We start from the raw sequence: 63364 nt of genomic DNA, 5'->3' as shown, positions 1-63364 counted from the left end.
ATATTTTTTTCCAAATAGTAGAGCCTTTCGTCGGCGTCGGCGTCCTGACGCGCGTCACAAGAAGTTAAAGTTTTGCAGGTAAGCAGGTGGTTTCACAGAAACTACTAGGCCAAAAACTTCACACATATCGTTGGCATCGTGAGATGACCTCCCAGGGCAAGTTACAGAACTCTAGCTCTTCTTTTATGAAAAGTATGGCTGTTTTTAACTTAGAATTTCAGGTTAAAGTTTTGCATGTAAGCAGGTTTGTCAGAAACTTCTATGCCAAATGCTTTCAGACTTCACACATGACTTTGGCATCACAAAATAATCACTCAGGAAACTCTAGCTTTTATTTTATCAAAATTATGCTCCTTTTTAACTTAGAATTTCAGGTTAAAGTTTTGCATATAAGCAGATTTCTCAGAAACTACTAGACCGAATATTTTCAAACTTTACACATGTCTTTAGTATCATGAGATAACATCACAGGGCAAGTAACATAACTCTAGCATTTACTTTGTCAAAATTATGCCCCCTTTAACATCTATAGAAATTTTGTAACAGGTTTGCATGTTTCTCTGAAATTACTTGACGAAATGTTTTTAGATTCTTCACGCGTCTTTAGCATCATGAGTTGACCTCATGGGACAAGTTACATAACTCTCGCTTTTATTTTGTCAAAAATAAACCTCTTTTTATCACAGAAATTTTGCTTAAAGTTTTTCATGTAAGCATGTTTCTCAGTAATTACTTGACCAGATGTTTTCAGATTCTACACGTCTTTGGCATCATGACTCTGGTGTTACATTTTAGCACAATTATTCCCCTTTTTCAACTTAGAAACTGTTGCTTAGCTAGTATTAGGTGGAAGAGCTTCAAATAGTCGTGCGCGCTGTCATTGGACAGCTCTTGTTTTTCTTTGCAGCACAGAGTTGGTGGGACACCCATACACCAATCTCCCTCAAGTTTGTGGTCCAAACTTTTTCCGGAGTTTTTATTTTTTAAGGAGTGGACAAAGGTTCAGGAAGCAACCAGTGGATAGATATTTCCAATAGCATATTATTCAACTGCTATGCTTTTCAGGGTTTTTTTCGGCTCGCTTCGTTCGGCAACTTGCAAACTAGACTAAACTAAAACGTCTCATTTACACGTGTTGTGCGTCGAAAAATGTCGATTTTTGGAAAACAAACAAAAACAAAGATATGGACAGTATAAATAATGATTTGAAATCAGACCATTGAACTTTTATGCCTAGGCTATAGTTTTATCCATTTCACGGCGTTTAAATATTGACAATCGAAATGAAACATTAATTAATGGTATTTATTTTTTATCACAGCTGAAAACCTTTGTGAACCTTTTTAAGACGCAAATGTATTCACTAATGAAGGAGAGGTCACAGGTTGTCGGCCACAAGGATCTGAGAAACATTTAAAATTGTATTAGATACTTCTTTGACAAAACGAGTTAAACTCCTAATCCGATAAGTTCTCAGATATACGTCAAAGTGCAACAAATACATTCCAGATTTTTTTAAAAACAACATATCCCCACCTACAGGACAGGGAATCCCCTCTCGCACCTACCCTCACTAGTCATTTCACGACTCGTATTCGCACCTTACTTCAGAAAATCCTGGCTACGCCTATGACATTCAAACACTTACAACATTTTCTAATCTTGAAAAAAAACAAAACTTTATGGATCCCTTTCATAATAACAGACCTTTAGCCAAATTTATACATAACTTATTTTCCAACTAAACTGCGCCGACCATTTAAAAAAAAAAATATTGTTACGTGTCAGAACAATTGCAGATTCCTGAGGGATATGTTGATGCACTCGCCTGTTGGGCACCAATATATCCCGAGGGATTCTAGGGCGACTGCAACAACATATATACCGAGGGAGTTTAGGGCGTGTGTACCAACATAACCTCGTGGATTTTGCAGATGTTGTTACATGAAACAAACTTGTGTTGTTGTTGTTCTTACTTAAAATACAACAAAAGGGCATAAAATATCGAAAAATGAGACTGTTCAGCCGACAATTTTGCTGACTTAGTCGATCGAAGATGGTCGCTTCACGCTGTTGTGGGCACAAGTTTTATCCATGTATTTCAGGGACATATAATAACTGTATGTTTTGTGTATATGTTGAGCGGTCATTTGTGTAGCGTTTTTACACGTGTTGATCCCTTATTATATTTATGCAAAATAAATGTCACCCCCTCTTTTATCGATAAAATTGGTCTCTAGGGAAACTTTAGCTTCAAATGACACCCTGCCTTTACACGACGTACGTGTGTCGTGAGATCATGTGAGATGCTGACCTGTGTAGACAAAACTTCTGCCTGGCTCATTCAATCCCGTGCACTCTTTTATACATAAACTGTGTCGTATAATAAAAAGTAAATGCACACATTCTTCAAACCTCTATTTACTTAGAAAAGCTTGTTTTGAACACCGCCCAGTCTGGAACAAAGTTTGATTAACACAAACTGTTTCCAACCTCGATATAATCGACTAAGATTGAGATTTACAACTCTTACATGGTTGATGAGATTTAGAATAAATTGTAAAATAATCCACAAACATATCATGTTTATCAAATGCTCAATAGCAATTGGAAAATCCTTCGAAATCAAAGTTTACTGATGACACCCTTTCAGTGTCATGTATATGTTTTACACATACATTTGGCTGCATAGATGTGTAAATTAGATAGAAACATATGAAAGTTTGGTGAAAGATTTACATTTAACATGTTAATTTTCCCGATTGAAATTCATTTAAATAACGAAACTGTATTTTTCTTAATGTCGTTTGTTTACCTTCAAGTAATTTAAGCCGAACACGCGTAATAATACGCACTGTCAGTGCATGTGCGTATCAAGAGAGTAAGTATTAACTGCAAGTAAATGTAGGTTGAAAACATGATAGTTTAATGAAAAGGCAGATTAAAAGAGTTTTATAAGTCTCTGGCATTCCGGCTTCAGACTTTAGTGGTTCGGAGTCCATTTCTTGTTTACGTTGGACCTAGAAGGTCACAAGAATCCCCTTCCTTATAAACGTTCTCCCCAATTGTGCATGCCCAAAATTAGCAAACAACAAAGGTTGTATGCAAGAATAGCAAGTCAAATAGCCCACTTAAAAGGAATCCACGAACAGGATTTAGTACAGAACAAACCCTCTAGAATCAGTTTCTCCTCCGCCCAATTGCTTATTTGCGCTCGGTGCTTCCCACTTCAGTAGTTTATCTCACTCCTAAAAAGAAATTGTTCAAGCTTGGTCAAATTAAAAATAAGCATAGGAGAGGCAAGGGAAAATCTTATTATGCTAGGTGGTCAAACAACTAGGATAAAAACTTAGCAACCAGAAGTTGTATCTAAAAGAAAACAGTGACATGTCTTATTCAGTTTGCACTCCAGATGGTGTTGATTATAGACGCAATAGACTGGATTTGCTAAGACTAATGAATCCAGTCAGGAAACATTTGCTTTAGACCCTAAAATACAGACACCATCTAATATGGAGGAAATAGCTTTTATGGTGGATTCAGGATAAAGGCCACTTGTTAAAGGATGTAATGGCCTATTCAATCTTTGAAGACATTTTTTCTGGACAAACTAGATAAATAAATGATAAGTTTTCACACATGGATAATGGATCTCATTGTTGGTAAAGTTACAAGTTTGAATGACATACTACACACAATGAATAATTACATTAATGTATATTTTACATTTTTAAGAAGAAAGATATAACAGTATGCGGTAACATGGTCCAGCAACCATAGGAAATTGTTAGCTAGCATGCTTAATGTTGATAAAATCTGTGAAAAGATCTGCACAGAACGCAACCAAGACTCGTTTTAGTTGAATCTGTTCAATACAGGCAATTGAATGTCACTGTAGCCGAAAATCAGAATTCTACACACAATAAAACTAGGTAGAGTGCTGTCATTGTCGTCGATATTTACTTCGTCATATTAAAATAACAAAGGCAATGTGTGAGGTTTCTGCAGAGGAATTTTAACAAGGTTCGATTACAGATATTGTTGATGTGAGTCTTCCATTTACAGGTCATCTGATATCCATGGCAATTCCAAGGTAAAGGGCTGGAGGATCGACGAAAAGCTAACGTTCTAACGGAAAATTCCAGACTGAATTAATCGTTAAGTCAACTCAAGATTTGTGTCCTTGTCTTGTCCTTACAAGTAGACCAAATTCTAAGAAACTCTACTCATTAATTTAACATTCCAAACTAGACTCTTCTTCTATACCAACCCTAAAGTTTGACAAGAAACTCCATAATGAGGAATACGATAAGGTCAGCCATGAGAACGTCCTACTGAAAATGCATAATTATGGAGTCAGAGGTCAAACTCTCAAGTGGATTAAAAGTTTCCTTGATAACCAAATCCAATCAGTTGTCCTGAATGGAACCAGTTCCGATGCCATCCCAGTCCCATCTGGTGTTCCCCAGGGGTCCGTCCTTGGTCCCCTGTCCTTTTTAGCTTATATAAATAACCTCCCACAAAATATTAACTCCAAAGTCCGCCTCTTTGCAGATGATACAGCAGTCTACCTCACACTGCCATCTGTAAAATGAATCAGTTACCCTCCAAAATGACCTCAAAATGTTAGATGAGTGGGAGTTAGAGTGGGATATGGAATTCAACCCCTCCAAATGTCAAACTATTCACGCCACAAGAAGGAAACATCCTATTCCCACTCAGTACTACCTCCATGGAGTCAGTACTCGAATCAGTCACCAAATACCTTGGCGTGGATATATCAAATAATCTTTCATGGGACGCCCACATCAATAGGTCAACAAAGAAAGCAAATCAAACGTAAGGGTTTCTGCGCAGAAACATCAAGGTCAAATCTGAACCCATTAACATGATTAAGTCCATGGCTTACCAGACACGAGTTAGACCCCAGCTGGAATATGGTTCTGAAGTGTTGTCACCCTACACCCAAACCCTCATAGACCAGATAGAGGTTGTCCAGAGACGGGCAGCTCGTTGGATTAAGGCCGACTACCGTCAAACCTCCAGTGTCACAGAGATATATGTTACAATCCCTCAAACTTCGTCGCCTTGATCTCCGACGTATTAATAGCAGACTTTCCCTTATGTACAAAGTCCACCATGAATTAGTTGCCATCCCCAAAGAAGGCTTCTTAGTTCCCCTCACACGCCCAACACGTCACTTCCATTCCCTCAGTTACAAGATATTCTATCTATCTTCCGTAGACGTCAAACCCCTTGCGGGAACGTAGACGTTTTGCGCGTCAAAATCATAAAGAGAAAGAATATAGTGATAAAAATTTAGAGTGGAAGAAACTAAAAAAATAACTTTGGTGATATAAAAAGGTTAAAACTTGAGTTTGCAGGATAACTAGGGCGAGGCGTATTCAAGGCTGCAAACTGCAGCACTGAACTGCTCTAGGGTAGGGAGGTGGGCGACACTGGGGAGAAGTTGGTTCCAATGGTACACTGTTCCCGGAAAATAAGAAAACTTGTAATAGTCAGTGGTTGCAGTAATTAACCTATAACTTAGGGAATGGCCATAGCGGACACATCGGGTCATTCGGGTAAGGTAATCTACGATTGGGATAGCAACCAGATCATGATGAATCTTATAGAAGAGTGATAACCTAGAATCTATACGCCTTAAATCCAGCCGACGAAGGTTTAGGGAGTGTAGCATATCTGTTACACTAGAAGTACGGCCGTAGTCAGTCTTGAACCAACGGGCGGCTCTCCTTTGGACGCTTTCAATTTGGTCAATTTGGGTTTGGGTGTGGGGCGACCATACCTCGGAGACATATTCGAGCTGGGGTCGGACTAGAGTCTGGTAAGCAATGGTCTTAATGGGTCGGGATTTGACCTTAATGTTTCTTCGTAAGAACCCTAGGGTTTGGTTAGCTTTTTTGGTTGACCTATTTATGTGATTGTCCCATGATAGGTCATTTGATATTCACAGCAACTACAGATTACTTAAAGAATTCTTTCTTCCCCAGAACAGTTTATCACTGGAATTATCTCCCTCCTGCTGCATGTTGTCCACCTCCCAGCCCCTGAGCAGTTCAATGCAGCTTTTTGCTGTATTGATCATGTCTTACCTTAAACTGCCTGATACATGTAACTGCTTTTATACTTTTACTTTTAACCAAGCTATTTTCCCTTGCTTTTAACTATCTTTTTACATTTCAGTCTTTGTGGCTACGTCCCCATGAGGGGTGTTTTGACATTAACGGAAGATAGACAGACAGACAGACAGATTATTTCTGTTTTCCGAAAGCTATGTACAGAGAAAGAACAGCATGGGAGTCGCCAGGTGGTAGACCAATAAGCAACGGTACGTGGTATAACGGATTTTATCGCAAACTTGCATTAATTTCCGGCAAAATGGTAAACACGTGGGAATACATAAATTTCAATTTATATTTGTTTTATTGTTATGTCCCTTAATATATACATGCAGATATTTGCTTTTCAAAATAAAGTTTGAAATGCACCAACATTAACACATCTATAATAGTTTGCTTTGATGGTGTGTTTTGTTAAATTGTGCTCTAATGTAGAATACGTTTCGGATATGCCGTAGTGCTGGTCGACGTAGTCCTGCGACTAGTATTTTCTTCTTCAAAATATTGTTTCATATGATTCTAACTGAAAATTATTAATGAACCAGGGCTCCAGATAATTTTTTGGGCCTATGTCTATTGTGAATATATTGTGAATTTGTTTGCAGTTCAGTTTCAATTCAGCTGCATTTTCAGCATTCAAGTTTTTGCTTCTTTTTCTCCACTGGCTTGCTTTGGCTTCACACTCACTGCCAAATCCAATAGATTATTCAATATACCTTTAACAATGTTTTGGGAATCATTTTTTTTGTCTAAAGAATGCGTAGCACGTTTGTTTAGAAAGAGACATGTTGTTGTTTACTCCACACCGGAAGTTGATATTTTAAATCGACACTGCTTTAAAATACACTACCTTACCATCAACATTAATTCCCAACAATTTGATTTATGCACGCATTGAGTGTATAATATAGTTTAACCTAGGTTTATAGAGTACCATTCAATGCCTGTACAGTATACGTTTAATGTGGCAGAGTGAATGGCGATCATGCTGTTATGTAAAGCATCCAGACGATTCAGATTTTGTTTACGCTAGTAAAAAGTCGTTGCATGCGTTTCTGTAATTTCATGTACGTTTTATACGCTAAAAAATTAGCAGACATGCATATATGCATTATTTCAAAGCGTAATTTACGCTAATACGCATCTTATCTGGAGCCCTGATGCACCACAGGGATTTGTGCTGGCTACAGAACCATAATTAAACGGAAACTTATTTTTCTGATAGTGGCATTCATTAATTAAGTTAGGCAGTGTCTAGGGCCCAGGGGTCCGGTAACCGGACATCTAGGCAACCCGAACAGGGCTGTCTAGAGACCCCGAAATCAGTATGAATACTGAGAATGGTAGTTACAAAGAGGAGCCTATATTTTATCTTTAAAAACGGGAGATGATTTTAAAAGTTTTCTCTCGTATTTTTATGCCCCCAGCATCTACTGATGCGGGAGGCATATAGTGATTGTCCTGTCCGTCCGTCCATACAAGGTTAACCAAATGGGACCATTTCGTCTAGCATCAATACCCCTTACAAGAATGAATTGATACTAATACAGATGTAAACTGTGACCATTCCTCATATTCAAACATCACCTGACCTCAGTTTGACCTTGACCTCCTTTTGGACTAAGGTGCAAAATCTATCAACAAGGATGCCACTGGGGGCATCAAGCGTTTATTGAATGCAGCTCCTTGTTCACTCAGTTACTGCCCTTTGAATTACTCAACATTAGTAAACAGTAGTGCCGTCCTTGTTGGCAGTATTTCTCAGCAGCCTTTGGCTGGACTTCATTGAAACTTCTTATCAGCCTTCACTCTCAAGAGGAGATGGGCAAATTTTCTTGTTTCGGTCGGGTGATTTTTAACAGTTATTGCCCTTTGATTATTCAGTAAACTTTAGCACCTTCTTTGTCTGGAGTATTTCTCAGCAACTCTTGCTTATATTCAACGAAACCTTTTAGGAAGCTTCACTCCCAAGAGGAGATGCCCATATGTTGTGCATGCGTTTTCTCAACAATTAATGCTGGAGTTCTAAGAAACTTCTTTGAAAGCTTCACTACAAAGACGTCGATGAATTCTGCTTTCGTGCTTTTAAAATGCAATAATCATATACATTGGTTTAACCGATATTTTTTTGTTTGGATATATATGAATTTACCTTTCATTTACTTTTTTCTCGGCTGAATTTGGGGAATTTTTGCTTTCCACTTTGCAAAAAAACCCTTTTCACCTGGGGATTGACTTTATTTACCAGAGTCACATTATGAAGGATAAAAATTCCCTGTTTATATAATAAATGGACACACATGATGACATCTGATTCGATAAGAACATAATTTTAATTTGTTTGCAGGCACAGTCTGTGTTTGTTTTGTTTGAGCATGCCTCCGGATATGCACTGTTCCGTGTAAAGGAGTTTGAGGAAGTGGGCATATTGTTACCAGAGGTTGAAGCAGGGATCAATGATATCAGTAAATTCCAGTCTGTTGTCAAACTTGCTGCATTCTCACCATTCAAGAGTGGTACTAATGCCTTGGATAACATCAACAGTATCTCTGAGGGTATGTTTAAATTTGATTTTTAGACTTATGGTAGTCAGTGGCTCTTGAAAATTTGTTTTCAATGTTTGGCTACTTAATTAAGGGACTAACCCACACATTTTAAGAGAAAATAATTTCTCTCAAAAATTCACAAAAAGTGAATACTCTGAAAGTGACTAGTGGTACAAACTTATTGACATAAGATTTTTGCAAAATCTTCTTACAAATAACCAAAAATATTGTGCAGAAGCTAGTAAGTCGTTGCAATGCTTTTGAAATAGTGCAGAAAATTTACATTCTTCTTGCATTTTTACCAATATGTAACTTTCATTTTCACCCAAATTATCATTTTTCAGTGACCTATATACCTTTTATGCCAAACTTGGTGGAAATGAACATGTTGAAAAATTTCACCCAAACTGGGCAATTTTATGCCCCACTTTGAAGACTTTTGCTCATGTCTGTCTCTGTCAGTTGGTCTGTCCATTGCTTGACACTTCCGGATCTATAACTAGAGAATGTTTTGGAGAATGCTTGGGCCTACAGTAGTCAAATTTCATTTGATGATTGTGTGTGGTCACTTAATGACTTCTTTTACTATTGGGATCAGTAGAACACAGTGACCTCAAGACTAAAAAAATGCTCTGCTTCGGATTGTCAAATCTCATAGGATGATTGCCTGTGACTGTCTCATGATCTCTGTTGATTTTGTTGTCAATAAGAGAGAAGGGGTTCGGGCTTGTGTTTTGGGGGGAAATAGCTTGGTGTTTTGGCAAATGGAGTTAAAAAACCTGACATAAAGTCAGTTGTAGGAGAAAACTGCATGGTATGAAAGAAATTTTCTGGAGAGAAAGACACTGGTAAATTGCCTGCTATAAAGAAGGAAAAAAAGACATGAGTGGCATACCAGGAGTACTGAACTGTGGTGGAAAGATGTCTTTAAGTTAGGGAATGATATATTTTCTTATCAGTTGGTATACAGCAAGTTTGTACGGCTCCCAAGCTTTGGATTCTGTTTGGTACTAGGATTTTGTCCCAGGCTTGTGATTTGGAGAAAAATAGCTCAATATTTTAAATTTTAGGTAAAAAGAACCTGATGTAAAGTCAATTTAAGGGGAAAACTGCAAGATTTTAAAGAAATTTTTTTGAGGGGAAGAGGCCTGTAAACGGCCACTGTTATGGAAGAAAAAAGCCCTTGGGCTGCCTAAGTCACTTTAGATGTTCAAAAAGTTACTTTATGGTGTAATCTTGTAGTAATGTTTGTTACTGTTAATCAGTTTCGTGCCATTTTGTCCTGCAGGGGTTATACACGAAGATCTTAGAGTGTTCATTGAAACAAATGTACCACAATCATCAAAGAAACAGAAAGTTGTTCTTGGAGTTGGTGATGCCAAGATTGGAGCAGCTATCACTGAAGAGACGAAAGTATCATGCCAACATACCGGAGTGGTACCAGAGGTTATTAGAGGTATTACAATGTTTATGGTATCCCCACTGTCTTTTTCATCATTATAACTTTCCAGATAACTCTCTATTATTTTAATCAGGTTGTAACCAAATTTTGGTAAAAGGGCAGAAATGTAGCTGTCTAAATAATCAGTTTGTTCCATTTTACTAAGTAGAACAAAAGAATTGGTTTAAAAAGAGACTACTTGAAATTACCGTTAGACCTGTTTGTCATGTGCACTAGAGTGCAAGTGGTTAGATGGTTGTTACTAGAATATTGGTTTGAAATTAAGCACAAACTTAAAACAGTCTAAGAAGCCCTTCTAAGTAGCGTGCCTATAGTACATCTGAATGGTCTTACACATCACATTGGTATTTTGTTGCCCTGGGTTCATAACGTGGTCTTGTCACTTGTTTTCGCCATGAAATCTTTTTTCATTCAGCAGTTGTTTTTAGCTCACCTGTCACATAGAGACAAGGTGAGCTTTTGTGATCACCCTTCGTCCGTCCGTGCGTCAACACGATAGTGGTTTCATTTATGATTTTATTTTAACCAAACTTGCACACAACTTGTTTCACCATATAGTGTTTCCTGCAGACGCTTAAAGGGGCATGGTGCTTCCCTTGAAAAGGGGCACTTTTAACGCGCGGTTTGGCATTGAAAGGGCATTCGTCCAAGAACGCTTGTCGGCGTCATTTTACATACTATTTTCTCATTGAATTTGAGAACCTTTCATATCTCAGATATGGGATAGATATTTTGTAGTATTCTTTATAATGCCTACCATGACATGTTGTGAAAGTGCTTTCCTTTCTTTTGTTTAAAGATGACACTGTTGATTCATACTGTCAAACATTCTTATTCTGTTACCCTCATGAAGTGTTAGCTTGCATTTTCAGAGACAGATTTCAGGTGATAATTAATAAGCAACATGTTTTATTGAACAACTATCAGTGCGCAACTTTTATTTTGTCAATCATATCATTTCACCACTGATTTACGTTAAGAGAATAGGCAGTTAAGAGAGTAGGCAAATCTACATGTAATCAATGACTTTGTACCTATATTGCTGATTAAACCCATTGTTCTTCCTTGCCAGTAAGATTTAGACGACAGGTCGAGTCGGAAAGTTATATTTTGCTAGTGTTTTGGGCATGCGAAAACGAAAGTAGAATGCGACGTAAAAAGTATATGCTGTGAAATTTGCTAGATTAGATCGTCTGCCACTATTTTTATCACTCATCCGTTGCTCGGATGTTTTTGCGATACATACAGTGACTGACTATGAATCTGGTTTTTTTTTTTTCGTCTAATCACACATTATTCAGTAATATAAACATAAATGTGAATACCAATGGTTCATTGCGAGGTATAACTCAAGATTTCGGCTTGCTTGACGCATGTGGCTGTGCACTTTCATCTTAAATTTCGGCCTTATAAAATCATTTTGACAAATTATTTACGAAAACAGAACTAGGGCCTTGCATTTTTAGTTTATTCATTTAAATCTCGATCAGTTTTTATAACTTAATCACTAAGTTATCGGTTATTTTCATACTGATGTACGTTTTCAAATTTTCAAGATGGCGACAACTTCTGCATCGGCGCGTCATGATGCTTCGTAATATTACAAATCAAGACATCGGTCGATTTTAATGAATTTGGTATCATTCTAAAGCTTAAACGTTTATCTAATTATTTTTATAAATGATATCCGTAAAGGAATAAAATAAATCTTGTAGATAAAATCGATATAAAATATTTTGAGTCTGGTCAATTTTCATGGGTTGGTCGGCGATCGGAAAACCTTCAGTATTTTATTTTTAAAGGCCTAATTAGCGTATCGAAAATGTGCGATAATCAATTTACATTTTAAATGATTACAACCTTTTAAAATAATTATCGTTTAATTGACCGTTTCAATCATATCTTCCGTAAAAAGGCTACTTCACCGTCGACATGCTAAAAACAAACAATTTTTCATCTACTGTTCCCAATTAAACTATCATAAAACAGTAATCGATTGCATAATCCTGTCAGTTCTTAATCAGGGTCATTCACGGTTGATGCACCCACGTGTCGACCTGTTGATCACAGCCGCTAATTGACGGTACAATACACGGAACATGGCCCGCGGACATTGGCTTTCCAGACTGGTTTTGAAAGGGCACTTGTCAAGATAAATATACAAGCTAAAAGGGCACGTGGCACAAACTGGCGGTTTGAAGGGCAGCTTGGCGGCACTTCAAATGGGGCATGGCGCTGCGCCATGTTAAAAAGGCCTGGAGGAAACACTACCATAAGATCTTGGTTCCTTTCTTGAACTGGCCAGATTCCTTTATGGGTTCCAGATAATGGCCCCTGGAAGGGTCAGAATTAGCTATTTTGACATTGTCTGCACAATAGCAGCTTCATTTATGATTTTATTTTAACCAAACTTGCACACAACTTGTATCACCATAAGATCTTGGTACCTTTCTTCAACTGGCGAGATTCTGTTATGGGTTCCAGAGTGATGGCCCCTGAAAGGGCCAGAATTAGCTATTTTGACCTTGTCCGCGCAATAGCAGCTTCATTTATGATTTGAATTTAATCAAACTTGCACAAAACTTGTGTCACCATAAGATCTCAGTTCCTTTTTTGAACCGGCCAGATCCCTTAATGGGTTCCAGAGTTATGGCCCCTGAAAGGGCCAAAATTAGCTATTTTGACCTTGTCTGCACAATGGCAGCTTCATTTATGATTTGATTTTAACTAAACTTGCACACAACTTGTATTACCACAAGATCTTGGTACCTTTCTTGAACTTGCCAGATTCCATCATGGGTTCCAGAGTTATAGCCCCTTAAAGGTCCAGAATTGGCTATTTTGGCTTTTGCAGCCTTATAGAGACTTCATTTATGGTTTTATTTGATACAAACTTCCAAAATATCTTCAACAACAATAAATCTTGGATTCCATGACAAATCAGATCCAATCGTAGGTTCCAGAGTTATTTTATATCTGATTACCTCCCCTGATTGTAATCAAAATGGATATACAGGGTTCCAGATAAGATGCGTATTAGCGTAAATTACGCTTTGAAATAATGCATATACGCATGTCTGATAATTTTTAAGCGTATAAAAACGTATATGAAATAACAGAAACGCACGCAATGACTTTTTACTGGCGTAAACAAAATCTGAATCGTCCGGATGCTTTATGTAACAGAGCACAGTCTGCATTAATTCTCCCACATTGAACGTACACACGCATAGAATGGTACTCTATAAACCTAGGTTAAACTATTTTTTACACTCAATGTCTGCGTATATCAAATAGTTGGGAATTAATATTGATGGTACGGTAGTGTACTTTAAAGCGGTGTCCATTTAAAATATCAACTTCTGGTGCGGAATAAATAAAAATGTCTCTTTCTAAGAATGTATAAGTGAACAAACTGCAAACAAATGCATGGGTGTTACACCTAATAAATATGTTATAAAACTGATTTCTGGTTTTTTCACATTTATAAATTTTCAGGAGTAAAATTACTTCTAGTCAATTTCAGATTTTACCATTTTACTCATTCACAAAAAATATGTTGAGTAAATACTCATTGGCCAAAAAAATTATCTGGAGCCCTGATATATATCAGTAAGTTAGTACTTTAGAAATTTCATTATTGTCATTAGTTGGACTGAGCCAATCAGGGTAGATAACTATGGACTGATTTTATGTCAAATTACCTCCCTTTATTTCAAATTAAAATGGGTATATCTCCGTAACTTATGAAGATACTGATCTGAAATTTCATTTATGTCAACAGATTTATTTGGCAGATCCTTCTTTTGTTCACTTACAATATTTTTTTTTTAATTACTTCCCTTTTACGCTACTATAAATAGCTTATTTTTAGTAACTCTTTTATTATTGGCCGTAGGGAAAAACCGAGACCACTATTCTGTGGTACAACATGGATGGTACCTCCAATTTTTAGGTGTATTTTGACATTATCTGTACCTTGTAAGAGTTTTTTTTCCTTTTTGGTTAAATTTCTTCCCTTTGTTGTTCCTGACTTTTTCTGAGGACCTTCTTGTCCTCAAGTGCAATGATAACAGGTGAGCGATATAGGGCCATCATGGCCCTGTTATTGGTTTAAACAACATTTCTTAATACTATGATTATCATACAATTTTGTAACCCGACCTAGCAACAGACACTTGAGGTTGGGCATATAGTATGACATTTTGGCGTTATTGTAATTTATGTATTTAAATCATATGTGTAATTTTACATCATAATATAGGTATCCGACTTCATTTTCCCAACCTTGTAAAGGGCCTCACTGAAGTATCAGCCAGCAAAGCTCAGCTAGGTCTCGGACACAGTTACTCACGAGCAAAGGTGAAGTTCAATGTGAACAGGGTAGACAACATGATCATCCAGAGTATTGCTCTTCTAGATCAGCTTGACAAAAATATCAACACATTTGCCATGAGAATCAGGTAATTGTGAACATGATTGTTAGTTTGCCAGGACGAAAGTTGCGATATCCTTGGCGTCAGCATAAAGTGTAGACTGTTAACAATTCTCAGCAAGCTCATGTCTAAGTTATTAATGAAACTTCATACATGCCTTCCCCATAATAATACAAACTGATTGACATAGGTTCCATAACTCTTGCTTTCATTTTGATTAAATAATGCACTTTTTTGTACTACACTTGTGAAATTGGGTTGAGCGATCTAGGACAATCATGTTCCTCTCAGGATGTATCTTCCGACTTCTTATTAATATTTACATGATAAATTTGAAGAAAGTTTATGAAAAGCATGTTTTAGAAAGAGGAATAAACTATTTATATCTCAATTTAGGAAATGATGGAGATAATGATACAAAACTATACAAGAACAAAAGTCAGTTACAGACCAAGTTTTCTGTTTTGTAGAGAATGGTATTCGTACCATTTCCCAGAACTTGTGAAGATCATCAATGACAACCATATGTACTGTGCTGTAGCAAAGGTGATCAAAAATAGGAAAGAGTTTACAGAAGATAAAGTTGCTGAACTTGAGGAAATTGTGATGGATGATGCCAAGGTCAAGGCTATTTGTGATGCTGCCAGGTCATCCATGGGTCAGTATTTATACATGTACTTATTTATGTAGTGATATTTCTGTAATGTAATCCTAACTGATCAGCAGTTTGAATGATTTGATGAAAAATATTAATGAATGGTGCAAAAAAAAAAATCCTTGGGTGACCGCTTCTAAATTTCTTAAAATAATTCTGTTTCATCAAAAAACATGGCAACCATTGATGTGGTGCTAGTTATGCCCTCCTTGGAAGGAGGAGGGGTATATTGTTTTGCAGATATCTGTCGGTCCATAGACTAATCGGTTTCCGGATGATAACTCAAGAACGCTTAGGATCATGAAAGTTGATAAGAAGGTTGGTCATGACCAGCAGATGACCGCTATTTATTTTGAGGTTAGTAGGTCAAGGTCACAGTGACTCGGAACAGTTAAGCCATTTCCGGACGATAACTTAAGAACGCTTGAGCCTAGGATCACGAAACTTAATACGGAGGTTGATCTTGACCAGCAGATGACCCCTATTGATTTTGAGGTCAGTAGGTCAAAGGTCAAGTAGAGCTTTTTTTGGCAAATAACTAGAGAATGCTTTGGTCTAAGATCACATTTGATATTGAGGTCACTTATGACTGGTAAATGACCCATAATTATTGATTTGAGGTCAGTACGTCAAACATTCAGTGCACAGTGACCAAATAATTTCTGTTCCTTGTACAGTTACCAAATACATCAAGGGGGCATTTCGTGTTCTATGAGCTCTTGTTTTTCCTATACAGCTACATGGAAAACGTTGAAAATCTCTTTCTCTGTAATTGCCAGCACAATTTCAAGATAATTTTATATGTGCATTTAGTGACCCGCTACTAAAATTCCTTCTAATAATTTTTTCAGGGCTATTCTTTCCGATATGGCTGTATGGAAAATTTTGAATTTAAAAATTGTTTTACACTAATGTACCTTAAATGACCCTGAACAAAATTCTGTCAAATTATTCTTTTTCATTAAAAACACATGGCCATCAGGTTGCTGGGTTAGTTCTAGTATTGTATAGTTTGAAAATCTTCTCTCAGACTGCCAGCTTGATTTTAAAGTAATTTCAGAGGAATGATTCTTGAGTGATCTGCTACTAAATTCTTTCAGAGCTTCTGTTTCATGAAAAAACATAATCTCCTGGGGTTAGGGTTAGTTTTCCCCGATAAGGCTATTTGGAAAACTTTGAAAATGTTCTCCTCACAAACTGCTGGTTTGATTTCAAATCAATTTGACAGCAATGTTCCTCAGATGACCCTGTACCACAGTCTTACAAGCCAATTTGATTTGTTAAAAAAACATGGCTGCCTTGTGATGCGGCAAGTTTTCTTAATGTGGATATATGGACAACTTTGAAAATCTCCTCCTCTGTAGCTGTTTGCCCAAATTTAAAATAATTTCACACAAATATTTCTTGGATGAATGTATTTATTTACTGAAAACTTCAAAATTATCAGAAAACACTTGCCTGATTTAAAAATAATTGCACATATTTTCCTTGTGTGATTACTAAAACTGTTCGAGCAAGTGGTGTTACCTAGTTGAGCAATCTCAGGCTATCATGGCCTTCTTGTTTAGATTTGTGTCCTCACAATCTCGAAATGTATTTGACATAGGGTCATGAAACATTACAGGAATGTTATTCAGCATGTGAAGTTATGCACCTGGGACTTTGTTAGGAATTTCTCTCAGCCAGATCAGAGATACTTCTCTAAACTAAGACAAAAATATACTTGAAGAGCTTAAAAATTTGTGTTGTACATATTTCAAGTGTATTTGACTTAGAGTCATTAAGTTTTATTGGAACATTTTTGTGCCCCTCAAAATTTTTGGTGGGGGTGGGGGGCACTTAGTTGCCCTTGTCTGTCCGTCCGAAATTGTGTCGTTCATATCTCAAAAAATATTTTACTCAGAGTCATCAAACCAGACAGGATTGTTATTTGTTATTCAGCATAAAGAAGCTGTGCACCAGGGATTTTAATTTGGATCTCACACAGTCAGACCAGAATTATAGCCCTTGACTTAGCCAAAAATATATATAAAAAGGGCCTAAGTTTGTGTCGCGTGTATCTCAAAAAGTATTAAACCCAGTATTATGAAACATTAAAGAGGTATTATTCAGTATGTGAAGTTGTGCATCTGTGGTTTTGTTAGAGATTTCACTTTGCAAGACCAGAGTTATGGCCCTTGACTAAGTCAAAAAATGAAAGTTTGTGCCACATGTATGTCAAAATGTACTTGACCTAGAGTCATAAAATATTAGAAGGTTGTTTTATAGCCTATAAAGTTTTGCACTGGGTGTTCTCTTTGGGATTTTACCGAGCTAGGCCAGAGTTATGGTCCTTCACTTAGTGAAAAATACTCATAAAGTACTTAAAAGTTTGTGTTGCAAACATCTTAAAAGATGTTTCACCTTGAGTCATACAGCCATGTTCGGTGACAGGAGTGGGGGGCACCTGTGACCTATAGACACACATCTAGTTTCAGCATGTGAAGTTGTGTATCTGTGGTTTTGTTTAGGATTTCACTCAGAAAGACCACAGTTATTGCCTAACCACCTTTGATTTAGTGAAAGATATGCATAAAGGCCCTTAAAGTTTGTGTAAGGTATTTGACCTTAGGTTCTGAAACTAGAAATGTAAAATTGTGCATCATAGTTTCTTTTATCTTGTTATTCTTGATGATTTGTTTGAAGTATCCCCTTCCCATGTGATAATAAAATTCACATAGCCTGACAATGGATGCGCTTCTTCTTCTCTTAGAAATTTTGGTGATAAGTTTTTTCTGTAAGCAAGTTTGTTAGGAACTGTTGCACTGAAAGCCGTCATACTCTTCATAATTCTTTAGCATCATGAAATGATCATCATTCTTAGTCAGGTTCCAAATCAGTGACATAACTTTACAAAATTTCAACTCTTTTTTGATATAGAAAATTTTAGTATTAAGCTAGTATCATGTGGTAAGGGTTTTTACTGTAACTTACATGTGTATGAGTATGTATGGTATCCCAGTGTACAAAAAATAAGTGTCTTAACACTTGTTTGATAAATCTAATTGGAATAAAACAGCATTTAGTCTTTGAAACCCAGAAAACTAAGCTAGAGTAATGATGCACCTGTTGTTAGAATAAATGATTATTTGAAAAGTCGTATAGATATTTATTGTTTACTAATTACAGGTATGGATATTTCTGTTGTGGATCTGATCAACATTGAGATGTTCGCTTCTAAAGTTATCTCCCTTGTAGAGTATAGAAAGTCTCTCAGTGAGTACTTGAAGAGCAAGATGGCCTCATGTGCACCAAATCTGGCAACACTAATTGGTGAACAGGTCAGTACATATTTGAAATTCAGTTCTGTAAACTAACCTGTGTAAATCAGTCCCAGTAAAACTTGAAATAAGGTTTACACTGTCACTCTTCACTTGAGCCTTTCAATATAAAATTAAAAATGGCTCTGAAATACCTGTAGTGGTGATTGTTGCCAGAAGCCAAATATTTATATACTCCTGCTGAAAGGCGAAGAAGGATATGGTGATGGTCTTAGTCCAGTTGTCATCCTGTCCGTCTCAAATGTTTGTCCTGGTAACTCTTATACGGTTTTCAAGTGATTTAACCGAATTTTATAAAAATGTATCACTATGAAGTGAACAAGAGCACATAGGACATGAATGTAACATGCCCAGTTTAGGAGTTATGGCCCTTTGAAATTTTACAGAATGCTGTGTATTGTGGAGTATTTGTAGAAGCCAGGTTATACATAATATTCCAACATCATTCAAACTGGAACATATGTCCTGGTGCTGAAGATAGATTTAAGTGCTTCTCTTCTACTTTTGACACAATTTTTAATTGAAAACCAATTTAGCCAGATGGCTACTGATATTTAAAATAAATTTCTGTTGGCCTGTCTAGTCTGCACATAAACAATGTTGAACTGTATGTGCAGATGTTGAAGACATGCCATTGAGACAGGCATTATTAAAGATTATTCTGTACACAATATACAGAAACTTAAAATACTTGTATATAAGTAACAACCAAAAATACATTGTAGAAAAGTGTTGCATATTTGACTGTTATTTGATTTATCTCACAGGTTGGAGCCCGGCTTATTGCCCATGCTGGCAGTTTGACAAATCTGGCCAAGTACCCAGCATCTACAGTACAGATTCTTGGTGCTGAAAAGGCTCTGTTCAGGTAAACTAGAAAGGATGAATATGTACCAAAGTTCTCGTCTTGGCAATATTTGATGGTTATATAGGCACCTCGGGTCAGATCATAGAAAAACCTTGTTAACATTCAAGGTTAAAATGTCTGTTAAAAATATAGAGTAAATTTGTAAATGGGTCACTCAGGTAAAAAACTAAATCACTAGGCCAGATAATTGGGAAACATGGTTAAATATCTACCTGATATACGTAAAAGGTGGTCAGAATGTTTTTTTGTTGTTTTTTTTTAATCCCCCGCCACAAGTGGTGGGGGTTATAGGAATGGTCTCCGTCCGTCCATCTGTCCGTAACACTCGTGTCCGCTCCATATCTCCTAAACCCCTTGAAGGATTTTCATGAAACTTTGGTCAAATGATCACCTCATCAAGACCATGAGTCAGCCTTGTCCGCTCAAGGTCAAGGTCACAACTCAAGGTCAAAGATTTGAGCCTTCCATTTTGTGTCCGCTCTATATCTCCTAAACCCCTTGAAGGAATTTTATAAAACTTGGGTCAAATGATCACCTTATCAAGACGATGTGCAGAACCCATTAGTCAGCCATGCTGGCTCAAGGTCAAGGTCACAACTTAGGGTCAAAGGTTTGAGCCTTCCATTTTGTGTCTGCTCTATATCTCCTAAACTCATCAAACTTGGGTCAAATGGTCACCTTACCAAGACAATGTGCAGAACTCCATTTTGTGTCCGCTCTATATCTCCTAAACCCCTTGAAGGAATTTTATAAAACTTGGGTCAAATGATCACCTCATCAAGACGATGTGCAGAACCCATTAGTCAGCCATGCCGGCTCAAGGCCAAGGTCACAACTGAAGGTCAAAGGTTTGAGCCTTCCATTTTGTGTCTGCTCTGTATCTCCTAATTCCCTTGAAGGATTCATTTGAAACTTGGGTCAAATGATCACCTCATCAAGGCAATGTGCAGAACTCATGAGTCACCCATGCTGGCTCAAGGTCAAGGTCACAACTCAAGGTCAAAGGTCTGAGCCTTCCATTTTGTGTCCACTCTGTATCTCTTAAACCCCTTGAAGGAATTTTATTAAACTTGGGTCAAATGATCACCTCATCAAAACGATGTGCAGAACTTATGAGTCAGCCATGCCGGCTCAAGGTCAAGGTCATAACTTAGGGCCAAAGGTTTGAGCCTTCCATTTTATGCCACTTTATGACCCCTTGAAGGATTTTCATCAAACTTGGGTCAAATGATCACCTCATCAAGAACTCGAGAGTCAGTCATGTCAACTCAAGGTCAAAGGTTTGAGCTCTGTATCTCCTAAAACCCTTGAAGGATTTTTATGAAACTTGAGTCAAATGATCACCTCATCAAGACGTTGTGTAGAATTCATGAGTCAGCCATGTCAAGGTCAAGGTCACAGCTAAAGGTCAAAGGTTTACCCTTTAACTTTCCATAGCAGTGGCGGGGGATTTAGCTGTCTTTCAGACTGCCTTGTTTAAATGAGATCTAGGTCACCTTAGATACCAGGTTATATTGTATAAGAACTAAGTTAGGTGAGTGATAGTGATACAGGATCTTCAAGGACCTCTTGTCGCAGTTGGTTTACCGGTACTGATTGAACTGTGAAGATATTCTCATCTGTATATGGTTTGTTGCAAAACATTTGTGACCTGGACTACATTAATAAGTTAGAGAGGTTGTAATTAAACTCTGTACATACAATCACAAAGAAGTGTGGATGTGCCTGATATTTATTTCTTTTGTAACTTTGATGGTTATCCCTTTGTTTTCAAACAATGGAAAAATCATGTGAGACAGGTTACATTTGTGTGTCTGTCATCCACGCTTGTATGTCATCCACATTTTTCCTTAAACAGCATCTCCTAAACCACTCAACAATTTTTTTCATTGTCCTTGGACTTAGACAAATTGTGTTTTAGTTTCTTTTTGTTAACCTGAACCAATTTCTTAATATTTCAGGGCCTTGAAAACTCGTGGTAACACACCTAAGTATGGTCTTATATTCCACTCTACATTTATTGGCCGAGCAGGAGCCAAAAATAAAGGTCGCATTTCAAGATACCTAGCCAACAAGTGTTCAATTGCTTCTCGTATCGACTGTTTTTCTGGTAGGTATTTCATTGTTGTTTCATATATCACTACTAGGTAAGTCGAAGACAGCATTGGATTTCTTATAAAGGGTCATTCATGCAACTTCAGGTTTATTGGCTTAATGTCAAGGTTGCACGTCAGAAAGGAATTAATTCATGTCTGCTCTGTAACTGAAAGACCCTGGAAAGACTTTCGAATTGCTTGCATTTTTCAAATTTGGACGTAAATATTTTTTAATAGCTACTGAAAATTTAGAATGTCAAGTGGCCTTAAAAAGCACTCGCATATTTTAAAGGACTAAGTAAAATACCAGGTAAATGTCATAATTCTAAGGAAAAATGTGACTACATAAACAAAGTTTCGGTCAAATCTGAGATGTTTACAGTTGTTAAATAAAAGCAAGTTCAAGTAAGTGTATTAGGTAGCATTACCAGAATTAATCATTTCAGAATTCTTAGACTTGATATGTCAAATGGTAAATGATGTTATTTAGGTGCCAAAAGCGCTGATTGGTCCTTAAATTTAGTAATTGTAATTAAGACTACTAAATTCCCCAAGCATTAGTGATGGTCCATTGTACCTTAAGTGTTGTATAGAATTACAAACTTTTTAAAACAAGTCACAGCAGCAGCTGATAAAAACCTAGGAGGCCAGTGTGCCAAAGAAAAAAAATGATTCAAAGAAAGACCAGTAAAGGCCAGTCTCAAAAATTATACAAAAATGGGAAATAGAACTAGATTTTAACTTGAGCCTTTTTAGCTCACCTGTCACAAAGTGACAAGGTGAGCTTTTGTGATCGCGCGGTGTCCGTCGTCCGTCCGTGCGTCCGTAAACTTTTGCTTGTGACCACTCTAGAGGTCACATTTTTCATGGGATCTTTATGAAAGTTGGTCAGAATGTTCATCTTGATGATATCTAGGTCAAGTTCGAAACTGGGTCACGTGCCATCAAAAAACTAGGTCAGTAGGTCTAAAAATAGAAAAACCTTGTGACCTCTCTAGAGGCCATATATTCATAAGATCTTCATGAAAATTGGTCAGAATGTTCACCTTGATGATATCTAGGTCAAGTTCGAAACTGGGTCACGTGGGTTCAAAAACTAGGTCAGTAGGTCTAAAAATAGAAAAACCTTGTGACCTCTCTAGAGGCCATATTTTTCATGAGATCTTCATGAATATGGTCAGAATGTTTACCTTGATGATATCTAGGTCAAGTTTGAAACTGGGTCACGTAGGATCAAAAACTAGGTCATTAGGTCTAAAAATAGAAAAACCTTGTGACCTCTCTAGAGGCCATATTTCTCAATGGATCTTCATGAAAATTGGTCAGAATGTTCACCTTGATGATATCTAGGTCAAGTTCGAAACTGGGTCACGTGGGGTTAAAAACTAGGTCAGTAGATCTAAAAATAGAAAAACCTTGTGACCTCTCTAGAGGCCATATTTTTCATGAGGTCTTCATGAATATTGGTCAGAATGTTCACCTTGATGATATCTAGGTCAAGTTCGAAACTGGGTCATGTGGGGTCAAAAACTAGGTCAGTAGATCTAAAAATAGAAAAACCTTGTGACCTCTCTAGAGGCCATATTTCTCAATGGATCTTCATGAAAATTGGCGAGAATGTTCACCTTGATGATATCTAGGTCAAGTTCGAAACTGGGTCACGTGCGGTCAAAAACTAGGTCAGTAGGTCTAAAAATAGGAAAACCTTGTGACCTCTCTAGAGGCGATATTTTTCAATGGATCTTCATGAAAATTGGTCAGAGTGTTTACCTTGAAGATATCTAGGTCAACTTTGAAACTGGGTCACTCGGGGTTAAAAACTAGGTCAGTAGATCTAAAAATAGAAAAACCTTGTGACCTCTCTAGAGGCCATATTTTTCATGAGATCTTCATGATTACTGGTCAGAATGTTCACCTTGATGATATCTAAGTCAAGTTCGAAACTGGGTCACGTGGGGTTAAAAACTAGGTCAGTAGATCTAAAAATAGAAAAAACCTTGTGACCTCTCTAGAGGCCATATTTCTCAACGGATCTTCATGAAAATTGGTGAGAATGTTCAGCTTGATGATGTCTAGGTCATGTGCGGTCAAAAACTAGGTCAGTAGGTCGAAAAATAGAAAAACCTTGTGACCTCTCTAGAGGCCATATTTTTCATGAGATCTTCATGAAAATTGGTGAGAATGTTCACCTTGATGATATCTAGGTCAAGTTTAAAAGTGGGTCACGTGCCTTCAAAAACTAGGCCATTAGGTCAAATAATAGAAAAACCTTGTGACCTCTCTAGAGGCCATATTTTTCAATGGATCTTCATGAAAATTGGTCAGAATTTTTTATCTTGATGATATCTAGGTCACATGTGCTCAAAAACTAGGTCACTATGTCAAATAATAGAAATAATGACGTCATACTCAGTTCAATACTGGGTCATGTGGGGATAGGTGAGCGATTCAGGACCATCATGGTCCTCTTGTTCTTTCTGATCCCAAAACAATGGCACAGACGGTGTGTAAAAACATGCAAGCTGTATATGCCTACTGATAGTTCATCTTATGTTATTATAGACTGTTCACAGTCACTGCCCTTACCCTTGCATGATCGTAACAGGCGACTAATAGGGTCTTAACACTTGGTTTTGCTGTAACTCTGTGATTCCAGCAGGTATACAAATTTTGATTCCATACCTCATGTTTTTATTTCGATGTAAATGAGATGTGAAATCAAAATTTGTAGTCCTGTTTGGCGCCATGTAACCTATACTGTGTTGGTGCGCTGTAAAACCCAAATAAATAAATAAATAAATATTGTATTTAAATATCTAGTATAAATTAAAAATCAATGGATTTGTTAACATTATCAATTAAAATAGTAAATTGATTATCTAGAAAACATACTCTTTCCATTGTGTCAGCTGTTATTTCATTTTCAATAAGGATTACTGTAATTATTTAACTAAGTGTTTATAATAAGAATTGATTTTTCTATGTTTGCATTACAGAGATTGATCATTTAGTTTAAAAAAGTAATAAGATATTCCTTCTTTACTTCAGCTAGTAGCTTTTCCTTTTATCTATTAAACAAAAAGATACTAGCTAATTTTAGCATGCTTGGCCACAAAATGCAGAATGCAACTTACCGTCATGTCAGTTCAAGGTAGCATAGCATGATCAAAGGTTAAATATGTCTGTTCCTTGTGATATATTCTACTAAGTGAAATTACTGATTGTTTTAATTTATCCATCTTTCAACACATCTCTCTGTGCTATGGCCAGATTTTGTATATATCAATTTACCCATCCATTTCAGTGATTCCCTTTGGGGAAATTTGCTCTCTTTAAATAGCAACCTTAACCAGAACTTTTTGTGACACTAGTTTTGCAGGAGATACCACTGAGTTTGCTTGTTAGTTGAGTTGGAGCATTTTTATGTTCCCAAAGATGGGCATGTTAAAATCGCGCCAGGGTTCAAATTTACATACAGGCTAAATGCTAGTGGAATTTTAAAATAGCTAGTGGGTTTGAAATGTACTAGCTAATTTCAGCTAGTCAATAATATAACAAGCAAATGTCTTCAGAGCTTTAATAAAGTTTAATTGTTTTGAAGGTACACATTTTTCTTCATGAAAGGAATGTTATCATTTATGTTTATGAAATTTTATTGTTCAACAAAAAATGGCACAAGCTATTTTAAGTTAATAGAAAATATTTTTGTTTGTGACTGGCTACTAACAGAGATCAATCAGTAAGTTTGGGCCAGTAAAATATTAAAAGAGTAATTAAATATTACTAACTTTAGCCGCTAGCTTTTCATTTTAGCTAGTGATCAAAAAATGGCACTAGTTAATTTCAGCTAGTAAAAACTATTGTTAAATTTGACCCCTGATCGCACTGTTCATCCGTCTGTGCGCGATTGCATCCAAATGTGCGTCTGTGTAAATTCTTGTTCTGGCTGCAACTCTGCCATCCATAAAGGGATTTTAAATAACTTGGCATAAATGTTCACCATGATGAGATGATGTGTCATGCGCAAGACTCAGACCCCAAGCTCCAAGGTCAAGGTCACACTTAGAGGTCAAAGGTTAACAGGGTCTGTTTCATGTCCGGTTCATAACTCTGCCATTCATCAAGGGATTTTGAAATTACTTGGCATAAATGTTCCCCATAATGAGACGATGTGTCATGCGCAAGATAGAGACCCCTAGCTCAAGGTCACACTTAGAGGTCAAAGGTTAATATGGTCTGTTTCTTGTCGGGTCAATAATTCTGCCATTCATCAAGGGATTTTAAAATTACTTGGCACGAATGTTCCCTATAATGAGTCGATATGTCATGCGCAAGACCAAGACCCATAGCTAAAAGGTCAAGGTTACCTTTGGAGAACTTTTTTTTTTTTTCGTCTGGTCACAAATTGATTAATACCTAAACTATTCTGGCATATTTTGCACAGACAGCTGTAGCATTCTTGGGCACATTTCGGGGGCATTTGTCACTAATAGTGACAGCTCTTGTTTCCTATAGGAATTGGCTAAAAGTATTCTCACAGGGAGAGGGAGAAAAAAAATTTGCGGAGTTATGGGACTTTGTTTTTTTGTTACTATACTATATACATAGACACAATCTTGTGCACACCATCTCTCCTCATCCCCTTGACACAATTTAATGAAACTTCATACAAGTGATCAGTACCAACCCTAGTTGTGCATGGGGCATGTTAGGTTCTTTCAGAAAAAAAATTTGCAGAGTTATGGGACTTTGTTTTTTTGTTACTATACTATATACATAGACAATCTTGTGCGCACCATGTCTCCTCATCCCCTTGACACCATTTAATGAAACTTCACACAAGTGATCAGTAACAACAGTAGTTGTGCATGGGGCATGTTAGGTTCTTTCAGCGACAAAAATTGCAGAGTTATGGGACTTCATTTCTTGTTAACATACTATGTACATACAGTCTGCATATGCAATCTTGTGCGTGCCTAATCTACCAAACCCTTGCACACAATTTAATGAAACTTCACACAAGTGATCAGTACCAACCCTAGTTGTGCATGGTGCATGTTACATTCTTTTAGATAAATATTCTGCATAATTATGGGGCTTTGTTTTTTGTTACTATACTGTATACATACAGTCTATATACATACAGTCCACATAATTATGCAATCTTGTGTGCGTCAAATTGCAATGTACTGTGTCAGTGCATGCGGGGGGTACATTCATCACCTTTAGTGATAGCTCTAGTTTCATTTGAATAAAAAGTATTGATACACAGATTTCCTATTGAAACACAGATCACTGCTGTATTAGACTAGTAGCAGTCAAAGTTGCATAATAAATTAGTATGATTTTGCACAGTGTGTTAAAGGCATTGCATCTTGCCATTTTGTTAAGTAATGGTGTTCAAACCTTAGATGAATTATTATTGAATTATTTAACTGCTTGCCAGACAGTAGTCAAAATGATTTGCTAGAGGTGAATGGAAGCATTTCAATAGTTTATGATGCATTTCAGATATTCCAACCTCAGTGTATGGAGAGTATCTACGGCAGCAGGTAGAAGACAGACTCAAGTTCTATGAGACTGGAGAAGCACCCAAGAAAAACGTTGATGTAATGCATGATGCTATGCAGGAGGTACGGTTCTTGCTGCCCCATGCCTGTTTGTGCTCCCCAATATTTTTTGGGGAGGGGCCATTAGAGTTGCCCTTATCCATCCATATGTTAGTCTGTATGTCTGTCCAAATTTGTGTCGTGAAAAGTATTTGAGATAGAGCCATCAAACCTCACAGGATTGTCATTCAACATGTGTAGTTGTGCATTTAGTGTTTTGGTTGGGATTACACACAGTCATACCAAGTTATGGCCCTTGACTTCGTCGAAAATATGCATGAAAAGGGCCTAAAAATTGGTGCCGCATGTATCTCAAAATAAGTTTGACTCAGTCGTAAAACATTACAGGATTGTTGTATAGCATGCAAAGTAATGTACCTGATGTTCTGTTTGGGATTTCACACAACCACAGCAGTGTTACGGTCCTTGATTTAGTGAAAAATACTCTGTAAATGCTTAAAAGTTTGTGTTGCATATATCTTTTACATGTTTCACCTCGAGTTGTGAAACCATGTATTATTCAGCATGTGTATTTGTGCTTCTGAGTTTTGTTTTGGATTACGCTCTGCAAGACCAGAATTCTGGCCCTTGACTTCGTAAGGGTATAAAAGTTTGTGTCCCGTGTATCTGAAAATGTACCTGATCTAGAGTCATAAAACATTAGGGGATTGTTATATAGCATGTGTTGTACACCTGGTGTTCTGTTTGGGATTTCACTCAGCCAGATGAGAGTTATGGTTCTTGACTTACCTACTTAGCCCGCCCGCTTAGCTCAGTAGGTAAGAGCGTTGGTCTACAGATCGCGGGGTCGCGAATTCGATCCTCGGGCGGGGCGTATGTTCTCCGTGACTATTTGATAAACGACATTGTGTCTGAAATCGTTAGTCCTCCACCTCTGATCATTCATGTGGGGAAGTTGGCAGTTACTTGCGGAGAACAGGTTTGTACTGGTACAGAATCCAGGAAAACTGGTTAGGTTAACTGCCCGCCGTTACATGACTGAAATACTGTTGAAAAACGGCGTTAAACCCAAAACAAACAAAAAACAAAAACTTACCTACTTAAGAATACACATGAAGTACATAAAAGCTTAAGTTGCAATTATCTTAAAAAATATTTAAACTAGAGTCATGAAACCATGTACAATAACAGAAAGGGTGGGGGCACCAGGGTACTATGGACACACATCTAGTTTGAATTACATCTAAGCCTGGTTTAAGTGGATCCTCTGGGTTCAAAAACTGGGTCACGTCCTAGGAAAGCCATGTTAATACTCCAGGGGTCACATTTTTACATTTTATACATGAAACATACTCAGAATGTTTGTATTTATGAAACCTAGGTAAAGTTCAAAACAGCATGATTTGAGGGTCTTAAATGTGGTCACTAGGTCAGATCTGCCGAAAATTCTTATGAACGCTAGGGTGTTGAAGAAATCTGTAGTCAAAAAGTTGGTCTAAGTTTAAATCATAGAAAAATTACCTGATTTACTTGGAAGCTGGCCAGAGCGTTTGTTTTAACGAAATCAGTGGCAGTTGCATAACTGTCACCTTAGCCTAACTTCTACTTCAAAAGGTGAACACTGACATTAGAATTTTCATGCTACTCTGAAACAATGGTTAGATTTCAGCCACTTTCAATCCCAAAGCTAGTTTTACTCATCAGTTTTCCCCAGTTGAAAGATGTTTGGACGAGTTATGGCCTCTTAAAGACTTAAGATAAAATTTACAGCCTAAAGCTTTATAGCTGAAAGGACACATACAGTAGTAAATATGAAAGCAGACAGATAAGAATGTTTTTATGAAATCATGACAATTGCATAACTGGGTCACCTTGGCATGAAATTTAGATTATTACTTAAAACAGAATGGACCATCTAGAAATCGCATGTTGCCAGAATTTTGATAAAACTCCTTGTCTAGTGAGTTTCATGCTAAACACAATTGTTACCTTTCATGATACAGCTTGTAATAACTTGGTCAAAAAGTGATCACATCTTTGTACTCTAAGTAATAAGGAGAGCATCTTCCAAAGTTTTGTTCTGGGTCTGTACATAAACAACTTAGTCGAAAAGTCCTGTAATATTGTTTTGACGATTTCTTAATCTAGAAGCTAGTTTTAAAGCTATTTGGCAGAAATAGTTCTCAGTTGACCCTCGACCAAAATTTTTAACTGTTCGAGCTTTCAAACTAAATGATCCTTTCAAACTAAATGATCTAGAGGGCCATTACAGCTTTCCAGTGATGTATTGTGTTTCTTTGAAGAAATTTGAAGCATGTTTATGCGTTTTGTAGGCTGCAGTTGTTCAGGCTAATCTGCTTAAGAAAGAGAAGAAGAAAAAGAAAAAAGAAAAGAAGAGGAAGTCAGAAGCCGGAGATGTTACCATGGAAACTGATGCTAATACTACACTGGATACAACAGCTGACACCTCCGCTCTTGGAGAACCTCCAGTAAAGAAAAAGAAAAAGAAGAGACAAGCTGGTGAGAATATATATATACATATGAACATACTCATTGTTTAGATGTCTTTATAATTAAAAAGAACCCCTCTGACTTTTGTTAAACCATTTGGTTTCTGGTCAATAGCTAGAGATTGCTTTGTCTAAAAATGATGAAACTTCATAGAATTATTGCATGTGGTCAGTAATGAACTCAATTGTTTCGAGGATCAGTAGGTCAAAGGTCAGGGTTAAGTGATCGCTAGACTAAAAATGGTTTCCACCAAGTAAAAGCTTTGTTGTCAGAAGGTCAACCTTTTGTGGGGTCAGTCAGCCGAAGTTCAAGGTCACAGTGGATTTGAGTTTGAAAATAGTTTCTGCTTAAAAGCTATAGAACACTTTAACCTACATTCCACAACTTGCCTTTAGTTTGTAGATTTCCCTTATTTTGTTTGGGATCAGTAGGTGAAAGGTTAAAGTCATAGTGATATTGAGAATGAAAATGGGCCATCATGGGGGGCATACATGTTTCACAAACAGCTTTTGGTCGGAATTCCCTTGGAACATTATAGTTTTTTTTACAAATGGATGCCTCCATTTTTAGCTTGCTGTGAAAGAAATCTGGGAACTACTACTATGACTGTCACTTTTTAGTAACAATTACATGCAAGCTCATGCGTTGTGTTTAATTATTACAAAGTTATGTAATACTAATACAATAGAAGGAAGGTTGAATAACTCTTAATTAGTCAGTCTTGCAATAATAAGGGTTTTTTTTTTCAACTTCTGAACCAGCACTTAAATATCAAAAAGTTTAGGCTAACCTGAACATTTATAATGTTCTTAAGATTACACTCGATTCAACATCTTTCCATTTGTCAACATTTTTACTATATTAGTGAATGAACGGTCCAATCTTTTTGTCTATTGTCCTGCTAACTTAAACATCTCTGAAACTACTGGTCAGAGTTACCAAGCTTGGTCTGTACAGAAGCATTTCTCAAGTTTTTTAAGCGTTGCTGCTTGATTGCACTTAGAGCTTCAAAAGAAATATTTTTAATCATCTTCTAATGAGCTGCTTGATAGATGTTCACTTAACTTGGTCCTATCAAATTTTTACAAATTGTTCCACTTGACTTGCTTTTTCAAGGTCCTGTCAGATTATACAAATTATTCTGTTTTGTTAAAAAACACGGCCACCTGGGTGTGTAGTCACTTTCCCCTGTATGTATGTAGTGGAAACTTAAAATATCTTCTTGTTTGATACTTCTCTTATCATCATGTCATCATTCGGCCAACCTCTTACCCCATACCCGCCAACATACACACACAGTCACACTCTACACACATTAGCTTTTACAATATTGTAGTCAGAAAACTGGCACTATTTAAGAAATAATTTATAGCAAAACAGCGCTTTATCACTATTTATACACAATGGGCGGTTATACGTCGGGCGTAATAATTTCACGAGGGTGCAGAATGATTGGATGTTCGTCTGTCTGACTCCATTGTTCACAGTTTCTTTAAGGAACATCTCCTAATCCACCATCCAAGTTTATCCCAAACTTAACAGGAATATTAATATTATGGTCGTCTTTCAGATTCCTTCAAATCTAAGTTATCAGAATTCTGGCTATCATGGTAACTTAGTGTCAGGAACTTATCTTTATGTCAGCAACCACTGGCTAGCTTTAAAAATAATTTCAAAGAAGCATTTGTTTGGTGGCACTCCACCAAAATCACTTGTATCATTCAGCTTCCATGGTCACCAGGTAACTAGAGCTACAGTGGAAACTTTTGGGTCTTCTGGTCAAAAACTGCTGGCTTGATTTCAAAATGATCTCTAGAGAAGTGTTCTTCTGATAACTGTCTACCAAATTCCTTTGACTGCCTCAGTAGCCTAGTGGTAGAGTACAGGCCTCAAGTGAGGGAGGTTGTGGGTTCGCTCCCTGGCCACATCATAACAAAGACATGAAAAATGGTGAAAGTTGCTTCCTTCACATGGCACTTAAAGGATAGTTCTAGGACTGGTCAGCTAGGTGTCAGTATAATGTTACTGGGTGGGATGTTACATGTCTGCTGCACGATATTCAAGTGAGGCAGTACTATAAAGTTGGGCATTGTGCTGATTACCATCGTTTATATGACTGAAATGTTGTTAGAAAAGATGCTAAACCCAAACACACAACAGATTCCTTAGAATCAAATGGCTACATTAGAAAACATGGCTGCTAGAGGGTAGAACAAGTTTTCCTTACTTGGCTATAATGGAAACTTAAGGTTAGGTTATCGACTTACAAGCAACAAGACCCTCCCTTATGTTTGCCCTCTTAAGAGTTATCGCACTGTAAAAAAAATGGCTAGAGCCAGTTCAGAAAAATTACTGATTAAAGGCCATAATGGCCCTCTTTTGTTATTTTGTTTTTAGCTCACCTGAGCCAAAGGCTCATGGTGAGCTTTTGTGACTGCTTGATGTCCGTCGTGTGACGTGTGCCCAACAACAATTTCTAAAAAAATCTTCTTGAAAACCACTGGGCAGAATTACACCAACTTCACAGGAATGATCCTTTGGTGGCCCCCCTTTCAAAATTGTTCAAAGAATTTAATTCCATGCAGAACTCTGGTTGCCATGGCAACCGAAAGGAAAAACTTTAAAAATCTTCTTGTCCAAAACCGCAAAGCTGTCTCATCTAATGGTCCTCTATGAAGATTGTTCAAATTATGTCCCTGGGGTGAAAAGAGGCCCCGTCCCAGGGGTCACAAGTTTTACATAGACTTTTATAGGAAAAAATCTTCTTGTCTAAAACCACAAGACCTAGGCCTTTGATATTTGGTATGAAGCATTACCTTGTGGTCCTCTACCAAAATTGTTCAAATTATAACCCTGGGGTGAAAAGAGGCCCTGCCCCAAGGGTTCTGAAATTTTACATAGACGTAAAGGAAAAAATTTTAAAAATCTTGCCTGAAACTGCAAGTCCTAGGCTTTTGATATTTGGTATGTTGCATTGCCTTGTGGTCCTCTACCTAAATTATTCAAATTATGCCTCTGGAGTGAAAAGAGACCCTGCATTTGGGGTCCCAAATTTAACATAGACTTATATAGGGGGAAAAATAAAAATCTTCTTGTCTGAAAGTTCAAGGCCTAGGCCTTTGATATTTGGTATGTAGCATTGCCTAGTGGATCTCTAACAAGATTGTTCAAATTATGCCCCTGTGGTGAAAAGAGGCCCCGCCCTGGGGGTCACTTGTTGTACGAGTTAATAGAAATAAATACTTCAAAAATTATCAGGTCATATTTCCTAGGCTGTTTAATTATAATTAGCTGATGACCCCAAGGGATTAGGGGTCACTTGACTATGACCTTGACCTACTGACCTACTGTATTGTTTTTTAAGATACAGCCTTGAAATTTGGATGACATGTACAGTTTTGCACATCCATCTTAAAACTGACTTCAGTGAACATGAATTTAACCTACTGACCTACTTTCTAATATTTTAGCATCAGTTTGCCATTTTAAACTTTTGGCTCATATTACTCAGGTGAGCGATTCAGGGTCATCATGACCCTCTTGTTTTATATACAGCCTGTATACCAGTATTGTCACACTTCCTGTGTTAAGATATCTTCAGTTCACTAATAATAACATGATTTTTACCAGATGACAGTGAAGCTAATGTTACCATGGAAACAAGTCAAGAACTGGAGACAACACAAGAGATAGCAGATGAAACTCCCAGCAAGAAACAGAAAAAGAAGAAAAAGAAGAAGAGCAAAGATCAAGAATAAAAAATTAAAAGAAAAAGAGTGATGTTGGAACAATTGTACATTTCAATAGCATGAAACTAGGAAAGACATTGTTCAGGATTACAGATGTGTAGTTTTAAGATCACGGAAGTTCAGTATTATATATGTATATAAAACGTGGAAATTTACTAAGCATATACATTTCTGGCAAAAAAAGAAATATTTCCATTAAATGTTGATCTCCAAACACTCATCCAAATACGGAATGTGTTTTTCTTCAAAATTTAAATTTGATTATAGTCACAGGGGTGTAGAATTTGGTTTCTGTGATCATAATTTCTTGCAACTTTTGTCCATCTAGATTAATACTATTAAACGGTAAATATAACTTTTACCTTCCATGATACAGTTTGCCGTAACATGTATTCAAGGTCGAACAGCCATGATCAGGTGAGTGGTTCAGGGCCACCATGACGCTCTTGAGTATGTGAAAGTTGACAATACAGTTTCGGACAGTTATAATTTACACAGGGTATTTAAGTTATATTTTCTTCCTATCAGTGGGTGAAGTATAGTGCCTAATGCCAAATTTTCACATGTTGAGAAATGAAGCAGTTTTGTAACAAAGAGATATTAGATTATCTTTAATGCAAATAATTTCTTAAACAAATGAACTTAGAACACCATATATTGGAGAACTACATATCAAATTTTTACTTAGGATCATGAACTGCCTAAAACTGCTTTAACTTTGTCAATAGAAATACGGAACTTGTTTCATCTTGGTGGAAGTATTTGTGAAACTTCCATCGTCCTAGTGAAGATGTTTTGTTTAGAAATACAGTACACCTGTAATCCTGGACACTGCCTTTAGAAAAAGAAAAAGAAGAGCTATTAAAGAAGATGGAGGATGAAATTTAGATAAAAGATTGAAGTTGGAATAATTGTATATTATATAATGGCTCTAAAACTTAGAAATAGAAGAGCGGTGAAGATACATAATAAAAAACTATAAAAGAAAGATTGTGAAGTTTGAACTAAATACCAATACATTGCAAGCATTACAGGTGAATTTGTACTGCACTAATTTCCTACCATTGTCGTTTGAAAGTAAATTAATATTTAAAATCTCATCCCAGCCAGCCCCTGTTTATAATCAGTTGCCCCAAAGTTTATAAATGGATACTAGTGTACTTACAAAAAAAAAATGAGCACAAAATTATCACTGCTTCCATCATCATATTTCTTCTTCAGCAGTTTTACTGTTATCACATTAGTGGTCACAATTTTCACCCAGTCTTTATGAAACTTTGTTAGTATGATTGCTTGAATAAAATGTGCACCAAGATCAAATCCGAGTCATATGGGGACCAAACACTGGTCGCTACGTGTAGGTCAGATATTGAAAAAATACCTTATAAACACTTGCTACCTCATTTACATGAAACCTACTCGGAATGTTTATGAGATCTGCATAAAGTATAAAAAGTGGTCATTTTTGGTCAACAACTTTGTCTGGAGCATTTCTTCTTCATGCATGGAGGGATTTTGATGTAACTTGGAACAATTGTTCACAATCATGAGACAGAGTGTCATTCTTAGGAACCAGGTCCCTAGTTTAGAATTACTTCCCTTTGTTGTTAGCTCACCTGAGCCAAAGGCTCAGAGTGAGCTATTGTGATTGCTCACCGTCCGTCTGTCCACACTTTCCTTTAAACAACATCTCGTAAACCACCAGGCCAATTTTGATGAAACTTCACAGGGATGTTCCTTGGATGGTCTTCTTTAAAAATTGTTCAAAGAATTGAATTCCATACAGAACTCTGGTTGCCATGGCAACCAGAAGGAAAATCTTTTTATCCAAAAGCACAGGTCATAGGGCTTTAATATTTAGTATATAGCATCATTTAGTGGTCCTCTACCAAGGTTGTTCAAATTATTCCCCTAGGGTCAAATCTGGCCTCTCCTAGGGGTAACATGGTTTACATAGACATTTGCCAAACTCATGGTTTCCAGACTTGTGAAAGGGTTGACAGATTTAAATAATTTTTGATACACAGGTGTAACATCATAAAATACGTATAATAACTGAAATCATTGTCTAATTATAACACTAGGCTCTTTCACAAACACTTGTTTCAGTTTTTAGCTCACCTGAGCACAAAGTGCTCAAAGGTGAGCTTTTGTGTGTCTGTCCGTCCGTCGTCGTCAACAATTTGACTGTTAACACTCTAGAGGTCACAATTTTGGCCCAGTCTTAATGAAACTTGGTCAGAATGTTACCCTCAATAAAATCTTGGACGAGTTCGATATTGGGTCATCTGGGGTCAAAAACTAGGTCACCAGGTCAAATCAAAGGAAAAGCTTGTTAATACTCTAGAGGTCACAATTTTGGCCCAATCTTAATGAAACTTATTCAGAATGTTACCCTCAATAACATCTTGGACAAGTTCGATATTGGGTCATCTGGTTTCAAAAACTAGGTCAGCAGGTCAAATCAAAGGAAAAGCTTGTTAACACTCTAGAGGTCACAGTTTTGGCCCAATCTTAATGAAACTTGGTCAGAATGTTAGCCTCAATAACATCTTGGACGAGTTCGATATTGGGTCATCTGGTTTCAACAACTAGGTCACCAGGTCAAATCAAATGAAAAGCTTGTTAACTTAACACTCTAAAGGTCACAATTTTTGCCTAATCTTAATGAAACTTGGTCAGAATGTTACCCTCGATTAAATCTTGGGCGAATTTGATATTGGGTCATCTGGGATCATAAACTAGGTCACTAGGTCAAATTAAACGAAAAGCTTGTTAACACTGTAGAGGCAGCATTTATGACTGTATCTTCATGAAACTTGGTCAGAATGTTACTCTTGATAATCTCAAGGTCCAATTTGAATCTGGGTCATTAAGGTCAAAAACTAGGTCACCAGGTCAAATCAAAGAAAAAGCTGGTAAACACTGTAGAGGCCACATTTATGATCTTATCTTAATGAAACATGGTCAGAATGTTAATCTTGATGATCTTTAGGTCACATTAAAATCTGGGTCAGGTGGGGTCAAAAACTAGGTCATTAGGTCAAATCAAAGGAAAAGCTTGTTAACACTCTAGAGGCCTAATTTATTACTGTATCTTCATGAAACTTGGTCAGAATGTTTATCTTGATGATCTTTAGGTCAAGTTTGAATCTGGGTCATGTGGGTAAAAAAAAACTTGTTAACACTTTAGAGGCCACATTTCTGACCATATCTTAATGAAACTTGGTCAGAATGTTAATCTTGATGATCTTTAGGTCAATAGGTCAGGTGAGCGATACAGGGCCTTCATGGCCCTTTTGTTTTAATTTCAAGATAAACAACTTAAATTGCACCTTCTTGTGGCCATTTCTTTCTTATGGTTGCCATACTTCTGTGACAAGGCCGTATTGTGGGAGTATTATTCGTCACGCCTGTGACAGTTCTAGTTTTTCTAAGCTCTTAAATGCCATGAAGCATTTTAGTCTTACACTGTTACCAACAACCACAAGGGACAAACACTAACAAAGTTTTATACCTGTAGGGGACTTCTGTATTGCCACTGCAATACTCAGTCACTTTTTGGTTTTTGCATACATGACAAGACTGATGACTTACTGGTGCCAATAAATTCATTTGATCAGATTAAATAAATATAAAAGTTTCAAGATATTCATTATACTTATTCATGACACTCTTGACAAGAGGATAGTACAGTGTTCACCAAACTTTGTTACAATGTTTATAGGCATAATATTTCTACTAAGTTCAATAACTAGCCAGATGCTCTTGGTCATTCTAGAGTTATGGCCCTTGAATTACTTAAAATTGCACACACACAAAATCAGTGTCTACTTACTAACTTATGCAGTTCTTTATCCAATGTTCACCAAACTTAGTCAGAATGTTTATGGGTGTTTCTTTACCAAGGATGATACTCAGCCAGATACTGAGTCTCTTTTAAAGTTACGCCCCTTTAATGAGCCGATATGGAGAAATTCACAGCTATTCTGCTCAATAAGTGGAGTATTTTAAAAGTCATATGATTTGGTGAGATAGGCTTTGTCAGTCTTGTTGGGAATATAACAACAAAAACTAATTTGTGTTTCACTTTATTACTTCTGTTTATCATGATCATAATTGTAGTGGTCTTTAGTAAGAATGTCAATTAAATCTAGTATTTTCTGTATCTGCATCTCTATTGAACAATGTGCAACCCAAAAGAACTCCATCTGACATATACATTAAACCTTGAGCTGGACAATATTAACTGTATCACCTGTAGGATTTGTTTTTAGAAAACTATGGACATTTAGAAAATGCCCTCACTCCCATTGACATGTGTTCATATCACAGGTAAAGCGTCACCTGCCACCTAGACCACAAAGAATATCTTTGAATCTCCTGTGCTGAACTCTTTCACGTTCCAAAATACTGAAATCGAACTCATCCATGTCGTCCTGCAAGCACATGAAAAGTTTAATTTGAATAAGTATTTAATCAGTTTGAAATCAGTCATGCATCATGCGCGGATCCAGACCATCTGCACACATACACACCCCCCCCCCCCCCCCCCCCCCCCCCCCCCTAAAAGAAGAAAGAATTTTTTTTTCGACCCCCCCCCCCCCCCCCCCCCCCGGTGGAAGAAGGAAAGAAGAAAGAAGAAAGAAAGAAATTTTTTTTTTCGAAAAGGCAACATTAGGACCGCATTCAGAGTGTATGTGGTTGCTGCTACATACGACCCGGCGTAATTCATATTTATGCTAATTATTTCAAAGAAAACAAAAGAATTTTACCTTTAAGAAAACAATATTATTATTATCCCCCCCTGTCTTTCCGTCCGTTTGTCTGCAGTCATATCTAGGAAGTGGTTGGGAATATTTAAATAAAACTTCATGCACATGTTCACCACTGAGATTATGCGGCCCGTCAAGTTTCAGTCAGATTGCCCAAGTAACACTAGAGTTATGGCCCTTAGAAGTTTCTAGTGTTAACTATATAGGGTATTGTAAATGTGGAAATTTCTGCTTGATAACTTGTGATATATTTTACCTAGAACTATGAAACTTAAATTGAATCTTTAATATGAAAATAAATTGGATGATTTAGCAAGAAAGGTTAAGGTCACTGTTAAAGGTCAAGTAAAAATTTGTTTCCCCACATTTAATTGCATTGATAGATTTTGTTTTATTACTGTTCCCCATGATTAGACTATGTGTCACGCACATGACCCATGGTTGTCAAAGTCAAGGTCAAGTAAATGGTTTCCACTCCATCATAACTTTAATGTGCATTGATGGAATGCTCTAGTCTTCACACAAATGTTCCCCTTGATGAGACAGTGTGTTGTGTATATGATCTATGCTTGTAGGTCAAGGTCACTATTGAAATTTAAGTAAAAATAGTGTTTGTTTCTTTACTTAGCTTCTAAATCCTTGAAGCATTTTTAGTCGTAACACTGTTGCTAACAACCACAAGGGACAAACAAAGATTTCCACTGGTAAGGGACTTCTGTATTGCCACTGCAATTCTCCGTCACTTGTTGATTGCTGGCATTTTTTCAAAAACAAGGTACACAAGAGGTTATTTTACAACACAAAAACGTTGAAGTACATCATTCAAATGGGTCGATTGTGTTTACATTTAATATGTTTAAAATGATACAATATTTGTAAAATGGTTTAAAATTTTGGCCTCATTCTCAAAATAGATAACAAAACAGGTTTGAGGTGAGTTCTTTGATTAACACCTGAAATTAAAAGTTATGAATGAATATAGGCTGCATTAATCTTAAAACTGCTTAAAAGACATCAACAATTATATTGTGACCATGGGATTCTCCTGATGTGAATTCTGTGACATATTCACAAATTCGTATAGGAATTCACACACGTGCAACTGTTCCAAAGCAACAGTTGATAAACTGCAAATATCTTTACAAAAAGCGACATTACAGTTTTAAAATTTGGTGTAAAATATGTTGTAAATGTCTGGTCAAAAATTTAAAAAATAAAATCTCGGAACTGTTCAATTATAATCATTGTACGATTCCACCCATTTTTGAAAAGTTACAAAAGTAGGCATTGATTTATTGCGTTTTTGTCTCGCCCACTTTTAGTAGAAGCGAGACTAAGTGATCCAAATTCCGTCGTCGGGCGTCAGGCGATGGCATCAACAATTGGAAATAATTCAAAAAGCGTTGCATATATTTCTCTTAAACCTTGTAGGATGATTTAAAAAAAAAATTTACACCCCCGTGGCGAGTCCTGGCCCTATAGTGACGTTGACCTCGAAGAAATTTGCAATTTTTTTTTTAAAATTGACTCCTTAAAAAATCACAACAAGAGCAATATACGCCCGAAGGTATGACCTTTGACCCCTAAGTGTGACCTTGACCTTGAAGTGAGCCATCCGAAACATGCGCTCTGCACGTCGTCTCGATGTGTATTTGTGCCAGGTTTCTTTAAAATCCTTCAATGGTTTCAAGAGTTACAGAGCGGAGCTATCTGAAACATGCGCTCTGCACGTCGTATCGATGTACATTTGTGTCAAGTTTCTTCGAAATCCTTCAATGGGTTTAAGAGTTGCAGAGCGGACACGAAATTGCTAACGGACGGACAGACAGACGGACAACGGCGTCATAACATAATACGTCCCTTCGGGCGTATAAAAACGACAGTTTCTAAAAAACCGTTATATATATGGCTTTGAAACCTTGTAGGATGGTTCAAAAACTAATTCTGTATCCCCATGGTGAGTCCTGGCCCCCTAGTGACTTTGACCTTGAAGAAATTAGCATTTTTTTAGATTTTTTCACGCCTTTGAAAATTCACCAAAATGACAATTTCTCAAAAACCGTTACATATATTGCTATGAAACCTTGTAGGATGATTCAGAAACTGATTTTACACATTGATCTTTTGAAAATGATACAAAATTCTGCTGAGAAATAACGTATACATATAAAAGTAGAAGTAAAGTGTTGTTTTATTATTGTGTCACCCCTACTGAAAGGGTCAGTAAAGTTAGCTTATGAGACACCTACATAATATTGAACAGCATTACTTCCCGATTCCAGGCACCAGGCAGGTAGGCAATCGGTAACCATTATTTAACTAGCTGGCGGCTCACCAACCGACCTCCCTTCAGTAACAAGACCCGCGAACCTTCGACCTCCCGATTGCGGGGCAGGTGCCTTATTCATTAAGCCACCGCAGCTCGTGGTATATGTAGATCTGTGTAAGTTTTGTTTGTTTTGTGTTTCAACCGTATTTCATTTACGTAACGGCAGGCAGTTAACCAGTGTTCCTGGATCCCGTACCAGTACAAACCTGTTCTCTCCACCTTCCCCATATTAATCAGAGGTGGTGGACGAATGATTTCAGACACAGTGTCTTGTATTAAATCGTTACGGAGAACATACGCCACTCCATACTGAGCTATGCGGGCGGGCAGATATGTGTAAGTAGATACATAATGAGTAAAACTAAAAATGATAGTGGTCTAGATCTCAACAATAAAAGTAAGCAACAAAATACAACTGCCAATTCCTTATATGATTCACTATATTTCGTCAACAACATTCGAACTACATTTTGGACTACTTCAAACGTAACCTTTTTGGTGTAAACATTTAGATAGCTGCATTGTTAAATTTATTATACCCCCAAATCCCAAGACAAAGTATATGAAGGCAGTATTGGAGTCTGTCCGTCTATCCATCGTTTCCGCTCCGAATTCTTAAACCACTGGGAAGAATTTAACCTCATCAAAGGCAAGACTAGTATTTTAGTGGCATTACACATTATAGTGCATGACTTGTATTTTAAATATAAGGCATAATACTGTTAGTATATACACACAGACTTGCTAATTTTTTGTTTACACATGTTTTTTATTCTTGAAAAAGTAGCAATGAGAGACTTGTTTATTCATTTTGACTGTCTAAATTCAGTTTGTCAAACGACTACCTTTGGCATCTGAACTGTCAAGAGGTGCGTACCCGAATAGATAAAAAAGGTGTCTTATACAAACCCGAAAGACACCAACATTAATTGGTACGTTGAAAAGCCTAGGAGAAATATTTTCGAACCAGCTATTATCAATCCGATTGAAGAACAACAAATAGGGCAAAACTTATTTGAAGCCGAAAGACACGATTTTATGTATAAGAAAGCAATCAAATATAGTTAGTGTGGATAGGTCTCTCAATTGCCTTTAACCTCATTAATCATTGACCTTAGGTGAAAAATCGGCGATAGAAAATTAACCTTGCTTCAACGTGGACATATTCGATTTTTGTATACATTAACTTTTTGGCCGCCAACATCTTAAACGTTACCTTAGATACATTTCTGAGAACTGGCATATAACAATGACATAGTTATTATCATACTACATGTATCATACTACATGTATCACATGTATCATACTACATTTATCATACTACATGTATCATACTACATGTCAAACTATAAATCTGAGACTTCTTTTAATGTTTCTCATTTTACGGCCACACGGCCACAAGTCACAAAAATCATAAACGTATATATACATTGAACGTTTTAAACGAGCAAATGATCTAGACACAAGCACAAATTATGACATGGTTCGATCTGTTTATCAAATGATCGGGGTTTTGAGTATGTCGTTGTTCTAGAGGGCAGCCGGGCGTCGTTCCGCTAAATTACTTATTATCACCAAACTTGGTGTTTAGTTCGCTTAAATATTGAGACAAAGGTTAGGGTCAGTTAGGTCAAGGTCACTGTCACTTAAAATAGAAAAACAGTTTCCGCTCAATAACTTTAGTTAAGAATGAGATATAGTAGTGAAACTTCAGTTTGTAGGTAGATGATGGAGATGGCATATGTTGTTCCGAGCATTACGTACATTTGAATTCATATCAAAGTAAGTGACAGATATCAAACGTTGAAAAGTTGCCACGATTGTATGTATTGTACAGATTTCATTTTAACATTAAAGACGTGTCGATCTATTACTATACAGAGATAAAATCTCTGTAGATCGATATCTGCAGATGTAGATAAAATCTTATGATTGCAAAACTTGATTTAGCTGAAATATTGACATGAAATGACGAACAATAGATTTTTCTAAACTTGCGTAAAATTTCACAAGTGTAATGATTACGTAATTTGAAAGATATTGGCAAAAGTCAAACTTCTATGATGTTTTCCCACAAATGTGTATTAAAGTCTCTTGACAGATACAAGTGGAAATCATCAACATAACTTTGTAAATTTTTAGACAGAGGATAAGAATACAATTAGGAAATCTACTACCTATTGTTAGTTGAATATTATTCTAACTTAAGATATTGTCGAATTATCTCCCTTAACGTTAGATAACGTCTAATAATTACGGTGACCATTAGGGCTATCGCAATAGATTGATAAGGTTGACGGTGCTATAGTACAGTGCCAAGACGCGACGATACAATGCGTGGGAAAACACGTTGCGAAGAGGCGATATCAATCATGATACTTTCAAATGGATGGACTCGGACAGTTTCAAGTAAATATCAGACATGCATGAAGTTGTCATGCAGCGGTGTTCAGCTTTAATAAGAAAGAGCATTTTCTGTTATTTACTTCAAGTAAAGACAGCATTACCTGCGATGCAATGTAGTACCGTATAAAATCAAAAGAATGCAGTGGAGTAAATAGGTAAAGAATGTATGCTTACTTTCTGTCCTTTGCATCTGTTCAGATTTTGCCATATGACATTGACTGCCGTGAGGTCATAGTTGTACAGAGGAACATTACACAGACCAATAGGTTCAGGAATAGAGAAGATGCCAGGCTTGTTGAAAAGTTTGATCCTCAACTGCCGTTCCAGAAGCTGAGCAAGACTCATCTTGAAAGTAAACGATTCGTAAAAGACTGGATTGCGTGTGTTATGCTTATCACTTCCTATTTTCCTCTGTACTTTCCCCGGCATGAGACAGACTTTAATATATACGCCAAGGTTACCAGTCTGTCCTACAGCGACGTTTGAACCTTCCAAGATAGTAACCTGAAACTCACTGGTATCGTTAAAGAACTGAAACATGATCTTAAGTTGCCCGTACACACTTGGGACTCTGAAACTTTCTGAATCAAATATTGTCTTAAACTCGTCCACAGGGCAACCGTTTACAAACTTAGTTTCTCTAGTAATTTTCGGTGAGTATTTAATAATATCGTCATCTATTCCTGTACAAGAGGCTGTTTCGATTCCATCAAGGTTGTTTTCAAAACTAGTTTCGGCTTTGATGCAGCGTTTTTGTGTTTTTAGAGATGTCATGCTTTGGGCATTCTCGCTTTTGGCTGTTTTCAATGAGTCACTCTTCACGATCCTGAATGTGTCAAGATTAAGAGACAAACAACGGGTCAAGGACAGAGTGCTTTTTGTTTCTTTCGAACCAGTTGTTCTAACTTTTTGCTTTGATTGCTTAGTTGTACTACGTATCTGGTCATCCATCATGGACGCTGCCTTGATCATCCTACACGATCTAGTCGTATTCTGTATCTGAATGTGCGTTTTTCTCTTCTGCCCAAAGGAGTTTGATCGTAGAATTTTGGATTGTTGATGTTTCTTTAAGGGAATTAATGTAGATGATCTGAAATCGTTTTCAACGCCTTTAAATGACTGCTCCCACTTGGATTGGTCTGACTCGGTGCGAATTACAGTTTCAGGTGTATCCCGTTGCCAGCGTTGTCCACACGTCGGACAGCAGCATGCATTCTCGTCTTGTGCTATCGTAGCATACTGCAGTTTTTCGTCTGTGTTGATCGCCGGAACGATGCTGTCTTTTGAAATTTGAAATTTTTTATCTGTTTGCCAACATAGTTCACTTTGTAATGGCGTGATTGTTACTGAGACAGGTTTAGATTTACCCTGCCTAGAGCCTCTCCTCATTAAATGTGCAACAGGGAACGGAAAGTTTGCCTCAAATTTGTTTATGCTTTCCAGAAAGTTTAGCGAATTCGTATGCTTCATTCCAGAACTTTGGTCTTCGTCAAATATCCTTCTTTCTCTGCTCTTTGGATTTTTTACCTCAGACAGTTCATGCTGTTCGATGCTTTCATTAGAACTTTTCTCTTCTCTGTTTAGATTCTGCTGATCCTCGGATTTTGCTAAAAGCCACTTCTTTGCTACATTAAGAAACTCGCCACCAATACTAGTACTTTTGCCATCTCTGCTCATCTCAGCTCTTAAATTCATGCTATACAAGGAAGCTGTTCATCGAAGAGAGCATACCATATGAAGTCACCTGTAATTAGATAAAAATTGAGCTGACATGACGCCATGCCGTTCTTCACCGTAAGCACGACTACTAGCCTACGGAAGACCGGTGGTTGAACTCCCATGCGTGAAACAATGCCCGGAGGATCTTCCTCCTCAACGAAAAGCTAGCAAAGTTGCTATGATAGCATAACCTAAACTCTGTCGGTGTGACTCAAATCCCAACACAAAACAAGTTGTAGTATGTATGGTTGTCAAAGCAATTTAAAAAAACTGATATCATGTCAAGAGACTCTTTAATGACAGATCGAAAACTCATCTGTACGGTTATCAAAGCTATGAAATTAAAAAATGAGCTGACCAAGAGGCTCTTCACTAACAGAGAATGTGTCCGTACGGTTGTCAAAGCAATAAATATCTTCTAATATTTTACCAAAATTTAGATTATACCAAGAACTCTTCACTGACAGAGGACTCTTCCGTGCGGTTGTCAAAGCAATAAACAATAGAACCCCACATTAAGACCACCCCTAAATTAAGACCACCTCATTGTAAAGACCACTTATTTTCCAGAGGTCACAAATCCCTATTAAAAGATCTACCGCCATTCACCGATATGACATGTTTCAGTCCCAACTAAAATGCTAACTACATTAATAGAACCTCCTTTGAACTCTCTACACATTTTTGTCTGTCAAATGTAGAGTAAGTGAGAGTAGAGAATAACTAAATGATGTTGAAAGTGTAAATAAAAATGAAATAAAGGAATATACTTACTTTTAGTCTTTTGGACTTTGTCAAAATTATATACATGCAGTACTTTTGAAATGAGTTAATTACTTAATTTGTTTAAAAGGAACTTGGGTTATATGAAAAGATCTTACATAATGTTTCGTCATGAATAGTTTCAAGGCACTTTCAAAATACAGTCTATCATTTGTAAAACTTCTCTGTAGCAAAATAATTAGAACTATTTAGTTTATTTCTGCAAGAAGTCAGAAAAAATTTAGATAAGGGTTAACATACTTTTAAATTTCCAATGTCATTTTAAAGAAATTCCCGATAATAAAAGAACCGCGCAATTAAAAGACCACCTTTTAAAAGAACAGTAGGTGGTCTTCATAGCGGGGTTAAATTAACCGTTTTACTGAATATATAAACTGAGCCGGTGTAATGAAGTATTTCGACCCCCATAGAATAACGACCCCCCGGTCATTATTCTATAGAAAATGTGACTCATTTCCTGTAAAATATTGACTCCCCTTATAAAAAACTGACTCCCTTTGAAAACTCTATAGAATAACGACCCCCGGTCATTATTTTATAGAAAAACTGACCCCTCCAAGGAAAATACTGACTCCCTAAAGATGACTCCCTTCGAATCTCATAGAATAACGACCCCGGTTATTATTCTATAGAAAAAGTGACTCCTTCTATGTAAAATACTCACTGCCGAAATTACTACATTCGAACTCTCATACAATATCGATTCCCGGACATTATTCTATTTAAAAATGTTACTCTTTCCGTATAAAACACCGGCTCCTAAAAAGACTTTCGACGATAATATCTATTAAAAAGTGATCCCCACCAAACCTAACGGAAAATTTTACTAGATCTACAACTCTAATACCCTCCATTGCCAATATTTAACATTTTGATTGTACTACTACTATTGGTGCCGCTACTTCTATTGCTATTACTACATGTACTTCTTCTTCTTCTACTACTACTACTACTACTTCCACTACTACTACTACAACTGCTACTACTGATACTACTATACCTGCTTCCACTAATACGTCTTGTACATCTACCTCTTCTTCTCCTGCTGCTGTTGTTGCTGTCACTTATTCCTCTGCTGCTGCTGCTTCTGCTGCTGCTGCTACTACTGCTACTGCCACTACCACTACCACTACCACTGCCACTGCCACTACTACTAGTACTACTACTACTACTACTACTATTTTCTATTGTTGCCGCTACCGTACTTTACTGCCACTGCTAAGTATTTCAACTTCTATTTATACTAAGTTCTATGCTAGCAGTTTCTTGTGCAGTTTTCTTCTGAAGAATTACTTCATACCGAAGTTTGCTGGTGTGTTTTGTGAACGTATTGTGAATTGTTATTTTCCTGAAAAAGATGTATACACCAAGATACAGCGTCCAGAAATAGAATCCCTTTTCCCGTTGCGGAATGCTCTAATTTCTGTGTCAAGTGATGGTATCTATGGGGGCTAATGGTCAAACGGAAGGACGGACGGACAAGGGCAAATCTATATGCCCCCCTCCCCCGAGTGGGGGCATAAAATGCAATAGGCCTTAGATACATGAGTTATCACTAAATTTGACCAAATGACCGGGGATCATTTTTTTATGGGAGTCAATATTCTTCGTGAGGTTACTTCACGTGGGGGAGTCATAGTACTATGATCTGGAGGTCATAATACTATGACCGGGGGGTCACTTTTTCTATAGAATAATGACCGGGGGGTCATTATTCTATGGGGGTCGAAATACTTCATTACACCCCGGCATTACACCAAACACGTTCTCCGTTGAGAGAGATCTAGCTCATATGGTTGAAAAGGTCACCCCGAATGGGTTTTTTTGTATGTAAGCTGTTACTGCTGTAACTACTATTGGGGTTAAATCGAAACTTCACACTGTTGTTAACTGTCATGATCTTGCATGCAAAACACAGGTTCCATAACTCTGTTTTGCATTTTTACAAAATTATGCCTTTTTCAACTTTTTCACTAACTTTTTTAACATGCAAACTTGTATTTCACTAAACAGTAGTGGGAATGGATTGAAACATTTTTTTCTTATTCTCTGTGATGATCTGATGTGCACTACAAAGCTTCTATTTCTCTAGTTTGCGTTCTTCAGTAATACTCGTTTTTATACGCCCGAAGGGACGTATTATGTTATGACGCTGGTGTCCGTCTGTCTGTCTGTCTGTCTGTCTGTCTGTCCGTCCGTCTGTCCGTTAGCAATTTCGTGTCCGCTCTGTAACTCTTGAACCCCTTGAAGGATTTCAAGGAAACTTTACACAAATGTTCACCACACCAAGACGATGTGCAGAGCGCATGTTCCGGATGACTTGCTTCAAGGTCAAGGTCACACTTAGGGGTCAAAAGTCATATCACTTTGTTTCGTGTCCGCTCTGTAACTCTTGAACCCCTTGAAGGATTTCAAAGAAACTTGACACAAACGTTCACCACACCAAGACGATGTGCAGAGCGCATCTTCCGGATGACTCGCTTCAAGGGCAAGGTCACACTTAAGGGTCAAAGGTCATATATGACTTTGCTTTGTGTATATTGCTCTGCATTGCAGTGCTCTTGTTTTTATTTGGCAGATCTCTTTTTTGCACTTACAATAATTTTTTTTTGAATTACTTCCCTTTTATGTTACCATAAATAGCTTATTTTGAAACTTTTTTATTTTTGGTCGTAGGGACAAACCGAGACCACTTTTCTGTGGTACAACATGGATGGTACCTCCAATTTTAAGGTGTATTTTTACATACCTGTACCTGATAAGGATTTTTTTGTAGACTTTGAATATTTTTTTGTGGACTTAGATTTGTTTTTTTTGGAAGTTATCCTTTTGTTGTTCCAGTCCTTTGGGGCAACAACAGTCAAGTTCTTAAAATCTTGCTCCCATCCTATGATGTAAGCCTTCGGGCGTATATTGCCCCGCTTGGCGGCGCTCTTGTTGACCATTGTAATTCAATCATTAAACTTGGCCAAATGGGGTCGCTGACTTCAATTCACTTACCCCTCACCGATGTGGGTTCAAGCCCCACTAGGGGCCAGCTGGCTTACGGAAGGCCAGTGGTTCTACCCAGGTGCCCGCTCGTGATGAAATAATGCACGGACGGACAGTTGGGGTCTTCATCCACCATCAAAGCTGAAAAGTCGCCATATGACCTATAATTGTGTCGGTGCGACATCAAACCCAACAAAAACAGAAAACAAAGTTAATCATTCATACTATTCTGAGAAAACAAAACAACAAGCATCGAAGAACTGGCAACTATTAAATCTGCAATCATGTGCATTCCGTATTGCTTTTTTCTTATTTTATTTTTAATGTTTTGGTTAAATGTGGACATCGTATTGGTCATAATTTGATACAGCATATCTATTATCAAGTTAGAAAAATACCTATATTTAAATTGATTAATGTTTGGACTATATATTCATTGAACTAAAGGCAAAATGTGTATGTAAGTGTAACACATCTCAGCACAGTCAATTTACACAGCACATAAGTTCATCAATAATTTAACTGAAAATCTAAAATGCAGTGTCAGATGGCTGTTGTTAATTTAATATTTCATGAATATGTCTAGTATTGCGAAAAATGCTGACTCAGAGTTAACTCTTTATATCTCTCATAAGACTGAATATTCGTAAGTATTCAGCTACTAAAGATAGTTCTTATTTTAAGTGTATTTCCAACAAAATTATATTTCAAAATTCATTTAAAACAAAAATTTCTGAGATTATTTAAGCTACCATATTTGCTTTCGCTGCTAGATTCGCAGTATAGAATGAGACTAGACTATGTTTGGGTGCCGCTGTACTACATGTATATAACGAAATGTGTAATCGAGTTTGAATGACGAATATTGTTTTATATTTGTGCATCCCTGGCCTCAGAAGTTATATTTATGTCACACAGAAAAGCAAACACAGTGTGTATGGTGACTATATCTGACCTCTAACTAATGTCAGACGTTTTAATAAACAAGATGAGAAAGATAAAGACCAAACTACAGCAATTTTAGGTATATATATATGTGACATAAAGTTGGACACAAGTCCAAATTACCATTTTATAAAGTTAAACAGATATCTTAAGCTGTGTACAAACGGTTCAGTTCAAAATGAAAAGTAAAGGAAAAGGTTCTTATATAAGAAATAATATATAGCAAAACCATGTTTTAATATAATTAAACATTACGAAGAAGTTATATGCATACGGAAAAAAATTCACAAGGGCGTATACCGAATGAATTATTCTAAGCGGCGTATAACTTTTATATATAATAAAACATGGTTCTTCCATATATTATCTCGATTTTAGGTTGAAACCACGAAGTGGTTGAGACCTATAATTACCGTATTCCAGAGCGGCTTGCAAAAATATCAGACTAACCGTTTTAACTGAAAGACAGATTAATCCGCTGTAAGGTTTTTGCCCGTTTTTTCGGGCTAATCGACAGATATTCTTATTGATATAAACTGTTTTCTGAACATTGTTCTACAGTCGGTTGATATTTTCATACATATGTAAATACAATAAGGTTAAAGAATGCGTCATTTCGCATTAAAATTATGTTTTTAAGTCTGTTGATCCATCGAGCATGGCTAAGTTGAAAAGAGATGGTGTATTCCTTTAAAACACTTCAGAAAAACCCCAGACGTGACCGAAGCGCATGAAAATATGCCGTGAAAAAATAGTTCAAAAACGTATAATAAAGATTTCACTAGTTTAGCCTTAATACATAATGCACTCGTCAGTAATAAAACAGCATATGATATGAATCATTTTTTTTTAGTTGTATAGGATATAGATCTGCATGCGATTCTTTCTACCTGTCCTGATTCGAATGACAAGGGAGATCACTGTGTAGGAGTAAGCTAAATGATAAACTGCTTTATTTCATTTAAAAATAGATTTGCTTTCTGAATTACTTCCATTTATTCTTATTTTATCCTTATTTTTATACAGCTTTTATAATGACCGATTCATATTATTTATTATTTAACATTTTATTTTATCGTTTTAATATCTTTGTACGATTTATGTAAAATTGAGTCAAAATATTTGTTTAAGATTTCCTTTTTATAAATAATTATATTTGTAGTATATTAATTGCTATAATATTTCACTGTAACACGGAAAGCTACACGTTAAAGGTAAAGCAAATGGTCGTGCTGCATGTGCACGTCTGGTTAACATACATATTTGTCTCGATATTTAATGTAACAACCTATTTTAGTACTTACAAGATAAATAATTGACATTCCTTGCAAATCCTGAATATATTTAGATATTAGCGGTACTTTACTATGACTTTTAACAACATTACATCAGTTCCGGATTTGTATTTTTATTGAAAGTTGTCATTTTGATAAACGTTAATAAAACAGAGTAAAAAGCTACAGAGTTTTTAAAATAGATTATTAAGCAAAATAGAATCAAAGCAGTACGTAACGAGAATTTCTAGTCAGTTAAAACTCTCATCAGAGCTTATGTTACTTGTAAAAATTGTCTTTCTGACTAAATTAATAAATCTTATCTTAGAATATCAGATGTGGGTGTTTGCCTGATGTGAAGTTTCTCGATGTTGGCCTACATATGGCCTGTAGTCTTCTGATTTTACAATATTATTTTCATATCCTTGTAATTTATGCTTGATAATTCTTTTGATTTACTAATTTATCACACCACAATTTAGCAATTCTTGGAAATATGCTTCAACTCACAATTATAGAAAAAAAACTTCACACATAGCAAACATAAATAATATTGGAGTTGAACTATTGGAGATCTGATTACTTAGGGAATAGCGTTTGATGCCCTGGTAAGCAGTAGGACCACAATGACACTTTTGTCTGTTTTATCTTTCTTGAATGATAAGCGCAGTTTGGAAACCATGTCTTTTTCTTCAAGAAATTTATTCCAGTACAGTATACGGTTATCTGGTCTATCGTATACCAAAAGATCTGCGAAGTACATCTACTTATACCATCGAGTAATTACACAAAACTGTTCTAAACAGGTTTCATTTAGATAGTCTCTTTGGGTTTACATATTGCATTAACTGGTTTTTAGCTTGCCATTAGACAATTTTATTGTTTTATTAAAATCGGCTAATTATTGAGATAAGTTTGTTTCTGTCATTCCAGTTTTAACCAAGTCAGATGTTACATGAGTAGTCCAAAATGTAGTTCCATGTTGTTGGGTTAGTTTTATTGCCTATTATATTGAGAAAGTATGTAGACCACTTTCATTGTGAATTAGCAGGTTTTAGTTTTATTCACTGAGAAAATGTCTACATACACGTAATTGCTAAACAGCGGGAGCATTTCAGAACAGATTTATGTTTTGTAAGAAGACATGTTATACTAACTGGCTATGTATGTATGTTGAAATGCTCTAAAGTACTGAAAAATGAGATCTACGAATTCAGTTATATATATGAAATAAAGAATGAAATGAATAAGTATAATGTAACCTAAATACAGAATATGTTTTGTTCGTTTATAGTTCACTGAAATCATGGTGAAATTTGAGAAGAATTTCGGAAACATATATTGGACGTTTTCATTTACTTTAAAATTTCGTATCATTGTTAAAAAATTGAACAAACTCCTGATTTCTTCATCAGAAAATAAAATAATCAAGTCGACAGAAAGTTAAACATAATTATAAACTGCAAGTAAACGACGAAGGATTTGAAAGTCGCAAAGAAAATTCTTTTCGGCAGCTCAAAACGACAGTGGTTCTCACTTAAGTTATCATTACTCGTACAGAAAGCAAGGTATTCAGTGGGATTCAATGGCTTCGGTCCGTTTTTCGTTGTATTTAAACAAAAATCCTTATCGTAACACCGTTCCGTCAAGGAAAACTTTCTGTACTATAAAAGTGTTATTTTCACATAAGTTGTACCAGTAACCTAAATGCATGAAAAAATACCAATTCCGGTTTTCAAGATTTGCGGCATTTTTAATAACGTATTCTAGCGCACCAAATTTCCTCCAAAATAGCTGTCGCGACATAATTTACCACCACATTTCCTTGCTGGGGCTTATTTTTGTCATATTCTATCATTTTTTACTCTAAACTGCACTCAGATCACACACTTTTACTGTAAAATATACCCAATCTCACCTCTGACACTTAAAATGTAGCAATATTTAGGCTGTAAATATGCATTTGTTTAGAAAAAATACACCATAAACAGTTAGATTGAAATAGTTTTAGTTTTTCTACACTTTCTCTGCAAAACTGCACTGTCATTTGCTATCATAATCTGACCAAACCCACCCATTTACAGCCACATCTAAACAAGTTTCAATTTTTACCTTGCTTAACTTCTAGGTTACACCATACCAGTTCAGTTCCTTCTTTATTTCTCATAAACAATGAAATCTTGAGACCTCATTATCAGTACTTTATGAGCATTTCAATGATATGAAAACCATATACTAGTCATTTAATATAGAATGTTTTCTTACCAAAAACTTTGTGATGTTATGTTACCTACAAGAAAAATAATCTGTTCTGAAAAACATCACCCTCTGAAAATGCTCCCATGAAATTTGCCGTTTAGCAATTACGCGTATGTAGACATTTTCTCAAACAATAAAACTAAAACATAGAAATTCACAATGAAAGTGGTCATACGATTCTGAATTTTCATTTCTTTAAAACCGAAAATAACGATATTTATCGAAACACTGCGAATTTGAGGTGATCATCTAGTGTTTCAAGTAGAATATTTCTAACAGATATAGCGTCTCTCTGGTATTAAACATATTCGTCAGAAACCACAATTTTCGTTGAACTATTAATTAAAACAATTGTTTTATTTGCGGATAAGGAAAACATGCCTTAATACAGCAAGATCTTACATCACTTGAAGAAAAATTACTACTAAGTGTCACTTTCTAGGGCTATATCCGATGTACGCTTCACGACAATGAATATTTCGCCACCCGTTGCCAAATATGATGCATATGCAGAAAGTTTGTATTTGTGCTAAATAAGTGTCTATTTTTAGAAGGGTTAAAACACATAATATTATATTATCAGTACCGTAGGTCTATACGAAAATCAGAAGAAATATTTGTATAAACAGCCAAAAGATAAAACAAAACAAAAAAAAAACAACATCACATGGCTCCTTACATAAATCACCGGTCCACATATAATGTGTGATTGACCGGATAAATTTTGTTGGGCTATGGTGGAAACTTGAAGAAAAAAAGTGAAAATTCATTTCCGATGTCAAGAAAATAGAAAAATCTTAACTTGTCGGTCATTAGTCAGATACAATCACAGTTAACCGCCTCGGTAGCCTAGTGCTTGAGTGCCCGCCTCGATTGCGGGAGGTCGTGGGTTCGATCCATGGCCACGTCATACCAAAGACGTCAAAAATGGTACTAAAGTGTAGCTTCCTCGCATGGCGCTCAGCACTGAGGATATTGCTGGTCAGCCCGGTGTCAATATAGTGTAACTGGGTGGGGTATCATGTCACATGTCTACGGCGTGATATATTCCATTGTAGTGAGGAAGCACTATAAAGTTGAGCATTGTGCTTGCTGCTACAAGCAGACACCGTCCTATGACTGACCGCCGTTTTCTCAGTATATAAGGAAAGTTTAAACCTCAATTCAAGTTCAATAAAGTGACAGAGAGTAACAATATCATACATAACGGCACGATTCTAAAGGAATAATGTTAAATTGCTGGAACGTTTGCTCTTCATAGAAACAAAATGTTCTTACATACCTTTGTCTCTCTTTTATCCTCTTTATTGAAGCGATTATGTGGCCTTTAATCCTACTCTGTTTGTAGTTTTCGTTAAAATATTACATTGATTACAACGTATTGGCTCTTGGTACTGAAAATCTGAAGTTTTCTTTACATGACTGTGATGCGCCTGGATAAAACTCAACGGCTAGACAAAAGCGAGAATTATTATCTCTCTCAAGAAACTGTTAACTAACTGTACGTCAATTTTATTAGCATCTTGTTGAGATACCTGTATGTACAGAATTATTGATCAATATAAGGACTGTCAGATTTGCTAATTGTTAAAGGAGACTTAAATATCATCTATTCCACTATCTCCTATTTATTGAAATGCAAATGTAAGTGTGTTCCTACTGTCTAGTAGACTACATGCAAAGTCAAATACAACTCCAGATAATCTCCATATCACAAACCACAAAACCACAAGCTTCTCTGTTAGACATTCGCAATAGTTTATTTCCTACTTCAAGTAGGAAAAGGTAGAAAAACGATCTGTTGACTGACTGCATATATCATTCATTCATGTACATGTTTACAGCGGTAATTTGGAAGAAAAACATTAAATGAGAGTAGAAAAGCAGTGTGTCTGAACGGCTTGGTCTGAAAGGAGGAAAAGCCAAACAGTAATGTTGAAGAATTACAGCGTATATGTTGGATGTTTATGGCGAAAACTTACTTGTTAATGATGGCAGCCGGAATACAGGTTTAAATCTGACCTATCAGCGAAGATCTGAACCAAATAAACAGATAAAGAACACGACAAACTCTTCGTGCTGTTAGACATTCATGCAGACATGTAACAATAGGTCACCTCTGGTGGCAGGGCTGTACGGAACTGCTGCCAAAAATTCCTTTGTGAACTGCTTGATTACCTCGCGAATAAACTATTGTAATGCGTTGTAAAGTAATTTCATGAAGTTTTAGAAGCAAAAAAAAAACATTTTTTATGAGCAATTATATTAATGTTGAATAGCAAAGAACACTGTGAAAATAATTTCAACAATTAACTGAAATACAGTCCTCACAGTCTGGTAACAATATTCTAATACTGGTAAAACAGCAAACTCTTATATAAACTTAAATTGTGTACAAACCTTTTGCTATACTTAATACAAAGATCATAGATTAAGGAAACTTTTCCCCAAGTACAATATTTTGTTATTATGGAACATTCTAGAAAAACGTTTCAGATCTTTCTCTACAGTTATGTTAAAATTTGCATTTGTACATTTTATTAAATACTGAAAAACGCAATGGAGAAAACCAGTATATAAATTAAGGCTAGGGACCTCCTACAACGATTTAAACTAAAAAGGAACATACAGGAATCAGGGTGGCCAACTCACTTAGCTTTTCGGTATCGTACACACGGGAAACATTTTGCTTATAATTTTCTTATTACATTTACTTGATAGATTTTTAAAATTAAGCGTCGAACCATTTACTTTTTGTAGAAAGCGACAGTAAAACAACAACAACAAACAAAAATACAATGTATAATGATTGGATGGTATTTTGTGCGTTTAGACTGGTATAAACCACTATGGGATTTACTGCAAATCATTCAAGAATCCTTAGCACGCTACATGGATTTGCGAGGTCCAAATACTGAAAAAACGAAACCGATGACATACAATTTTTTTGTTAATCAAATGCAAGTAAATATATTTGCGCATTAAAGATAAAAATTAAACAAAACTCAACTTGTAAAAAAGTTATACTCGAAAAACGGAAAATTTTCCAGCAAAACACGTCATAATCTTAACGTACGTCATAAATCATTCACGAAATTTATATCACAGGAAAGGAAATTTTTAATCTTTTAAAAATATATTGATTTCGTACCTAAAACAGGGATATGCTGAAAACCTTGGAGAAACAGTGAAAATGACGACAAGAAATGACGCCCAAAAAGTGCCGTTACTGGCCAAGTTTGACGGCGTACCAAACAAATGTGGCCTGGATTAGAGCCAAGCAGAAAACGGACAGAAATATTCTCAATTCTCCTCCGTTTAATTTTCATAGATCTATTTTAATTCCTTTTAAAGGACGCACTCCTCCTTCATAACAAAGAAGTTGTACAAAAAAGTAGCATATGCATTATACAATAGCAATGTCAAAAAGTTATCAAATGCTTAAGAGAGAGAAAAGAACAAACATGTACTATCAAAGTGCATCTGTAATCAAATTTTCCTTTCCTTTTCTTTATGTCTCTAGTGCTTAGGTAATATTTTGGTGACGACAAGCTTCTCAAAGATCTTTGATTTAAACTGATGTTATGTTGCGTTTAGAGTGACACCGCCACAGTTTACAAAGTAGTCGGAACAATTCAGGTACCCCGCCGAGCATTGTTTCATGCATGGGCGGGCACCTGGGTAGAACCAACGGCTTTTCGTAAGCCACTGGATGGCTTTCTCACATGAAGAAAATTCTACACCAGCAAGATTTGAACCCACATTGATGCGGGAGTTTTTAAAACTACAAATGTGTTCAGTGAAGACAAGCTAATATAAACTTCCAAATTCCGAGTAGCGAAAATAAGAACAATATATCCTTTTTATGTCATCGTACTTTTGGTTGGTTCACAAATTTGTTTAGGCAAAAAAATCATACATTACCTTTATGTCAGTCGTAGAAGTATATCTATTGCATTGTAAAAGTATTTTGCGCATTATCGGTCTGTCTGTCATTCTGCCGGTCCATCAGTTATTGTATCATTTTGCTTCTGATCAATAACTGGAATAGTTTTGGTCTCAGTGGTCAAAACTGCATAGTATGATTCTGGGATCAGTCGATGACCCCCTTTGGTTTAGGGATCAGTATATGAAAGATCAAGGTCACAGTGACCTTGAGACTGAAAACGGTTTCCGCTCAAATACTATAGAATGCTTCGGTCTACATTCGTCAGACTTCACAGAATTTTGATCGCTTGTGATCAGTAGATGACTCCACTCGTTTTGAGGGTCAGAAGGTCAAAGGTCAAGGTAACAGTCACCTTCAGACTGAAAACGGTTCCACTCAATCAATGAAAGAATGCTTTGTCCCACAGCCACCAAACTCCTCTGGTAGGCGGATGACTCCTATTGTTTTTGGGGTCAGTAGATCAAAGGTCACATGACCATGGAATAATTTCCTCTCAACAGCTAAAGAACACTTGTGGGCTTTCACTAAATTTCTGCCTGTGGTCAATAAATATCCCCTAATGTTTTAGGACCAAAGAAGACGATCAAGGCCACAGTGATCTTGAAAATGATAATTGTTTCCGATCAATAGGCTTACAAAATTCAGAGAATGGTTGCCTGGATGAGTCCTATTGTTTTGGGGTCAGTAACTCAAGGGTTAAGCTCAAAGTAACCTCGACAAATATAAGAAATTTGCTTTTGAGCAATTACACGTATGTAGACATTTTATCAATGAATAGAATTAATACCTGGAAATTCACAAAGAAAGTGGCCTAGACCTTTTCTCACAACATTAATTGTAACTGTACCATCCTTATGACTCGTAATACAATATTTCATCAACAGTACAGCACTACCAGAATAACGGTTCTTTTTCTACTTAAACAATTTGAATTTCTTGGTTCAAATTTTTGTTAAAGTCCGCTTCACTTGAATACTATCAGAACTTTTCAGACTTGTTTATCATTATTAGGTGAGTAAGTAGGCCAGGTGCCGTAAGTCTGATATGTCTGAATTATTACTCTTTATGTACTTAGAAAATTTGAATTTCTTTTTTTTTTATTTAGGTCATTTTTTTCTACTTGCTAATAAACATTAAATTAGTGTGAAGGTCAAAAACCACAACTCTCTTTTGCATTTTGTCATGAGCATTTTTAACTTAGAATGTCGTTATTTCTTTGTTGTTTTTGTTCAAGTTCACTTTTTTGAATACTTTCTATAGCTTTGAAATCTCAAACATTTTTGTCATCAGTTAATATGAGTAAGAAGGCCAAGAACCATAATTCTTTTTTCTATTTTTTGATAATTGTTTCAAATGAGATAACAACAGGTGTAAGTTTTTAAATTTTTGTGAGTTTTTACATTTCCTCATTTATATTTTCAAGGATCGTTAAATCAAATGTACAACGCCCTTGACTATGACATTGTATAGATATAGGCGTTTAATCAAATTAATCAGTTTCAGTTTCTTTTTTAACATATTGTCCAGCACTTGCAGACGCAATGTTTTTGTCTACTTCTACGAGGCACACATTTTATAACACAGTAAAAACGCTACCTTGACTTATGAAAAATAATCCGATCTGACTTAATTTTGTTAAAGTGAGACCGTAGTTACCTTGTTACTGCATTCATACAATTGTGTGTGTTTACAAGACATATACAAAATGATTTCTCCGTTGCAAAACGATCCACTTATCTTAGCAGGGAGGAGAACGCAGATTTGTGGATCATGGGGTCATGAGTTCAATCGACGGGCGAGGAACAGGTTCTGTCTGACAATTTGATAGAGGACACTGTGCCTGAAATTAACTACAAATTTGACAATTACTTGCGGACTAGTACAAGTTCGAGCGTCACTGGTAAGAAAACAAACAACAAACAAAAAATCATTGCCCTTGTAAAACATATAAAACAGGATATTACATTTTCTTGTATTTCAGTTCAGCGTATCAGTCTTATTAGTGGAAATTATTTTGGTCTAACAGAAATATTTCATACATGGGTCAGCCGATTCTTATCAAACATCTGTTGTAAGTTTTAACGAATACATGTTCATGGTAAACTTTATTGCTCCGGAATTTTAAAAAGATATACCGGTATCAAATAGAATTTATACTGACCAAGTTTAGAAAATATATTTCGAGAAACGGTAAATGTAACGGTGTGTTATAGATCTTTAAAAACATTTCTATAGAAACCGTTTGTTTGCCTCAAAATGTCTCTTTATAAATAACATGTAACATTTTATTTCAGAAGTTTTACACAAAGTTGATATGTTGGTAAACATGGTATGGGCATGCGGTTTTGATGCTACAAAGTTGTCATCTAAAGACTAGAGAAAGAACATGATTTGCTTACGTTATATTTAATCAAAATAAGATAGAAGATAAAACGAATTCGGAAAATATGGATTCATTCAATAATACATCTTGTCGTTTTTCAACGTACTGTCTAAAATACTACATTGACGTCGCTTCCTCAATTTCAGATGTAATTTATCCCGATCAAAACCATTGTACAAGCACACCCTTAAGAAATAGAAGAAAATGTATACCACCACAATCTTTAGTTTCCTTTGTCTCCTTAACCGTTAGCCTGCTTGCGGCAAGTGGTTCTGCCTTTGCGACCAGTGCAGACCAAGATCAGCCTGCACGGCCGTGCAGGCTGTTCATGGTCTGCACTGTTCGCTATTCGGTCAGTAAATTTTCAGTAAAGACCCCTTTGATGAACTAGTGGTACTGTCCAAATTGAATGATCGATCAGTCCATTTTAGAAAATTAGCAGGCTAAAAGTTATAATACAGGAACAGTTTGAATTATACTGTTGCTGCAAAACAGGCGTAAATATAATATTGTTTTGTTATTTGCATTATATTCACAATGTGTAATTTTCTTAACCAGAATATCAAGCATGCAAGTAGCTTTAGTATTTTCTCAGCCATGCATTAACCTTTAGTCTGCAGGTGGCAAGTGATTCTGTCTTTGCGACCAGTGCAGACCAAGACCTGTTCGCTATTCAGTCAGTAAATTTTCAGAGAAACCCCTTCGAATAATGAATGGTATTGCATAAATTGACTGGTGGACCAGTCCATTTTAGAAATGTAGCAGACTAAGGGTTAACATTATAATCATTATGAACTGAGAGCTCGAATTCATTGTAAGAAAATAGTTTCGACCAGCATGGTCAGGATCCATACTGCTGGCTAACGGTTTCTCTAATTGCAATAGGATTTGAATGCGAATAAACTATGTTGGTTTTCTCATGGTGCGGTTCAAATATTGGTGTGACAATTGTGTCTCTTGTGTCATGTGATGTGGGTGACAAAGAGGAAAAAATATAAGTCTGAAGCGAATCCATCAAGTAATAACAGAGGTAAAGTGAAAGTGCATCAAAACTTTAACCACGCTGTGACCGCAGATGCGGAAGCCGATGCCGACGCCGACTCCAGGGCAGGTAGGACAGCTTTCAATATACACCGTATAGTCGAGCTAAAAGCGGGGAAAATGAGATAACATAAATCAATTTTGAATGGACAACAAGTGCTGAGCTTCTTGGATCCTCTTCCATCATATTTACAGACATCTTCTATCCAGTTGACAATGTACAAATCTCCGTAACTCAACTGTTTTACTTCGCGGGGTCGCGAGTTCGATCCTCGGGCGGGGCGTATGTTCTCCGTGACTATTTGATAAACGACATTGTGTCTGAAATCATTAGTCCTCCACCTCTGATTCATGTGGTGAAGTTGGCAGTTACTTGCGGAGAACAGGTTTGTACTGGTACAGAATCCAGGAACATTGGTTATGTTAACTGCCCGCCGTTACATGACTGAAATACTGTTAAAAAACGGTGTTAAACCCAAAACAAACAAACAAAATCAACTGTTTTACAATAATTTGTCTATGTAACCTGCAATAGATACATCAGACAAAGTTTCCTTTACTGTTCTTCTAAGTAAGAAAAACGGATTTATAAGAACTTTCAGCTTGGTCAGTTGCTGAAAGTGTTCCACTCTTACTCAGTCTAGACGGAGCAGGTGTTACAAATGCGTGTCAAAAAGACAAAGACTGTTTTTCCGTCATCGTGTCAAATAGGTAATAAGGTACAGTTATCTGCCCCTAATTACCCACCTAAAGGAAGTGAATCCGTGAAAAATGCAGTCCCTCATTTCATGATAGATTTGATTGAAAGTGGATATCCTGAGCTTCTGAAAGTAACCAAAGTTTTTATAGAACCGGTGTAAATAAAGAGAAAGGGGTAAAAATGCTGGAAAATAATTTCTTAGCAAATGACTTTCTACGGATTTATACAAACAGTAGACTGGAACGCTTCATTTTGATTAAAAGCAATACACTAGTCATTCTAACAGATGTGAGGAGAAAATGAACAGGTCAACAGGTCACTTAACATGGAATTTAGTGTTTTTCTCTGATATATTTCTATAAAGAAGATATTTGCTTTTGTCTCCTGAACATTGTGTCAAGTATTGCATTGATATATTTATATGTAACAAACGGGAAAATAATTGTACTTTTGGACCGATAGGTTCATCCAAAGCCATTTTGCTTGCCAACGCAGCATTAAGCTCTCACCCAAAAATGTTTCACTAACTTCTCATATGATACCAGTACTGGTTTTTCCAAGAAGCGGGCTCGAGAGTGGTTCAAATAAGCTTGAAACTTTCATCACAATCGAGTTAAAATAAATTTGTATAAACTAATAAGACCTTTATACTTAGACCATTCTATTAACATATGTATACAAATAAACTGGCAGCAAACTTTTCATTCCCCACATTTAAGTTTAAAAGGTCATCACGAAAATTACAAAGGTTTTGGTCACATTAAAAAATCAACAAATAATTTGAAACTCTTTATTGAATTCACTCAGTTTCAAGAAACGGTCAAGAGATAAGGTCAGATCAGTGTATTGTAATTATTTCCTTTACTGAACTTCCGATCAAGATTTTGTACACTATATGTCATAAAGTAAACTCGAGGAGATTCAATAGAATAAATAAAACGGTGTTTTCAAATTCTGCGTGCTATAGTTTTCATTCACACATTATATAAATTGGATATATATGGAACCGTTTTGTCTTTATATGGAACAAACTTTTCATTAAATGATAGGGAAAGGTAAGGGAAGTACTTCTGTATAAAGAACAGGTCTGTAAGATTATATTACAAATGGCATCGAGATAGGTAGGGGAAGTAACTCTGTAAGTTAAAAAAGCAGGACGGTTTGAGTAATGTCCCCTTTTTTATTCAAATAGCGATAAGGGAGGTAGGAGAAGTAATCCTAGATCTGTTAGGGTGACCACACTATTTTGCAAACGGCATCAAGAAAGAAGGGGGAAGTAATTGTGTACGTTAAAAAGAACAGGACGGCTAGAGTGACCTCCCTTTATTTTACAAATGGCGTCGAGAAAGGCAAGGGAAGATAATCTGGAAGTCAAAAAAGACTAAATCGGTTAGAGTGACCTCCCCTTTATTACGCAAAAGACGTCGCGGCAGGAAGGAAAAGTAACCCTGGGTGGTTAAACAGGTCGGTTAGAGTGACAAAGGTAGGGGAAGTAACTCCGTTTGTAAAAAAACCAAAACAGTTCGGTTAGAGTGACCTCCCCGTCAAAATGGCTTCGAGTGAGGCAGGGGAAGTAATTCTGGGCGACTATAAAACGGGTAAATGAGATTGACCTCCCCTTTAAATTGCAACTGGCGTCGAAGGAGAAGTCACTATGGGTGGCTAACAAAACGTATCGGTAAGTGACCTCCCCACTTATATTGCAAACTGCGTGGAGGGAGGTAGGGGAAGTAACTCTGGGCGACTAAAATCAGTTCGGTAAAAGTTATCTCCCCTTTATATTGCAAATGGCATTGAGGGGGGTAGCGGAAATTACTCTGGGCGACTATAAAACGGGTCGGTAAGAGTGACCTCCCCTTTTATATTGCAAATGGCGTCGAAGGTAGGTAAGGGCAGTAACTGTGGGCGACTACACAGGGTCCGTAAGTGACCTCCCCTTTATATTGCAAAAGGAAGTAAATCTGGGCGGCTTAAAACGGGTCGGTTACAGTGACCTCGCCTTTAAATTGCAAATGGCGTAGAAGGAAAAAGGAAAATAACTCTGGGCGACTATAAAACGGGTTGGTAAGAGTGACCTCCACTTTATATTGCAAACGGCGTCGAGGGAGGTAGGGTAAATAACTATGAGCGATTAAAAAGGTTCGATAAGAGTGACCTCCCCTTTATATTGCAAATGGCATCGACGGACAAAGGGGATATAACTCTGGGCAACTACAAAACGGGTTGGTAAGAGTGACCTATCCTTTATATTGCAAATGGCGTCGAGGGAGGGAAGGGAAGTAACTCTGGCCGGCTAAAAAAAAAACGGGTCGGTAAGAGTGACCTCCCCTTTCTATTGCAAATGGCGTCGAGGCAGGAAGGGGAAATAACTCTGGGCGACTATAAAAAGGGTTGGTAAGAGTGCCCTCCCTTTTATATTGCGAATGGCGTCAAGGAAGGGTGGTTGGGGAAGTA

General features: G+C 36.6%; 2 protein-coding genes across 2 annotated transcripts; one reads left to right on the top strand and one right to left on the bottom strand.

Moving 5' to 3' along the window:
• The first annotated feature begins 6353 nt into the window (after positions 1-6353).
• LOC123547017 (nucleolar protein 56-like) lies at positions 6354-37003 on the top strand. Its single transcript, XM_045333752.2, has 11 exons — positions 6354-6405; positions 8491-8698; positions 9978-10145; positions 14416-14614; positions 15058-15245; positions 18411-18562; positions 19330-19430; positions 21392-21540; positions 27038-27159; positions 29430-29616; positions 33238-37003. The coding sequence occupies exons 1-11, from the start codon at positions 6403-6405 to the stop codon at positions 33363-33365; spliced, it is 1605 nt and encodes a 534-aa protein (XP_045189687.1). The 5' UTR covers positions 6354-6402; the 3' UTR covers positions 33366-37003.
• Positions 37004-37430: 427 nt separating this feature from the next.
• Positions 37431-44595, bottom strand: LOC123547016 (uncharacterized). Its single transcript, XM_045333751.2, has 2 exons — positions 43041-44595; positions 37431-37795 (listed from the first exon to the last, which is right to left on the bottom strand). The coding sequence occupies exons 1-2, from the start codon at positions 44559-44561 to the stop codon at positions 37700-37702; spliced, it is 1617 nt and encodes a 538-aa protein (XP_045189686.2). The 5' UTR covers positions 44562-44595; the 3' UTR covers positions 37431-37699.
• Between the last annotated feature and the right edge of the window lie 18769 nt (positions 44596-63364).

Source organism: Mercenaria mercenaria, chromosome 9, assembly GCF_021730395.1.
Source record: "Mercenaria mercenaria strain notata chromosome 9, MADL_Memer_1, whole genome shotgun sequence".
In the NCBI taxonomy this organism is placed as follows: domain Eukaryota; kingdom Metazoa; phylum Mollusca; class Bivalvia; order Venerida; family Veneridae; genus Mercenaria; species Mercenaria mercenaria.
The sequence above is the reverse complement of the archived record's forward strand: the minus strand, read 5'-3'. Positions and strand labels throughout refer to the sequence as shown.

Excerpts from the sequence above, each read along its gene's own strand:
- LOC123547017 (XM_045333752.2), top strand. Across the intron at positions 10,146-14,415 it reads GGTACCAGAGGTTATTAGAG|GTATCCGACTTCATTTTCCC; the intron begins GTATTACAATGT and ends ATCATAATATAG. Across the intron at positions 21,541-27,037 it reads TCGTATCGACTGTTTTTCTG|ATATTCCAACCTCAGTGTAT; the intron begins GTAGGTATTTCA and ends GATGCATTTCAG.
- LOC123547016 (XM_045333751.2), bottom strand. The coding sequence starts at position 44,561 with ATGAATTTAAGAGCTGAGATGAGCAGAGATGGCAAAAGTACTAGTATT. Across the intron at positions 37,796-43,040 it reads ACAGATGCAAAGGACAGAAA|GACGACATGGATGAGTTCGA; the intron begins GTAAGCATACAT and ends ATGTGCTTGCAG.